At 48.1% G+C, this 72,089-nt stretch overlaps 1 protein-coding gene across 1 annotated transcript; it reads left to right on the forward strand.

Annotated features, from left to right (window-relative positions):
* Positions 1 to 18,247: 18,247 nt before the first annotated feature.
* LOC119964165 (cytochrome P450 26B1-like) lies at positions 18,248 to 56,485 on the forward strand. The gene is made up of 7 exons (XM_038793457.1): positions 18,248 to 18,374; positions 26,660 to 26,761; positions 34,252 to 34,476; positions 42,415 to 42,690; positions 51,425 to 51,574; positions 52,182 to 52,463; positions 55,390 to 56,485. The coding sequence occupies exons 1-7, from the start codon at positions 18,297 to 18,299 to the stop codon at positions 55,744 to 55,746; spliced, it is 1,470 nt and encodes a 489-aa protein (XP_038649385.1). The 5' UTR covers positions 18,248 to 18,296; the 3' UTR covers positions 55,747 to 56,485.
* Positions 56,486 to 72,089: the final 15,604 nt, after the last annotated feature.

Below are 72,089 nucleotides of genomic sequence, written 5' to 3' on the forward strand. Positions count from 1 at the left end.
ACTCTGGCTGGGTGTCTTCAAAAAGCTGTTTCAAATGCTTTGTTTCAGTCTTTCCCTTGTCCTCAGACAAGTCTGCTCTGCTTTAAATACTATTAAATTCTTAACTATCCTTCTGGGAGCAAAATACCGTACTTGTGGTCTAAAGGATTAGTCAGATCAGAACTCAACTAAAAAAGCTTTCTCAAAATATCTGAACGTCTTAGCCCCAGCCAGCAATGACATAATCTCCCCAGGCTGAAAACAAATTAATTATCCAAGCTGAAAATACATTAACTCCCCAGGGAGTGCCCTTAGTCAAACATTATTGCACTAGCCCAGGCTGAAAACACATTACTCTGGTCAATTGCACCTCCAGCTCCTAAAAGCTTTCTGGTTTGCACAATAAGATTCCTTCTAAAAAAAACATGGCTACTGCAGCCAAACACACTCTAACACCAGGCTTTTAACACTTAAATTGTCAAATGTATATAACCAAATATGTTTAATATCCTGCATTCGTCACACATACACACAGATTAGAAATGAGAAGTGAGTCCAAAAATAAAAATTCAAAAAGATATATGAAACTGTCTTTGGCTTGTCCATGAGGCGTATATGCTGAAATGTTATGGCTGTTAAATTGAGAGATTCCAGTAGCTTTAACCTTGGCAGTTGAGCAGTTGTTTTAGAAATTCTTGGTTCTGTAGGTTAGCTGAATGGAGTTGTCTGATTCCTTTTATTTTTTAAAATAAATTTAGAATATCCAATTCATTTTTTCCAATTAAGGGGCAATTTAACGTGGCCAATCCACCTAACCTGCACATCTTTGGGTTGTGGGAGTGAAACCCACGCAGACACGGGGAGAATGTTCAAACTTCTCACAGACAGTGACCAGGGCCGGGATTCGAACCCGGGTCCTGAGCGCCGTAGGCAGCAATGCTAACCACTGTGCCACCGTGCCGCCCCGTCTGATTCCTTTTCAACTGTGCTGACTCATGACTTGTTTCCAGTTATCAAAGAGATAGACTTTTGTACCTGCAGGTTCAGGGATGCTCAGTGAATGTTCTTCAGCTTGACCTTCACAATGCGCACTAGCACAGTATAACTAAAACACCAGAGTAGCCACAGACCAGGGTTCCACTGGCTTTTAACCCCTTGTCTTATGCATTCCTGGAAGAGGAAAATACAAAAATGTCTTTCACCCAGAGGCTGCTTTCTGTAAACCCACACCGTGTCCACAATCTGGGATATAACTCACATGAGATGGTTTCTGCTGAAATGGTCATCAGTCTCCAGCTCAGATTTTGTATTGCATCTCTTCCTTGGAGGTGTCTCTGTCTGAAAAAAGGTGCGATATTCCATTCTCAATGGACTAGCTGGTCAAGTGTAATCCACATCGGAATTTTCTAGCAAGTCTTTGCATCCTCAGCCAGTTTCTGCTTATATGCCCTTTTTCTAAAAACATATCTTAAAAGTTCATTATGCCCATAAATAATTTGGGGCTATGAGGGCGACATGGCAGCCGTCAGATGTTGGATGAGTTTCCAAATTCTTTTTTAACAGACGGCAGGATCATCATTGACAAAAGAGATGGGCACTTTGGGAAGAAGGCTCCATAGCAGGATGCTCTGGGCTGTATTGTGGGAGACGGCAGCGGCAATCAGCTCCACACTCACCAACCGACACATTTCCAGAAGAAATTCAATTATTTCACAAAGTTAATCAGGTAAGTCAAGGTACTGTTGCTAAGACCTCTTTATTCAAAGGTACACTGCACACTCAAATTGCCAGCCACAAGGGTTACAGCTAGTCTTCAAGGATGCATGAATTGAAGGGGCATTGCACCTATGTAACTCATTATCAGGCTGCATGTCATTTTACAGGGGCACATGCCTATGCAATTCACATCTCTCTTCATTTCCTTCCAAATGGAAAACAAATGCGTTTTGCAGTTGTGGGGGAAATCAGAGATTGATGAAAGTGTGGCAGTCACTACCACAAGAAGTATCTGAGGTCAATAGAATAGTTGCATTTAGAACCGTAGAATTCCTACATTGCAGAAGGAGGCCATTCTGCTCATTAAGTCTGCACCGACCCTCTGAAAGAGTGCCCTACCGAGGCTCACTCCTCCGCCCTATCGCCATAACCCTATAACCCCACCTAACCTGCACATTTTCTGACACTAAGGGGCACTTTAGCATGGACAATCTACCTAATCCGCACATCTTTGGAGTGTGGGGGGGAAACCGGAGCAGCCGGAGGAAACCCACGCAGATGCAGTGAGAAAGTGCAAACTCCACACAGACAGTTATCCAAAGCGAGAATTGAACCCAGGTCCCTGGTGCTGTGAGGCAGCAGTGCTACCGGCTGTGCCACCTTGCCCCAAGGAAGAGGAAACAAGGTAATCTCATGATTTAGAACGAGTAAGAAGGAAATGCTGGTCATGAGAAGTAGATGAGTGTAAGGGCTGGGGACTCATATGCAGCAGAAACACGAGAATGGGCCAGTTGAGCAGGAAGCTGCTCCTGTGCTATACATTCTGTGAAGTCCCATGTGAAACCAGTGCCAAATAGATACAACAGTGAAGGAGCAGTGATGTTGAAAACCCCCGAGTGTACATCAAGAGGAGGGACTGTGCATTCTGGCACGCAGATGAGGTGGCAATAGAAGATTAGTAAAAGCTGCAAAATGCTCATCATAAGTAGTCTCAGCATTAGGAAATTTCTCCATATATTGCAAAACTCTAATGCTCAGCAAATATGTCTTCAAGGGCAAAATGTCACAGGGAATAGCAAAGCAAACCTCAATGTGTTCACATCAAAGGGAGGGCCTTGCAGGAAGAGGTCAGCCACAATGACGAGCCACTTCCACTGGGGTATTATTGCCAGAACCACAGCCTCAACTTCTCTCACTTCCCCAAAAACTGCATCATAGCATCTTACAAACACCCAGCACTCGGGTGGAAGTAGCTACTGAATCTGAACTCTGTCACTGGGTTAAACACTTGGAGCAGGATTTTCCCTGCCAGCTTCCAAAAGCTGCCATCCGGTTCAAGCAGAGGTCAATAGCCTGTATTGTGTCACTCACCTAATTTTCCCCGAATTGGCCAATTCGTGACTGGGGGGGGGGGGGGGGGGGTCGGTGCTTGCTATCCATTTAAAATAGTGGGTGGTCTCTCAAAGTCAGAGAGCCAACAGGAGACCCTCCAGCACTGAATAAGCTGAAATTGCCTTTGGTAAATGAGGAAGGTGACATTCCAAGATGGACATGCCACCTCTCCAACATTTTGAAATTTCAAGTAAAAGAAGCCATAGCAGCTAGGTCATCATGGGGGACATCATGGCAATCTTCAACTGCAGCTCATCAGGCAGGGAGGAAGAGTCTCTATAAGCCTGTATTGAGCAGCGCTACCTTGATCTGCTTCTGTTGCTCGTTATGCTTTCCCTTAATTTGCTCTGTTTTAATTACCTTTGCTCTAGAGTCGCCAGGTATCTTTCTGATACCACCACAGGGTTTAAAACCAAGTACTGATCAATGACTCAATACACCAGTTAGTAAGTTTGAAATCAATACACATTTATTATACACAGCCAATTACTACTCATGCATAAACTCTATTTACTAAACTACAACTGCTACTAAAAGCCTATACTTAGCTTCGAGTGGCCCACTCAGTCAGAGGAACAATGGCCTTTGTCCGGTTCTGAATCTGCTGGCTTCAAACTGGTACGGAATAGTAGCTCGGAGCGTTTATCTCGTAGCGTGCGTTGACTTGAGACTTACTTGGTTGGTGCAGCTGCTAGGCAGGTCTCTCCTCGCTGAGAGCAAAGGTCAAGAGTTCTTTCGAGAGCTGCCAAGAGAGCGAACTGAACTTGGGGACTCTATTTTATAGTCCCCAGGGGTTTTGCGCCCTTTTGGGCGGTTCCCGGACTTGGTCCCAGTTAATTGGACCATGTCCAAATCGTTCCTATTGATTTTCTTCAATACCGGAGGTGTTCCCTGATCATTGGGCCATATGTGGCCGTTGGCCTGCCTTTGTTTTCACTCCCACTGGCGCCAGGGAGTCTGTCTTGGTCTCGATTGTTTAATGTTGCTTTTTGTCCCTGGAGATAGCCCATTAATATGTTAATGGCTATTGGTTTCAGTTCTGTCTGGGTTCTGCAAATCTTAATACACAAGAAACCTTGCACCTGCTTGTGTTCTCTGGTGTTATCCAATTTTCCCTACACTCCTTGCGAGTGTCCATTTTGAAATCGGGACGTGGCCACCCCAGGTGGCTACACTCCCTCCTTGTGATCCTCAACGCGAAGCGCGAAGGATCACATTACTGCGATATCTGCATTCCTTGACCAAGCGGGCACTCATGATTAGGCTCTACTCTGACCCTAATTAGGCAATACATTTTTAACTAAACAATTTTACATACACATCATCAAAACTCTATGGGGGCGCTATGTCATTAAGGACATGCATTACAAAACAAAAAAACTGGAACCTCTAACTATCCTCAATAAACTACTCTCACTTAAACCATTCAAAAATATACTAACTTCTTAACTACAAATAGCAGCATTCAAATTCTCTCTGGTTTGGCAGTCAAACGCAGAGTTTTACATTTCTTTATTCACAAACGATCACATTTCTTTATTCACAAACGAAGACACACAAACAAAAACGAATGTTCTTTATTACATGTCAAGGGGTTCAGGGGCCTGGTGGAAACAAAAAATAGGAGATCTTATTCTGTATACCAGGGTGCGAGAGCAGTAGGCTCTCCTTTGCCATTTCTTCATGCGGATAGTCTGCACGATACACTACTGCAGAGTATCGCCAATGCTAGAAGTGCTTCGACAACATCCGAAAGGGAATACCATGTGATAAACATATCACACCATGTCGGGGTACTGTTGGTTGTTACTGTGCTCTGTGTGCTATGGGGGAGTGAATCATTGATGGCCTGTGGGGTGGGGGTGAGGGGGTCCGCGTTCGTGCGCAACCAAGTGCATCCTATAATCACTACAAAAAAGATGGAGGTCGTCTTCATCTTCTCTTCTCTCTTCTTTCTTCTCTTCTTGTCCTGGAGCTTCTGGAATTCTGTGAATACAAGCATAACATCTGTTATTATCTTGCTTAAAATCTTGTGTGTTAGTCCGTCTGTCCTTTAGTGCCAATTACCCTTTATAATTGGTCACCATCTGTGACTCCCTCATTTAAAAAAAAAACGAATTTCTGGACAAGACACTCTTGAAAAATACTGAAACAGTGCGAGCCGTCTCGCAGCCTGTGCGATTTACCATCCCAATTTTTGAGGATGTAAATAGCATGAGGGGAAGCAACCAAAGGGTTACTGTAAAACAAAACAAAAACTTTTGAAACAAAAGGGCCAAAATGAGGTGCGTATAGGCCGCGGCGGGTAAGAATTGGATGGAATCCCCGGGTAGGGCGGGCTGTGCTCTACCCGAGCTTAGCTGACCAGAGGGGGTCCTCAGACAGGGCGGGGATAAGTGCCGTTTCTCCACTGCCTGAGTAACCGGCAAGAACGGCCAAGAATGTAGTCATCGTGGGGGGTTGCAGTAATGCATCTACCGTCAAATCGGAAGAGCAGTTATGAACTGGGTTCTGGCAAGGTCTCAGCGGTTTCGACTGATAAGCCTGCTGGCAAGTTTTCAGAGGTATCTGCGGACAAATTTGGCGTGGGGCCGTGAAAGGCTGTTTAAATTTCAGACAATGAACATTTAACAAAGACATACAAACAAACATGCAACGAAGATCGTGCAGGTTCCATCAGAAAGGACACAGTTTCTCTCTAGCGGTTCCTTTTTAAAACATCATCTGGGCACCTCAGTTCTCAGTTGCGAACAGGGTCGCAAAGGGATTCGCGTGGTGGGAGTCAGACTCAATGTCATCATCTTCCCCCAGCTGTCATACTCGTGTCTGTAAAAGTTTCGCCAAAGCTGCGTGGTGTGACCTGGGGTTCATCTAATCGTTCCTGATGAGCCTGAATAAGTTGTCGCGGTGCCATATTCGTGAGTCAAGTTGGGAGGTACTGGAGTTGAGGTCGTCATCGTTGGGCGGTGGGTCTGGGTCAGGGGCTTTAATGTATGTGATCTCGAAGGGATCACTTGAACTGTTCTCAGAGTCGCTGGGAGTGGGGCCTGTTGCAGGGGGATAGTATCATGGTGCGCTGTGGTTGTCGTCAGTGCTTTTGCAGTCACTGTCGCTGTCGCTGCTGTCTGTGGGCGGCGAGAGGCGGAGTCTTGTGTCAGGGGGCGGAGTCGATGCCGAGTCCAAGGATGGGCTGGACTGGCTGGGGGAGGGTAGGAATGTGTTTCCTGTGGGCGGGGCGAGGTCGTCTGCTGCGGCGAGCAGGACGTGGTGTGCGTGGTTGGACTGCGAGCCATAAGCCTTAAGTTGGTTTATGTGAAACCACGCAGTCTTTCCGTTGGGGTACTTTATCTTGTAGACGGAGGGCTTACTTTGTCCGAAATGGAATACGGACTTGAGTACTTAGGTGACAGGAATGTGCTGGGGTTGTAAAGGGATAGCATAACCTGCTGCCCTACTGCAAACTCAGTCGCATGCACTGTCTTACTGAAACAAGCCTTGCTCTGTTTCTTTCTGGTGCCTAATCTTACTGCGGCTGCTAGCTGAGCCGTTTTAACATTTCTATTAGCTGTTGCACAGCGTTCTCGTGGGTGAGGGCCTTCACTTCGGGGCTGGTCAAGTCTAATCCCAATAAATATTCTGTGCCTTTCATGGAGCATCCGGTCATGAGAGTGTGGGGGGTGTATCCTGTGGACGTGGAAACCGTGTTTCGTAAAAACATCAATGCAAATGGGAGAACTGAGTCTCAGGTGCTGTTGTTCTGCTGAATCATATTCCTAAGGGTGGCTTTTAATGTCCTGTTCATTCTCTCTACAATACCACTTGACTGGGGGTGGTACGCGATATGAAACTTTTGAGTGATTCCAAATATTGTCAGGACGTTTTTCGTGACTCGTCCTGTAAAATGGGAGTCTTGATCGGACTCTATGCTACGGGGGAGTCCCCATCTCGTAAAGATGTGGTGGGTCAGTATTTTGGCTGTGGTCTGTGCCGTATTAGTGCGTGATGGGAATGCCTCTACCCATTTTGTAAATGTGTCGATGACCACCAACACATATTTGTATCCATTTCTGCAAGGGGGTAAGGGTCCTATAAAGTCAATTTGGAGGTTAGTCCAGGGGCCATTAACGGGGCGGGTGTGGTTAAGTTGAGCCTTCTTTGCATATCTGTCTGGATTGTTCTGGGCACAAATCAAGCAATTCTAAACGTAGTGGGTGATGTCTGCTTTTAAATTTGGCCACCAGCAGAGCGGTCTGAGGTGGGATACAGTGGGCTCAATTCCCTGATGTCCATGACTGTCATGGAACAAACAAATGAGTTGGTTCCTATCCTGCTCAGGAACCACATAGAGACTATCCTTAAGGATCACACCGTCATGTGTGGTTATAGAGTTCCTAAATCTGTCATAAGGGGCTGGGAAGTTTCCCTTTAAAACTTCCCTGAGCTTCTCATCCTGTCATAGTGCCTGCGTTAAATCTTGTATGCTGGTCTGTGAGACCTGAACTGCATGTACTGGGGTGCTTTCGGGGGGGTTTCAAAAATAGCCATGCCTGGAACCTGCTTTTGCTTGGGCGTCAGCTTTCACATTTCCAGGTGGGGAAGAACGGTGGTGACTACGAACTTTTATAATGCCATATTTCCTGTCCTTTGCCTGCTTCAAGATATGTCGGAGTAATGGGGCTGATGGTAGGGGTTTACCGTCTGCGGAAACAAATCCTCTTGCTTCCCACAGGGGTAGGAATTCTGTCAAGCTGTTACAGACATACAAGCTGTCCGAGTAGATGCCTGCTGGGCTGGGGAACAAATCGGGGTGATCAAGTATGTAAGCAATCGCTGCCAGTTCTGCTGCCTGCGAGCCTAAGTGTCCTGGCAACTTTAGTGAAATGTCTTCTAGGGCGCGTCCCTGCGCGTCCTCTACATAAATACCGCATCCTGTTATGCGTTTACCATCTAAAACTGTGGAGGAGCCATCCACATATATCTTCAGGGGTGCGCACATGTCTGTGGGCTGGGGTCTCTGGGGTGAACTACCTATCTTCCTGGGAGGTGTTTTTGAAATGAAGGGGCCTGTGTTGTGCTGTGTGGTGATAATTTCGCATTCATGAGGGGTGCCTGGATACTGTAAATTGTCTGCGAGGAAAGTGTCGGTTTTAGTTCTTTTAACAGTGATGTCCCGTCCCTGTAAAAGAAGGGTCCAACGAGCTGCTCGGATCTGGCTGACTGTGCCATCTTTAAGTCGTCCGTCTAACAATAGCTGTGTGGGGGTGTGTTCTGTGAGGATTGTGATGGGGTTCAGTCCTGTTATGTATGAAAAATACTGAACTGTCCAAAAAACTGCGAGCAGGTGCCTTTCACAGGCAGAAAATCCTTGCTCGACAGGGTCTAAAACTCTTGAGGCATATGCCACGGGTCTTAACTGTTCATGTCGTTCCTGGAGGAGCACGGCCGAAAGGGTACGGTCGGTGCTAGCTACTTCTATAGCGTAGGGGGAAAGAGGGTCTGGAACCTGTAGTGCGAGGGCTGTGCTGAGGGCTCGGTTTAAAGCATCCACAGCATCTGTTTGCTGCGGAAGCCATTCCCAAGGTGCTTTTTTCTTGAGAAGGTCGGATAGGGGCGGTGCTTTATTGGCGAAACCGTCGATGTGGTTTCGGCAGTAGCCAACCAGTCCTAAAAACGACCGGAGGGCTGAGACATTGTGGGGAAGGGGCAATTTGACAATCGAGTCAATCCTTTTATGCTCGATCTCGCATTTACCATGCGTGATAACTGTTCCCAAATATATCACCTTTTCTTCCAAAATCTGGGCCTTTTTGGGGTTAGCCTTACATCCGATTTCTTTCAGAAGTCCTAGGAGTTCTGACAGAAGCGAGATGTGCTCTGCCTTTCTGTCTGTCTGCAGTAACAGGTCATCTACGTACTGGACCAGACATTCGGGGCGGGAAAATTAGCTAAACCATTTGCCAGCTGTCTGTGGAAAATGGAGGGGGAGTTGTGGAATCCTTGTGGAAGGCATGTCCACGTGTATTGCTGACCTTTAAAAGTGAATGCGAATTTATACTGGCACAATTTAGCCAATGGAATGGACCAGAATCCACTGCTAATGTCAAAAACCGTAAAGTATCGTGAATGGAGTCCCTGCTTGAGCATGGTCTCGGGACTTGTGGCGACAGTGGGGCCTGCTGCTGGGGTGACTTTGTTGAGTTCCCGGTAATCAATGGTCAGTCGCCATGATCCATCGGGTTTTCTGACTGGCCAAATCGGGGCATTATTAGTGGAGGCTACTGACCTTAGTACGCCCTGTTCTAATAAGCTGTCTATAACTTTTGAGATTTCTCCCTCTGCTTCCTGGGGAAATCCGTACTGTTTCTGGGGTCTGGGGTCAGGACCTGTAATCTGCACTGAGCCAGCTATTCTGCCACAGTCGTGCTTGTGCTGTTCAAATGCCGCTCTGTGTTCCTGCAGAACCGCCCTAACCTGTTTGTCTGTGCTAATTGTAATTGGATCAAACCAGTATTCGCCTTCTGCGCTTATCCTATTAGCATAATCTCCTACTGTGAGCGTGGCGGGGGCTCTTGCTGTTTTTGCCATTCTCCAGACACATTTGTTTACTGGATCGAATGAAAGGTTGTGGGAGCACATAAAATCGATTCCCAAAATGTGTTCTACTGTGTGGGGTAGATCAACTAAAACTATGGGGTGTTTGGTCGTTATATTGCCGATTTGTATGGGTACAGGGGCTGTGATGTGTCCCTGCTGTGAGTGGTCTGTAAAGCCGCTGAGGGTGATGGCGTCTGTAGTGGGCCATGTGTCCTTCTGAAACATGGTGGAGGAATTGAGTGTGGTGCGGGACCCTCCTGTGTCCCAAAGAAATTTAACGGGCTGACCCCGTAGTTTTGCTGCAACGACCGGTTGGCCGGACCTATCCCAAAGGGTGTCGCAGACCCAAGTTGGGGAGCCCGAACACCGTCAGTCCGTGCCGTTCACGTCTCCCTGGTCTGAATGGGCGCTAACACTGTGAATAGGCTTTGTCCTATTCCTATTTAGGGTGCCTGTCTGTTGGGCTCTCTGTGCTTTCTGTGGGGCGTTGCACTCTCGTGCAAAGTGTCCTAACTGACCACAGTTGTAACATTCTTGCGATCTGGGCTGGGGTGGGCTGTTCCTACCTTCATTTATCCATGCGGGGTTCTGGTGCGCTTTAATTGCATGCATATCTGCATCTGCCTGCTCTTCATCGGGTTTCCTAAATGCGGTTTTATTCTGAACGGATTGCTCCCAAGTGCGGGACAACCTTTTTAAAACCCATTTCTCATTGTGGGCCTCATCTGAGGGGTCATTATTTGCACAAGCTCTCTGTCCTGCCTCTGTTGCATGAGAGACCAAGATTCAAGTCCATTTGGCCATGTTATCTGAGGACAAATGGGCGCGGGCTAACTCTCCAAAAACTGCCGTGAAATGAATCCACAAGCGCCAGCAAACGCTGTGGGGTTCTCGGTCTTCTTTTGCCTGCATTTATTTAGGCCTTCTGCCGGGTCTCCTCTGTTATAGCCGATCGCATCAAGGATCGCTGTGTGCATCTCTGCTAGGGTGCCCCCTCCTACATTCTGTGGGTCGGGAAGGGCTGCTACTACTGAAGGATCCAGGCTCAAAACTGTGAGCTTCACCTGCTCTCGCTCGTCCAGGCCATACATGGTGGCCTGCTGCTTAACCTTTGCAAAGAATTGGTGGGGGTCTGAAGTGGGGAGGAACGGTGTGATTTTCTCGCACGCGTCCCGTAATTGGGTCACGGTTAAGGGGGTCGTATAAAGGAAATCTGTATCACCTTCTGGTGCGGCTCTGCAGTGGGTGGTTACTGGATTCATCGGGGTGTGTTCTATCTGCTCTGTGGGGGGTTGGAGTGCTCTTCTTTTCTGGGGCTTCTCTTGCGCATATGTTCCATGTACGTACCTATGGCTGTTTCATTTAATTCCTGCCAATCAGGGCCGTTTTCCTCATCTAATTTTGATCCAAATGTGCTCTGAAATCCATTCTGGACTGAAAGTAGGGATTGCAATTCTGCAATTTGCTTCCGGCACTTTGCATGGTCTACTGAGCTCTGTCTTTGTTCCATTGTGGAAGCATGGAGTGCTCATAGGGCTGCCTTTAAATCACTGCACTGCTTCTGCAATGCCTCTACCTGCTGTTCCGTTTCTTGTCGTACCAGGATTGCACGTTGTGTGTCCTGGTAGGCCTTGTCGTACTGGGTCTGGAAGCTGCTTAAGTGCGCTAGACAAGACTGGTGTGCCCTCTTGGCATCGTCCACCACTCTGTCTTTTGCTGCTAACCTCTCTTTTAAATCTCTGTTCTCCTTCTCTATCTCGCTCACATCTACCTTACTGGTTCTATCTCTCTCCTCTATCTCTCTACGGAGCGTCCTAACGACCTCCTCTGTGCCTCACAATTTGTGCCAGACAGGACACGATTGCCATCGGCTTGCGAGCTTTTCCCAAGCTCTTCTTGTGAATCTCTGTCAGGTTCTCCCACCAAGTATGTCCTATACTCCCCGGACCTGTTTCTTCATTCGTGCAAAATTCGCTCCAAAGGGGCCATCCTTTCCCTTTGAGGTACTTCCTAATCTCATCTACCCAAACGGGACACTGTCCTACTCTGCTGCTGGTCGCTGCGACCATGATTTCTTGAGGGTTCATAAGGCGTTCCATTGCCTTCATTGCCATTTTTCCTATCTGAGTTCTCTTTAAATTTGGAACGGGGGGTAATAAAGCGGTGATGTAAACACGGGTACGGCTTTCGCTAATTTCCGGAATACAAACTCCCAACAGTTTTTCGCAACAAAATCTCTCAGGTTTACCTTATATCCCTGTTAGTACGCATGCATTAACACACTTCCGAATTCTGGAGGATTGATCAGAACTGCTTGAACACTTGTGGTTCTTCTGTTTCCAATTGGATTTCTAATTAAAATTTTGGGTTCTCTCTGAGTGGGGGGGCCACTTCTAAGTCGCGTCCCGTCAGAGTTCGCCAGTAAATGTTGCTCGTTATGCTTTCCCTTAATTTGCTCTATTTTAACTACCTTTGCTCTAGAGTCACCAGGTATCTTTCTCATACACCACAGGGTTTAAAACCAAGTACTGATCAATGACTCAATACACCAGTTAGTAAGTTTGAAATCAATACACATTTATTATACACACAGTCAATTACTACTCATGCATAAACTCTATTTACTAAACTACAACTGCTACTAAAAGCCTATACTTAGCTTCGAGTGGCCCACTCAGTCAGAGGAACAATGGCTGTTGTCCGGTTCTGAGTCTGCAGGCTTCAAGCTGGTATGAAATAGTAGCTAGGAGCGCCTATCTCGTAGCGCGCGTTGACCTGAGACTTACTTGGTTGGTGCAGCTGCTAAGCAAGTCTCTCCTCGCTGAGAGTCACGGTCAAGAGTTCTTTTGAGAGCTGCCAAGAGAGCGAACTGAACTTGGGGACTCTGTTTTATAGTCCCCAGGGGTTTTGCGCCCTTTTGGGTGGGCCCCGGACTTGGTCCCAATTAATTGGACCATGTCCCAATCGTTCCTATTGATTTTCTCCAATACCGGAGGTGTTCCCTGATCATTGGGCGGGCCCTATGTGGCCGTTGGCCTGCCTTTGTTTTCGCTCCCACTGGAGCCGGGGTGTCTGTCTTGGTCTCGATTGTTTTAATGTTGCTTTTTGTCCCTGGAGATAGCCCATTAATATGTTAATGACTATTGATTTCAGTTCTGTCTGGGTTATGCAAATCTTAAAACACAGGAAACCTTGCACCTGCTTGTGTTCTCTGGTGTTATCCAATTTTCCCTACACTCCTTGCAAGTGTCCATTTTGAAATCGGGAGGCGGCCACCCCAGGTGGCTACATTTCTGGGAGGCCACCTCCAACCGGCTACACTGCTCTGCTAGAATAGGCCTCAATAGGCCATTAATTAGGTCTATATGTCTCACCGTCATCCTCTCCCCTCGTCATGCCTCCTGGAAAGTGACTTCATGGGCAGGATGGAGCCAGGAAACTGGTATACAGGGCAGTGACATGAAATCCCACATCCACCTGCCTCCACTCATTGAGGCCTAATTATTCAGCCATAAGCCCTAATGCAAGTGAGAATCCAAGGAATGGCAGCAAGAGAAAAAATGCTATTCTACACGGAGGGTGCAGAAAGAATCACCTTCTACTCAGAAGCCGTGGGGCTCTGTATTGAAAAGAGCGGGCAAAATTCTCCCCTACCCGGAGGGGCAGGGGGTCCCAGCATAGCGGAGTAGCGCCAACCACTCAGGCGTCGGGCCTCCCCAAAGGTGCGGAATTCACCGCACCTTTAGGGGCTAGGCCCGCGTCGGAGTGGCTCCTGCTCCGCCGACTGGCGCCAACGGCCTTTGGCGCTACGCCGGCCGGCATTGGGGCTGGCCGAAAGGCCTTCGCCGGCCAGCGTGACTCGGCGCATGCGCCGGAGCGTCAGCGGCTGCTGATGTCACCACCGGCGCATGCGCGGTGGGGGGGGTCTCCTCCGACTCCGCCATGGTGGTGGCCGTGGCGGCGGCGGAAGAAAAAGAGTGCCCCCACGGCACTGGCCCGCCCGCCGATCGGTGGGCCCCAATCGCGGGCCAGGCCACCGTGGGGGAACCCCCCCCGGTCCGATCGCCCCGCGCCCCCCCAGGACCCCGGGGGCCCGCTTGCACCGCCAATCCCACCGGCACAGAGGTGGTTTAAACCACGTCGGCGGGATTGGCCTGTCAGCAATGGGACTTCAGCCCATCGCGGGCCGGAGAATCGCCACGGGGGGCACGCCGATTGGCGGGGCGTGATTCCTGCTCCCGCCGATTCCCGGGTGGCGGAAAATTCCACCCACGGCAGGGGCGGGATTTACGCCGGTCCTGGGCGATTCCCCGACCCTGCGGGGGGTCGGAGAATTCAGCCCAGCTAGTGACAATCAATCCTATACAACAGCAGATGACATGATTTCCACCAATATGATTGAGTGGGACGGTGGCACAGTGGCTAGCACTGCTGCCTCACAGCGCCAGGCACCTGGGTTCAATTCCCACCTTGTGTGGAGTTTGTGCTTTCTCCCTGTGTCTGCGTGATTTTCCTCCGGGTGCTCCGGTTTCCTCCCACAGTCCAAAGATGTGCAGGCTAGGTTGACTGGCCATACTAAATTGCCCCTTAGAGTCCAAAGGGTTAGGTGGGGTCACGGTGATAGGGCAGGGGATTAGGCCTAGGTGGGGTGCTCGTTCAAAGACTAGATGCAGACTTGATAGGCCGAATGGCCTCCTTCTACACTGTAGGGATTCTATGATAAGTGGGAAGAATCTGCCAGCATTGCAGAACAGCATGGGAGGACGGACAGCGCACTGCTGCCTCACGGCGCCGAAGACCGGGGTTCGATGCCAGCCTCGGGTCACTGTCCATGTGGAGTTTGCACATTTTCCCCTTGTCTGCGTGGGTCTCACCCCCACAACCCAAAATTGATGTGCAGGGTAGATGGATTGGCCACGTTAAGTTGCCCCTTAATTGGGAAGAAAAAAAGAATTGAGTACTCTAAATTCATTAAAAAAAGAACAGCATGGGAGTTTTCCCCACAATCTGATAATGTGTCTGTGTGGTCTGACATCAGCTGCGTTGTAACATTGTGATTGCACAAACTGTTTGCAGGGCTGCAGTAGTCAGAGACAGGCTATCGTGTTAGAGTGCAGCAGTGATGTGGGCTGAATTGAGGACACCTACTGAGGGCTGAAATGGCAGCGGGGCTGGGAGGGGGGAGGGAGGGGGGAGGGGGGGAGGGGGGAGGGAGGGGGGAGGGGGGAGGGGGGGAACGGGGGGAAGTGGGGGAGGGGGGAGGGGGGGGAGGAGGGGAGAGGGGGAGGGAGGGGGAAGGAGGGGGGGGCAGGAGGGGGGAGTGGGGGGAGGGGGGAGGGATGGAGGAGGGGGAGGGAGGGGGAGGGAGGGGAGGGGGGGAGAGGAGGGAGGGGAGGGGGGGAGAGGGGGGAGGGGGGGAGGGGGAGGGAGGGGGGAGGGGGAGGGAGGGGAGGGGAGGGGAGAGAGGGGGGGGAGGGGGGAGGGGGGAGGGGAGGGGGGAGGGGGAGGGGGGAGGGGAGGGGGTGGGGAGGGGGGTGGGGAGGGGGGAGGGGAGGGGGGACGGGAGGGGGGTGAGGGGGAGGGAGGGGGGAGGGGGGAGGGGGAGGGGGGAGGGGAGGAGGGGGGAGGGGGGGGAGGGGGGGGAGGGGAGGGGAGGAGGGGGGAGGGGGGGGAGGGGGGGGGAGGGGAGGGGGGGAGGGGGGAGGGGAGGGGGGGGAGGGGGGAGGGGAGGGAGGGGAGGGGGGAGGGGAGGGGGTGAGGGGGAGGGAGGGGGAGGGGGGAGGGGGAGGGAGGGGAGGGGGGAGAGGGGGGGAGGGGGGGGAGGGGTGCTTTACCTGAAGGACAATAAAGTACATACATTCCAGATAGTAAAAAAGAGGTAGGATAATTTACAAACAGTGCAGAGTTTTCTTTACGTCTAGGTAAACAAGTCTAAACTTTTAACGCTTTTCAGCTGTGTTCACCTACTTGTTTACCTGGTTGGGGAGAGTGAATCTGACTGTGAGTGCAAGGTGGAATTTTACGCATTTGTGTTGTGAGTTTTAATAACAGAAGCAAAACTGAAGAATTGGATCATCTGTTTCACCGGTGTCTTCTTCTCCTACCTCCTCAGATCGTGTAACCAAGCAGCCAAGCAGGCCGCTTCTTCCCATCCCCATGCTAGAACTAACCGCTGCCTAGTTGGCTGCCAACATGTGGCGTGCAGATTCCCTTTAACCCAACAAGGAATGGCTTCCATTACTATAATGTCTACATGGCTAGATATGGAATCCATTAATAAGACAAACAGGATGGATAGAAATCATTTCCCCTTCTACCATTTCTTAATTAACTACAGAGAAGAGGTAGAAGAGGTAATTCTGTCACAGCTGAGCCACTGTTATTGAATGGCCTGCTGTGCACTGTGTGACCGCAGAGATTTTTAACATGAATTGCGGCATTACTCACTATCAGAAGGTGTTTAATGGTGAGCGGTTCAGAGATAAAACAGGAGTCTGCTCCCAATTAACAAAATGACTGCTGCTCACCACCGAATAGTATTTTTACACCCGTCAGTGGTAAATGTCACACTGGCCTGACTAACACAGCAATTTGAACAGTATCCTTTGGGGAAAGCTTTCACAGGTTAATCCTGCTACTGTACACATCTGATCAGAAACCACGGGCGGGATTCTCCAGCCCTGGGACGCCCAAAATGCATTCCCCAATGGGACAGAAAATCGGGCGTTGGGCAAATTCGGGATCGGCGCCATATCATGCTCAGACCCCGCACTGGCGGTGTCAACGTGTTCCACGCCACACGCCAGCGGGAGCATGTAAATAAATGCAAATGGGTCCCTGCAGCCGGGAATCATTTGGGCGAGGTGCACTCGTGGTTTCTACGATTGGAACCTGGTGTGGTGGATCTCGCAATGGCCCAAGGAAGCAACTGTTTCCTCCTTGGCTCACCGTGAGGTCCACCATGCCAGGGCCATGATGGTAGAGTCCACCCGAAACCATCCGAGTCCTTCCCCCCCCCCCCCCCACCACACTGCAAAGCAGCCCCACCCCTGCACCACACAACAGCCCCCAACCCCCGGATTTCCTGGGTTCCCCCCATCCCCAAGTGCGGGATGACCCGACCTGACCCTCTTTCCCAGGCACCCCAATAATAGAGACACAGCCCACAGGGACCCCTATAATAGGGGGACCACCCAGGACCCCTGCAATAGGGGTAATAGGCCCCCTGCCTAATGGAACCCACTCCACAGACCCCTCCCTACATAGACAACCCCACCCCCACCAACCACATCCTTGAGTGATTGGAATGCACTTTGTGCACTTTCATCTCTTGTGGGTAATGTTTACAAACATTGGAATTTCACCACTTAGGCCACTGAAAAATAATCTTTATTGTCACAAGTAGGCTAACATTAACACTACAATGAAGTTACTGTAAAACACCCCTAGTCGCCACATCTGGTACCTATTCGGGTACGCAGAGGGAGAATTCAGAATGTCCAATTGACACCTTTCGGGACTTGTTCGAAGAAACCAGAGCACCCGGAGGAAACCCACGCAGACACGGGGAGAACATGTAGACTCTGCACAGAGAGTGACCCAGCCAGGAATCGAACCTGGGATCCTGGCGCTGTGAAGCAACAGTGCAAATAGTGAATGGATATGAATGGATCAAAACTGCAGATGTTTTTTAGGAGCTGTCAATCACGACCACAAAGCCATGAATGAATTGCAGACAGTGGGCCTGTGGGAACCAGATGCAGGCACAGCTGTTCTCCTGTGAGGAATGGATACATGGAGCTGCAAGGGAAGTATTACAGCTATAATGCTTCCCACTGCCCCTATCGGGGCACCTTTTCTGGTGCAGGAGTGTATGTGAGGGTGTGGCGTGTGGAGGGGGTTCCTTTAGTCAGGGGATCCCTGGGTGTCCCCCTAATGCAGGGATCCCAGGGGAGGCTCACATATTACAGGAGTCCCTGGTGGGGATCACCTATTACGGGGGTCCCGGGGGGGGGCAGGGAGTGTGGGTCCCTCTATTACAGGGGCACCTGGAGCAGTGAGTCAAGTCACCTCTGTACTTGGGAGCACCCAGGCAATTCACAAGTAAGGGGCTGCCGTGCAGGGGGGGGGGGGGGGGGGAGTGGATTGGGGCTGATTTGCCGTGCGGGCAGGGGGTCAGGTGGCCTACTGCCTGTGTGGGGGGTGGGGGGTGGATCGGGGCTGATTTGCCGTGCGGGCAGGGGGTCAGGTGGCCTACTGCCTGTGGGGGGGGGGGATGGGGCGGTTGGGGCTGACTCCCTCTGCGGGGGAGGCCGACTTGTAGTCAGTGGGGTGGCCGGCCACTGGACTCCGCTATCGGGTCGCTCACTCAAAATGGCAGGACGAATGCCCTAGAAATCCCTCGTATTTCACTCCATGCATAAATGTGCATGGTGTGGAACACTGAATTGCATCATGCTTTACGACCGCAGGGGGATTGTAAAACTGGTGCAATTCAGCTCCAGCGGGAGAACATAGTCTCCTAAACAGAGAATCCAGCCTGTTCCAAATCATTCTTTGTCACATCACCCAGTCAACGGAGGATTTATTTATAAATTTATGCTTTGTGAGCACCAATGTGCATCCAGCAATTACATTCTTCTGTGTGTATACATAGTCATTTACTTGGTCAGCTGTCTTTACATTGGACTGTGGTAAGTCTGTTTAATAGCCTTCAAAATGCATGTCAAATCCAAAAGGCAATTGAAAAAGATCTGAGGATAATGCCATGTTTTCTCCATTGGATTCTGATCAAATTAATGTTTCAGTCATTTTTATTATAGTTCAACAATTTGTACCAGACAATGTGTAATTCACACAACCCATGCAGTGCTAGGTTTTATTACCTTTTTGCTCAAGAATTACAGCTTCCTTTGGGATGTGTGAGCTCGACAATATTATTTAATCAATCCACACTTGGCATTCTTTTTGATTTCTGTTAAAAGGTATTTATGTTTTCTCTCTTTTTATTACACTGGTACGAATTTCATTCTCCTTGAAGTTTAACAATATCTTATTAGTATTGGAGTTATACAAAGCTATCCATTTAAACCTTACATGAATTCCTGTGAAGAAAAGGCAGCTAACAGAATTCTGACGTAGACAGAAATGCTTCATAGTCATTGGATCTTATATCCAGGCTGTAGAAAGTTGCAGTGTTACTGCCATTTCAGCAGATCTTCCTGAGAAAGGACATATATCCTCAAAGACATTTGGCCTACGGCTGCAGTGCATGATGTGATGATATGCATAAGCAATCATGTCTGTAATGGTGTACACGACCTCTAACCAGCAGGTGGCAGTGTAAATCTACCTTGTGACTACCTTGAGGAGTTGGGAGTTAGTCGTGTTGGTGGATAATCATATTTGCAGTGGTTCTAGAATAATTTATCAGTATTATTAGTTTGTAATATATTTCTTATAGTTATCAACATGGTACCAGGTCTGAAGATCAACTAAGAAAACAAGATTCTTTGAAGATCCGAACAACTGAAGATAACTCCAAAGAAGAAGAAGGTAAAAAAGAAAAAAATCTCCTGGTAACCTCGTAAACTATTGGCAACTAGTGCTCAATGCACTGTTAGACTTTGAAGTCCAGGACAGAAGGTTTGAAGGCATCTCACCAGATTCGAGTCACTGCTAATGTAGATGAGAATTGTCGTGTATTCAAACAGCAATTCACACTCTATGTTGCAGCCCTTGGTCTGCAGGCACAGCCTAATGAGAGGCGCACAGCGCTGCTGCCTCACTGTAACAGGTCCACAAGCAATAGAAATATTTAATACATTTGTTATCAATAGCGAGCCGGATAGCAAGAACTTTGAGGAAGTTGTAAAACAAGTTGATCAGCATTGCTCGACAAAACTAAATGAGACGTTTGAATACTACATATTTCACAGGCGCACCCAGAAGGCAGATGAATCGTTTGATAGTTTTTTGACCGATTTGCGATTGAAGGCGCAGTTGTGTAATGTTGCTACCCTACAGTCATCAATGATACGCGATCAGATCATATTTGGGATTTGTAATGACAAGATACACGGAAAGCTGTCAAGAGAAAATGAGCTTCAGCTTGATGATGCTATCAAAATTTTTCATGTCAGCGAGTTAGCTGCACAGCAGATTAGCACTTTGAATCTCAGACATTTTGGCGCAAAGGTAGATGAGGCATTAGTGTAGTGACGCACTCGAGTATAAAATGTGGTCCCAGCACCAGCAGCCATTTTAAGCAGCTGACCGGATCCTCCATTTTATGCCAGCGATGCGGCAAGCGACATTTGACACGACAATATCCAGCATTTGGTAAGTAATGCTCCAAATTAAAGGCAAAAATAATTTTACTAAGCAATGCTTTACCAGTAAAAAAGCGTGTGGTAGTCACCACTGATGTACATACTGTATATATATGGGTTTTACGGTAAGGCACTACAGGTACGGGGGTAGATCCCTGCCTGCTGGTATTTCGTCTGCTGCTGTAGGAGGCTACACAGCTCTGTGTAATAAAGCCGCGATTACATTCTACTCTCGTCTCGTCGTAATTGATAGCGCATCAATTTATTACACAGAAGATTTTCAGAGATGGACCTCCGCATCAAGCCGGGGGCATAGGCCTGCAGCTGCATCCTCAAGCAGACAAAGCCAAAAAGGACTTCAAACAATGGCTAGCCTGTTTTGAATGGTACATCGGGTCTGCGCCAGATGCAATCCCAGAAGAGCAGAAGCTCCAGATTCTGTACACGTGGCTGAGCTCCAACGTTTTTCCCCTCATCCAGGACGCGCCGACCTATGCAGAGGCCATGGTTCTACTGAAGGAAAATTACGCTCAGCGGACTAACAAAATCTACGCCAGCTATCTCCTCTCCACGCGGCACCAACCTCCCGGTGTGTCTGTGGAAGATTTCTGGCGTGCCCTGCTCGCCCTAGTTAGAGACTGTGACTGCCAGGCCATTTCGGCCACTGAACACTCGAACCTACTGATAAGAGACGCATAGGGTCTGACTACATTCGCCTGCGCCTCTTAGAAGGGGCCACACTCGCGGCGACCAAAAAACTAGCGCTCTCACTTACGGTCACCTCATCCAATGTTCAGGCCTATGCCCCCGACTACGTGGCCCACCCCCCTTGTGCATCGTCGAACCCACCGATGGCCACCCTATCATGGACCCCCATCAGCGACAGTCCCCAGCCCACCCCACGCCTGCACCGCGTGGTGGCCAACCAACCCCGGTGGGCCCAAATGCTACTTCTGTGGACAGTCAAAACACCCCCGACAGCGCTGCCCGGCGCAGAGCACCCTCTGCACGGCCTGTGGCAAGAAGGGACATTTCGCTGCAGTGTGCCAGGCCATTTCATCAGCTGCAGTAGGAGGCCACACATCTCTGTGTAATAAAGCCTCGATTACATTCTACTCTCGTCTCATCGTAATTGATAGTGCATCAAAGCGTTGCAAGCAAAATCAATCAACATGGTTGATGAAGTATGCCTCGGAGTCACGTTCTTCATCAACATGATTTCTGGTGAGGACAAGAATAGTCAAGATATACAAATTCACAACACTTTCATGATGATTGGCAACAACAGTGAAGTGAATTCAAATATCCAAAAGACAGATGGACAGTTCCATGAATGACTAAAGACATATTAATTAACTTCAAACTTGTCACGGGAATGATGGCCAACCTTATTAGTTTGTCAGATTTAAAAGAGCTGAGAATTAAACCCCAAATGTTCAATAAACAGTATTACTGAAAGACTACAACAGAAATGAAATTACTACGCTAGGGGCATGCAAACTTGATATAACAGTGAAGAACAAAGGTCACAAGGTTAACTTTTCCATTTTTGAGGCAGAACGTGAGTCTCTACTAGGAGTGGAAGCGTATGAAGCACCTGAGCTAGTTAAGCGAGTTTACAGTGCAGACTACACTGCAACCAGGCAACTTGCATTAGTAGATTCCATACTGAAGGAAATTCCTGGGATATTTCAAGGTTTTGGCATTTTACCTTTCACATATCGGATAGAGTTAAAAGAGGACAACCAGTAATACACGCAGCAAGACGTGTGTCAGCTCCATTGAAAGACAAATTGAAGGATGAGCTGGAAAGGATGACGGCTCTAGGCATAATCATACAGATAGAAGAATCTACAGATTGGGTAAACTGTATGATCTGCATTAAGAAGAGAAATAACGACATACAAATCTGTATGGACCCCAAAGATCTGAACCTCAACATTAAAAGAGAACTTTATCCGATTCCGAAGGGGGAACAAAATCACATGTGAGATGTCAAGACCAACATGTTTTAAGAAGTTAGATGCTTCACAGATTTCTGGCAGCTCAAATTAGACAAAGAGAGCACAAAGCTGTGCACTTTCAAAGAACAAAGAACAAAGAAACGTACAGCACAGGAACAGGCCCTTCGGCCCTCCAAGCCTGCACTGCCCATGCTGCCCATCTAAATTAAAATCTTCTACACTTCCAGGGTCCATATCCCTCTCTTCCCATCCTATTCATGTTTTTGTCAAGATGCTCCTTAAACATCACTATTGTCCCTGCTTCCACCACCTCCTCCGGCAGCGAGTTCCAGGCACCCACTACACTCTGTGTAAAAAAACTTGCCTTGTACATCTCCCCTAAACCTTGCCCCTCGCACCTTAAACCTATGCCCCCTAATAATTTACCCCTCTACCCTGGGGAAAAGCCTCTGACTATCCACTCTGTCTATGCCCCTCATAATTTTGTCGACCTCTATCAGGTCGCCCCTCAACTTCCTTCGTTCCAGTGAGAACAAACCCAGTTTAGTCAACCGCTCCTCATAGCTAATACTCTCCATACCAGTAAATCTCTTTTGTAAATCTCTTCTGCACCCTCACCAAAGCCTCCACATCCTTCTGGTATTGTGGTGACCAGAATTGAACACTATACTCCAAGTGTGGCCTAACTAAGGTTCTATACAGCTTCAACATGACTTGCCAATTTTTATACTCAATGCCCCGGCCAATGAAGGCAAGCATGCCGTATGCCTTCTTGATTACCTTCTCCACCTGTGTTGCCCCTTTCAGTGACCTGTGGACCAGTACACCAAGATTTATTTGACTGTCAATACTCTTGAGGGTTCCACCATTCACTGTATATTCCCTACCTGTACTGGACCTTCCAAAATGCATTACCTCACATTTGTCCGGATTAGATTCCATCTGCCATCTCTCTGCCCAAGAATCCAAACGATCTAAATCCTGCTGTAACCTCTGACGGTCCTCATCGCTATCCGCAATTCCATCAACCTTTGTGTCATCTGCAAACCTACTAATCAGACCAGTTACATTTTCCTCCAAATCATTTATATATACTATGAACAGCAAAGGTCCCAGCACTGATCCCTGCGGAACACCACTATTCACAGCCTTCCAATCAGAAAAGCACCCTTCCATTGCTACCCTCTGCCTTTTATGACCTAGCCAGTTCTGTATCCATCTTGCCAGCTCACCCCGATCCCGTGTGACTTAACCTTTTGTACCAGTCTTCCATGAGGGACCTTGTCAAAGTCGTTACTGAAGTCCATAGAGACAACATCCACTGCCCTATCTTTGTGACCTCCTCGAAAAATTCTATCAAGTTAGTGAGACACGACCTCCCCTTCACAAAACCGTGCTGCCTCTCACTAATACGACCCCTTGCTTCCAAATGGGAGTAGATCCTGTCTCAAAGAATTCCCTCCAGCAATTTCCCTACCACTAAAGTTCACCGGCCTGTAGTTCCCTGGATTATCCTTGCTACCCTTCTTAAACAAAGGAACAACATTGGCTATTCTCCAGTCCTCCGGGTCATCACCTGAAGACAGTGAGGATCCAAAGATTTCTGTCAAGGCCTCAGCAATTTCCTCTCTTGCCTCCTTCAGTATTCTGGGGTAGATCCTATCAGGCTCTGGGGACTTATCCACCTTAATATTTTTCAGGACGCCCAACACCTCGTCTTTTTGGATCTCAATGTGGCCCAGGCTATATACACACCCTTCTCCAGACTCAACATCCACCAATTCCTTCTCTTTGGTGAATACAGATGCAAAGTATTCATTTCGTACCTCGCCCATTTCCTCTGGCTCCACACATAGATTCCCTTGTCTATGCTTCAGTGGGCCAACCCTTTCCCTGGCTACGCTCTTGCTTTTTATGTACGTGTAAAAAGCCTTGGGATTTTCATTAACCCTATTTGCCAATGACTTTTCGTGACCCCTTTTAACCCTCCTGACTCCTTGCTTAAGTTCCTTCCTACTTTCCTTATATTCCACACAGGCTTCGTCTGTTCCCAGCCTTCTTGCCTGACAAATGCCTCCTTTTTCTTTTTGACGAGGCCTACAATATCTCTCGTTATCCAATGTTCCCGAAATTTGCTGTATTTATCCTTCTTCCGCACAGGAACATGCCTGTCCTGAATTCCTTTCAACTGACATTTGAAAGCCTCCCACATGTCAGATGTTGATTTACCCTCAAACATCTGCCCCCAATCGATGTTCTTCAGTTCTTGCCTAATATTGTTATAATTAGCCTTCCCCCAATTTAGCACATTCTCCCTAGGACCACTCTTATCCTTGTCCACCAGCACTTTAAAACTTACTGAAATCTCCTTGTGGCTAAGACTTGATTTGGGGCGTCGTGCCTTGTGCCTCACTGTGTTGGCCTGCCCTGAGTTGTCACAAACCTCTTCGCCTCGTCTGCTTGGTGGCTGACCTCACCTTTTAGGGAGGGGTTGGGGGGGGGGGGGGGGGGGCTGCCGTAAACTTCTAACTGGGTTTTTCCCCGCCCAGGCCTCTCCACAGTTTTACATTAGGACATGCGAGGTCTCAGCTGCCCTCCTCATTTTCAGCAATTGAGGTTCTTAAGTGGCCAATTAAAGACCACTGAAGGGCTAATTCCTGCCCGGCATCAATTTTCAGGCTGGTGGGAGGCAATGAGGACAGGGGGAAAGCCCTAAAAATGAACCTGCTCAGGCTTCAGGTGGGAAGGGGGCAGGGAAGGGGTGCCTCCATCAATTGGGAGGAAGAAGAAAAGAAAGAAGAAGCTGAAGAAGAAGAGGAAGCAGACTTGTTGCACTATGTTTATAGACTCATATATATTGTTCATCTTGTCGTAAAACCAAAAACATCTCAATAAAATAGTTTATTAAAAAAAAACTCTTTCCCGCTGCACAGATGCTGCCAGACCTGCTGAGTTTTTCCAGCACTTTGTGTTTATATTTCGGTATAGATCAAGCACATTTTCAGAAAAATGTCAGACTCCTGACACCAAAACAAAATTCAAAATCTTTCAGCAGTAAATCACCAAATGGAAGACCCCCCTCCCCACCCCATAAAGTTACACATTTGAATTCTAATGTTGCTGAATCCAGAAAATCCCTTGCACCAAATGCAGAATGCCGTACTCACTTAACATAGAACATAGAACAGTACAGCACAGAACAGGCCCTTCGGCCCTCAATGTTGTGCCGAGCCATGATCACCCTACTCAAACCCACACTATACCCGTAACCCAACAATCACCCCCTTAACCTTACATTTATTAGGACACTACGGGCAATTTAGCATGGCCAATCCACCTAACCCGCACATCTTTGGACTGTGGGAGGAAACCGGAGCACCCGGAGGAAACCCACGCACACAGGGGGAGGACGTGCAGACTCCACACAGACAGTGACCCAGCCGGGAATCGAACCTGGGACCCTGGAGCTGTGAAGCATTTATGCTAACCACCATGCTACCCTGCTGCCCCTTAATACCATGTGTTGGTTATCTCTATAAATGGGACAATGTATGTGAAGTGAATTGGGTAGGTGCTGAGAAAGATGATAAGGTGTCATATAATTGCCAATCTTTCTTTCAAGGACTGACGTTATGATGCATGCTGCATGTAGAAGCGGATGCTGAGTCACAGGCAAACTATACAGTGTTCAGTGGGGTCACGGATTCTTGTAAATACGAGCTATTTCTTGCTAAGCGCTGTTGCAATCTTTGGAAAAATAAAGTGGAAACACACGATAATTAATACTTTATGCAGAACGATGCTTTTCCCCAGCTGTAGAAAATGAATGAAACTTAAAACTGCTCTGATGTATACAATGTTATCTTGTGAAGACGCAATGAGTTAATAAAGCTTTTCTGAATATTTTCCAAACGCTGAATAAAAGTGAGGATGAGTAAAAAATGTTTTGGAAGCTCCTACTGCAAATTCAATTTGTTTAGATTTACTTTTTATTCTTCCCCCTTTTCTTTTGCCTCGTACTCCCGACTATTCTTTTGTCGACCCTGTCTACCGGACGAACATTTCCTTCTGCATCTGAACTTGTGCCTGAGCTAATCTGTCGAAAGTGTCATGAGTATGTTGTAGCTCCCACACATAGCAGCCTTACTTTTTAACTCATTTGCAAGAGTGGAGTGCCATCTCTAGATAATGGCAGGAAAATTGATCTACCTTTGGACTTCTGAATCTCACAAATCTCCACACGATAGATCACATCATCAAAACAGGCTCCTCTTCACCTCTCCTGTTCGCAGAGTGGATGAGGAGTTGGAGTACGTGAGTGAGTGAGTGGATGGTGGTGGGGTGGGGGTGGGGATGTTGTGGTTGAGGAGTTGGTGGAGCTGGGGAAGAAATGATGCTTGAGCACACTCATGTTAAATACCAAACCTCTGAGTGGACTTTGATGCCTCTATATATTCAGCTTATTTGTTAGTTCCAGTTCAGACTTTACAGCTGATCCTGTGATGCGGCATTGTTAGACACCTGAATCTACAAATTGGTGCATTCTGTCCATTTTCGTCGAGCAAGGATCTGCAACGCTCACTTGATTCGTTTTGTTGAAACATTTTGAGGATGCTGATCAGCCTTTTAGCTGTCCTGGCCCCTATCGTCCTCCTTATAGCTGCTTGTCTCTTTCTCTGGCAGCTTCGATGGAATCTAAAGGCAGACAAGAACTGGGAGCTCCCTCTGCCTCCAGGATCTATGGGGCTTCCAATTGTTGGCGAAACGTTTCACTGGTTCCTGCAGGTATGTCTGCATTCTCATTATACCAAGCAATAGTTGAAGGATATGGTAGAAAATAAACCATTTGTAGGTTGAAGTAAGCATTTGGTCCTTTTATTTAATTTTCCAATTTGTGCCAATGTTGCTGTCAGCAGCAAGGCCCTGGGTGATATAGTATGAGCATAGGCCTTAAAGCAAACAATTCAATGCAAGATAGATCTTGTGGCACAGTGGATAGCGTCCTTGCCTCTGAGCCAGAAGCTCCGGGTTGGAATCGCAGCCCAGAACCTGGTGGCCAAGAAAGATGCATTCATAACACGGTCAGACAGGTTGAGTGTGTCAACCTGAAAATACTTCCAAGCACGCCAATGGCTGGCAGTAAGAGACTCCTGATCAACCATGCTTGATATTGAGTGGCGCTCCTCAAGCTATATGCCTCTGGCGACAGACTAGTGACCTGTTCCAGGAATAACTAGCTGTGGAAATAGACAAAAGTCTGCCTTAATGCACTATGAGGTGTGAGAAGAGAATTGGAATTCAATGCAAAATACTAATTTACAGCTTTTACATATTTCAGTGTCAGGTATAATAAACACAGAGAAAGAAAGACTTACATTCAGATAGTTCCTTTCACATCTTCAGAACATCCCAAAGCACTTTGGAAGTATTTTTAAAATGCCGTCACTATTATGAATGTAGGAAACATAACAGCCAATTTGCATGCAACAAGGTCACAACAAACAGGATTGAAATAACAGGCAGATAATCTAATGTAGTGATGTAGGTTTCGGGATAAATATTGGCAGACCACCAAAATAACTCCGCACTCCACTTTAAAATAGGACCATGGAATTTCTTTATATCTGCCGAAAGGTGTCTTGGTTTAAATTCAATTTTGAAAGACAGCACAGTTGAATGCAGCACTCCCTCAGTGCTGCACTGGATGTCAACCTTGAGGGTCTTAAATTCATGTCTCTGGAGCGAGAGTTGAACCCACAACCTTCTGATTAAGAGATGAGAGTGCCGGCAGTGAGTGACAGATGACATTCTATTTACTCTAATCCGGTACCGCACAGTTCGCTTTCATCTCAAATGTCAACTCCTGTGCAAGTGAAGTGCACAAGGCAACAATCCCCTTTCTTCTGGTACAGCACAGCTTGTGTGCTCTTCATTAACTCCTAGACACACATTGTGAAAGAGCTTGCAGAGTGATGTGCTGGTCAGGTTTAGGTCAGGTTTAGGCTACTATAAATGACTACCAACAAGCAGCATTTACCAGGTGTGTACAGAAAGAAAATTAAAGTATGAGAAGGATGCACTTGGATTGAATTGGATTTGTTTATTGTTACATGTACCGAGGTACAGTGAAAAGTATTTTTCTGCGAGCAGCTCAAACAGATCATTAAGTACATGAAAATAAAATAAAATAAAAAGAAAATACATAATAGGGTAACACAAGGTACACAATGTGACGACATAACACCGGCATCGGGTGAAGCATACAGGGTGTAGTGTTCATGAGGTCAGTCCATAAGAGGGCCATTTAGGAGTTTGGTAACAGCGGGGAAGAAGCTGTTTTTGAATCTGTTGATGCTTGTTCTCAGACTTTAGTATCTCCTGCCCGATGGAAGAAGTTAGAAGAGTGAGTAAGCCAGGTGGGAGGGGACTCTAATTATGCTGCCCGCTTTCCCCAGGCAGCGGGAGGTGTAGATAGAGTCAATGGAGAGGGAGGGAGGTTGGTGTGATGGACTGAGCTGTGTTCACAACTCTCTAAGTTTCTTGCGGTCTTGGGCCGAGCAGTTGCCATACCAGGCTGTGATGTAGCCAGTTAGGATGCTTTCTATATCAGTTGTCATCTGGAAAAGACCGGCTAATACTTCACTGATCAAAGTTAAAAGATGAGTGAGAAATAAGGGATGAATGGCAAGCAGTATACTGGCTAATTTCACAAAAGGTGGAAAATGGGTTTAATATTCTATTGCAAATGCTAACACCAAAAGAAAAAAGTCACGCCAAAATCATGAGAGGAGGAACAGAACATTTTCAAAGATTGCACAGTCGGTCTGACTGGAACTTATTATGCAACATGTTAGCTTTAAAAAATACTTTAGGAAAAACATGTTTGAATTTCTTAAACAAAACAATGTGTTCATGTGACGTTTTGTTCAAATATTTTAAAGGGTACAACTTCTGAATTAAAATACTTGGATTCAAGTCTTTGTTAAAATAGCAAACGTGTGAGCGTATTAAAGATTCATACACTAAGATTTTTTTTTAATTCCTTTATTAGAGTTACAAAGCTAGAGCTCAGGGTGTTGACATGGGCAAACTGCTAATCAAGCTCCTTGTCTGCTCCAAAAAACAATTCAAATTGAATCCAATTCATGGTCCCCACGAGAGAGGCATTACACTTGACCTCACACTCATCTTATCCAAAGGAGCAGCACAATGGCACAGTGGTTAGCACTGCTGTCTCACAGCGCTGAGGTCCCAGGTTCGATCCCGGCTCTGGGTCACTGTCCCTGTGGAGTTTGCACATTCACCCCATGTTTGCATGGGTTTCACCCCCACAGCCCAAAGATGTGCATGGTAGGTGAATTGGACACACTAAATTGCACCTTAATTGGAAAAAATGAATTGGGTACTCTAAATTTATTTTTTAAAATCTGAGCCAAAAGGCCGAGAAGCGATATTCATACACTAATATGACAGACAGGCACATTTAGGCTTCAGTTTTCTAGGCCCGAAGTGAGCAGGAAGAAAGCAGCATTTTCCTGATCAAAATATTCAAGGTCAGATTTTGTTAAAAATGCGCTGAATGTAAAGATCATTTGGGCACGGTGAATAGAGGGAGATAGTGTAGGAGAGAAACATACACGCATAATGGAGCCTGCTCGATTTTCAGTCCAGTGCTGGACTGAATCTTTTCAGAATAGATGGCTGTTGATGAAGACTTACATTTTGTCACGTATTGTTGAAGGTTCGCATTAGGCACAGATATACTAGGTAGTTCGGATGCCCTGGAAGACCTGGGTCTGCATTACCCTCTCTCCCACTCCCTGTATCGCTATTTCTTCACTCTCTTTTACTCCTTTTTTTTTAACCACCTCGGCTTTTCTCTCTGTTTCTCTCTGACCGAGAATGTCAGTGATCATATAAATATAGAAACATAGAAAATAGGAGCAGGAGTAGGCCATTTAGCCCTTCGAGCCTGCTCCGCCATTCATTATGATCATAGCTGCTAATCCAACTCAATAGCTTAATTCTGCCTTTCCCCACCCCCCCTATCATTTGATCCTCTTCGCCCCAGGTGCTTTATCTAACTCCTTCTTGAAAACATACAATGTTTGGGACTCAGCTACTTCCTTTGATAATGAATTCCACAGTCTCACCACTCTCTGAATGAAGAAATTTCTCCTAATCTCTGTCCTAAATGGTCTATCCCGTCCGTATCCTCAGACTGTGATGCCTGGTTCTAAACATCCTCAACCATCAGGAACATCCTTCTTGCATCAATCTTGTCCAGTCCTGTTAGAATTTCAGGCGTTTCTATGAGACCCCCCTCATTCTTCTAAACTCCAGCGAATACAATCCTAACCGACTCAATCTCTCCTCATACATCAGTCCTGCCATCCTCGGAATCCATCTGGTAAACCCGCACTGCAGTCCTTCTATCGCAAGAACATCCTTCCTCAGATAAGGACATCAAAACTGCACACAATATTCTGGGTGTGGCCTCACCAAGGCCCTAAATAATTACAGAAAGACATCCCTGCTCCTGTACTAGAAACCTCTCACAATGAATGGCAGCATACCATTTGTCTTCTTTACCACCTGCTGTATCAGCATGCTTACCATCAGTGACTGGTGTACGAGAACAGCCAGGTCTCATTGCACATTCCCCTCTCCTAATTTATGGCCATTCAGATAGTAGGCTGCCTTCTCGTATTTGCTACCAAAGTGGATAACCTTGCATTTTTCCAAATTATGCGTCACCTGCCATTCATTTGTCCACTCACTCAACTTGTCCAAATCACACTGAAGGATCTCTGTATCCTCCTCACAGCTCACCCTCCCACCCAACCTGGTGTCATCTATTTGACCTCATCCTCACCAATCTACTGACATGGATGTATCTGTCCATTACAATATTGCTAGGAGTGATCCCCTCAAATCGTGTGGTGATGAAGTCAAATCTTCACATTGAGGACACACTGCATTGTCTCATCTGGCATTATTATTGTGATAAATGGATTCAGAACAGAACCAGCAGGAAAAAATGGGCATCCAGAAGGTCCTGTGGGCCATCAGCTAGGGCAGAATTGTGTGTGATCATATTCTCTAGCACCGTGGCCTGTCATGTCTATCATTATACCATTACCATCAAGCCATGGTACCAATGATGGTTCAATGCAGGAGGACATGCCAGTAGTAGCGCACACATACAATTAGGTGGCAAACTGATGAAGCTATAACATAAAATTACATGCATACTAAACTGCCAAAGCATCGTACAGCCGAGAGAAAAACGATCCCAACAGATCAGACCAGAGTTCTGCAATCCTGTCACATCCAGTCAGAAATGGTGGTGAATAATTAAGCAACTGATAGGAAAAGCAGGAGGCTTCACAAATATTATCATCTTCAGTGATGAGAGAGCCCAGCACATGAGTGCGAAAGGCAAGACTGAAATATTTGCAATCATCTTTACTCAGCAGTGCCAGGTGGACGATCTATCTCGGCCTCCTGCTGAAGTCCCCAACATCACAGATGCAAACCTTCAACCAATTCAACTCCCTCCACATGATTTCAAGAAATGGCTGCAAAGACTGTGGGCCCCAACAACATTTCATCTGTAGTCCTGAAGACTTGTGATCTAAAACTAGTCTTGCCCCTAGCCAAGCTGGTCCAGTATAGTTACAACATTGACATCTACCCGATAATGTGGATAGAAGTCCAGTTATGTCCTGTGCACAAAAAGCAGGACTAATCCAACCTGACCAATTACACCCTGTTGCTCTATTAATAATGTTGGTGAACCACAAGCCTTCCCTTATATCGATCAAATGACCACACAACCAGTTAGTTAGTTCAAAAGATGGTTTATTTACATACACGAGAGTTAGCTCGATATGCAAACACAATGTCTACTACGAGTTAAACTACACCTATCAGCTACAATAGCTATACTTAACTTCAGGGCGACCGGCACTGTGCAAATGGATAAGGCCTTTATCTGGATTTCACTTGGCTGGTTCGAAGAAAGTGGCTCTGTCTCTGCTGGGCTCATCCGTCAGGTAGCGATCATTGGTCTTGAATTTGGCTGGCTGTTCCTGCTACGATTGGGTTGGCACAGCCGGATCCAAAAGAGACAGAACACATGGCTGTGTCCTCTTTTATCCCTCTGGGATTTCACGCTCTTTGGGGAGGTCCTTAACCTTGGACCCAATAGTTCGACAGGGCTCTGAACACTGTCTTCGAATTCGGCCAATAAAGGGGCGGGTGCCTGGTAGCCCGGTGGGTCATTAGCGGTCATTGACCTTGACAGTTGGGCTTTCTGAATAAGGGGAGTGGCGCCGATCAGTCTGTGGCTGTACCGGTTGCTTGATTGGAGTTCTATTGTCCTGGGAAAATGGGCCATTAAAATGCAAACAATCGGGGGTTTCGATCAGGTCTGGTTACCTGTGTTTCAGATACACATAGGCTCTGTATCTGTCTGAGTCCTGGGTTGACCATAATTCCCATGGTCCTTTGCAGGTGGCCATCTTAGATGGCTACAACCCCACCAGTCTACTCTCGATCGTCAGAACAATGATGAAATGTGTAATTGACAGTGCACTGAAGCGACAACAGCAATAATCTCCTCACTGATGATCAGTTTGGATTCCACTGGGACCACTCAACTTCTGACCTCATTACACCTTGATGCGAACTGGGGAAAAAGAGCTGAGGTCAATCATCTCAGCTCTAGGATATTGCAACAGGTGTTCCTGAGGGTAGTGTCCCAGGCACAATCATCTTCACTGTTTCAATAATGACCTTCCCTCCATCAAAGGTTAGAAGTGGGGATGTTTGCTGATGATCTTACCAGGTTCAGTTCCATTCCCAACTCCTCAGACACTATAGCAGTCTGCACCCGCATGTAACAAGACCTGGACAACACTTGGCATAACATATTAAGTGACAATTAACGTTTGTGCCATATCATTGCCAGGCAATAACATCTGCAGCAAGAGAGAATCTAACTATCTCCCCTTGACATTCAATGGCATTTCCATCTTTGAATCCCCCATTTGTTGTGTTATGTACTCTGGGATAACACAGGCTGCAACTCGATGCAGCTTGGACCAAAAGATACTCCAGACTTTGCAGTAAGTTCAATGTGATTTATTGAACCATTAGCACAGTTCTCTGAGTTTGATTCTCCTGCTAATCTTGCTATAGTAACTCAGTAAAACTAACCAGTCTGCTCTAAGCAACGTGGTGGGTGTGATGCCTCTGATCTTCCCCGGTCCCACTCTGCAAGTGTCGCCTGTGGAAAGAGACAGATCATGTGTGCCCTGTCCTTATATATGCATTGTGTAATGCCCCCTTGTGGTAGTGTCACCTCTGGGTATCTTGACTGCCCATTGGTCGTGTGTTCACTAGCTGCATGTCTGCATGTCATGATGTCTCTGGTGCTCCCTCTAGTGTTTACCTAGTCGCAGTGTATTCACACCAACCCCCTGAGTATCCAAAGTGATGCATATCACCACACCATTATTAGCATTCTAGGAGGTTACCATTGACCAGAATCTTAATTGGATCAGTCATATGGCTACACAACCAGATGAGAGGCTTGGAATTCAGGGATGAGTAAATTAACTTCTAACTCCCAAATTCTGTCCACCATCAGGAAGGCACAAATCAAGAATGCTCCTCATTTACCTGGATGAGTTCCAACTACACACAAGATCAACACCATCCAGGACCAAACAGCCTGTTTAACAAGCATCCCATCCACCACCTTCAACATTCACTCCCTCTAATCCCAAAACACAATGTCAGCCGTGTGTATATAAGATGAACTGTTGCAACTCCCCAAGGTTCCTTCAGCAGTACCTTTCAAAACAACCTCAATAAACAAGGGCAGCAGATGCATGGGAACACCGCCACTGGCAATTTCCCATCCTAGTCACTCATCATCCCGACTTGGAAATATATCTCCATTCTTTCACTGTCGCTGGGCCAAAATCCTGGGACCCTGTCCCTAATAGCAGCGTGGGTGTACCTACACCATATTGACTGGAGCGGTTCAAGAAGGCAGCTCACCTTCCCAAGGGTAATTAGGGATGAATGATAAACGCTGGCCTTGCAAGCGATGTCCAGATCCCATGAATGAATGAACACCATTTTGGATAATACATTTGTTAAATAAAGGAATTAGAAAATTGCCAGTTAGAGAGAAGTAAAAGTTATCTTCAATGCACATACTTTTATTATACAATATGTAAAATTTCTCCTACTCCTTCCAGGGTTCCAACTTCCATGCTTCCAGAAGGAGGCAGCATGGTAATGTGTTCAAGACACACTTGCTCGGGCGGCCGGTGGTGCGTGTCACAGGTGCGGAACACCTGCGGCGGTTGCTGCTGGAAGAACACAATTTGGTTGGCGCCAACTGGCCACAGAGTGCCCAAGTCATCCTGGGGCCCACCAGTCTGGCAAACTCCATCGGAGACATCCACCATCACAAAAGAAAGGTACCTGTTTCTCTCAGGAAGGCCAATCATTTTAAGTCAAACATGCAAACAACGATTTTGTGGATAATGACGTTTAAAAGCCAGTTGAAACATGCTTACTTCATGCTCTTGAGCCAAATATTTTGCAGTCTGACGTTTGCCTCTCTGTGTGAGTGTTTACATTTCTTCCAAGTTAAATGAGGCTCATCAGAAAGATATGTTACAGACTCATTTTACAACATTGTATCCAGTGTTGTCTAACCAAGAATGTCATTAACCCAAGGTAGGGGCATAAGCTATAGCAATCAGCAGTTCCCTTGTTAAAAACTAGAAAGTTAAGATTACAAGCTGTTCCTGATTAAAGGAAGGGTTACTCATTCATTGGTATTTATATGCCAAAAAAAAAGCAAAGACGTGTTTTGGTAAATATTGTTAGCAAAATTTCAATGTACACATTCTAACTATAGGCTTTACAGCTCCTCTTGTATTAGCTGAAGGGGCTTCTCTTCAATTTCTGGTTGCACTTTAGACCCACTTTTTGGTGACCCAGTATGAAGGGGTGGATTAGGGGGGTTGGGAGACCTCTTCATGGGACTGCTCCTGGGCCTCATCAAGGTGGCCATTAGCAGGTTCGTACAACAGATGGTCAAGTCTGCTTCTCTTCTGTGTCGAGATCCATGCCGAAATGTCCCGGGTGAGGGAGCACATGATGTCCACTGATCCACTCTAGATTTTCCGTGACCAGTGGCATCAGGGTGACTGGAGTACATCATCTACACTGGGAATGTTATTTTAATTTGATTTGTTAAGCTTCCTTTCAACTTTTGGGTTTCTGTTATGGTGGGTTAGTGGTGTTCCTTTCAAATGAGGCACCTGGTTTGTCTTAACTGACAACCTCCAAGTTGCGTCAAAAGGCATACAAATAAAGTCTTTAGCAACTTTCCCATTGCACATTCAGATATTCACCGCACAATCTCTTCTGTCAACTGTATCTGAGCAAAAACATTTTCACAATCATACCAGCTACTATTAAATTCACAATATGCTATGGGGATGTCCCAGTTCCTCCAAATGTAAACACAGAATCTGGCATGATTCTCAGTAATGCGATTACAAAGATCCCAATTTTTTTCCATGGCCTATGTTAAGGCAGCAGAGACTGTGTCCCAGATTTCACCCCGCCCTCTCTTCCTGGAGGGACCCACCACAGGAGATTTGGAGGCCTGGCCAAAAGTCCATTGACTTTCGATGGGACCAGATGATCGGGCAGTGGGCGGGGCCAGAAAGTTCCAGTCTGTGATACACTTAGCATCAGCACCAATTAGCCACACGAAAGGTGTACGCATGTGGAGGTCAGGGTGAGGACGGAATCAGGGATATCACTACTTCGAACAGACCGCTCACACACTCATTCTCCCAGCCACACAAGGGGCAAGGGAAGGGGGGGGGGGGGGGGCAGGCAAGAGGGGGGCAGACAAGGGAATGAAGTAAGGTAGCGGGGAAAGGAAAGGGGAGAATGTACATGCAGAAGTGCTCAGAGGGGGGATGGAGAGATAGTTGCAGGGTGGGAAGGATAGAATGCTAGTTACACAGGTCACACATGGAGATGGATGAAAGAGGAAGGTGGCCATCTTGGACTGCCCAAGAACAAGGAAGGTCTGGGCATGCAGGGGCATGTCCATGAGGTAAGTATGGCTGACCCAAGAGGAGGGGGGAACAGAACTGCCCACCCCCTGCCCAAGTCAGGATTGTCACCTGGAATGTGAGGGGACTGAATGGACCAGTGAAAAATTCTAGAGTCTTCGCCCATCTAATAAACGCCTGAGGACTGACATAGTCTTTCTCCAAGGGACCCACTTAAGAGAGAAGGACCAACTGACGGTAAAGAAATGCTGGGTGGGACAGGCATACCAGTCACATGAGTGAGGGCAGTGGCCATACTGTTCAACAAAAGTATAGCCCCTACAGTGGCAAACATGGTGATTGACGCGGGGGGGGGGGCGGTACATCATGGTCAGCGGGCTCCTGGAAGGGGCCCCGGTGGTATTAGTCAACATAAGCCCCTAACTGGGATGATACCGAGTTCATTAAAAGGACCATGGCAGAGATCCTCGACATTGACTCCCACCGACTGATCATGGGGGGGAGGGATAACTGCGTATAGGATCCAAAAGCAGATAGATTCATCCCCCGATCAGAGGCTAAATTAGGGAGGGCGAGGGAACTAACCACCTTCATGGAGCAAATGATGGGTTGGACCCATGGAGGTTCAAGGAGTTTTCTTCTTCTCCCATGTCCACAAAGCTGACTTCCATGTAGACTTCTTCATCGTGTGAAAGTCAGTGCTTCCAGTGGTAGTAGGAATGGAATACTCCATAATAGTAAACTCAGACCATGCACCACACAACATGGATGTGAGGTTGGAGACAGGCTGGGCCCAGAGCCCCCCATGGAGGCTGGACATAGCCCTCCTCGCTGACAATACATTCTGCGAAAGAATTACACCAATAATCAATAGGTACATAACCTGCAATCAGAATGGGAAAGTCTCACCCTCCACATTCTAGGAGGCAGTGAAGGCAGTGATCAGGGGGAAAATTTTAGTATATAGGGCACTCAGGGACAGGAAGGATAGGGCAACCAAACAGCAGCTGATCAACTCCATATTGGAAGTGGACCGGAGGTATTCCACGGCCCCGAGGCTGTGTGGAGAGGAAAGAATTACAGATGGAATTCAACCTGCTCTCCACTGGGAAAGCAGTGAACCAGCTCCACCAGGCATGGGAGACCATTTATGAACACGGGGACAAAGCCAGCCATCTGCTGGCACACCTGTCGAGGAGACAGGCAGCCACAAGAGAGATAGCACAGGTTAAGGATATAGATGGTGGGGTGATCATGGCTACAGAGGAGCCTTCATGACCTTCTACCGGTGATTGTACACCTCCAAGCCCCCGGAGGGAGATATGAGGATGAAGCAGTTCCTGGATGGGCTGGACATCCCGGCTGTGAGGAAGAATTGGAAGCACTGCTAGGTCTACAGGAGGTCACGGAATGCATCAATTCCATGCAGTCGGGGAAGGCATCGGGACTGGATGGGTTTGCTGGTGGACTTTTACACACATTTGCAGTAGCACTGACGCTCCATCTGATGGAGATGTTCAGCGACTCGCTGTTGAGGGGACCCTGATGCCCACGCTGGCAGAGGCCTCAATCTCACTGATCCCAAAGAAAGACAAAGATCTGGCGGAGTGTGGGTCCCACAGACTCATCTCATTCCTGAACACTGACACCAACGTCCTGGTGAAAGCTCTGGCGGGGCAACTGGAGAGTTGCTTGCCAGAAGTAATCACGGAAGATCAGACTGGGTTTGTCAAGGGTAGACAGTTAACGGCGAACTAAACATGGTCATGTCCCCACCGGGGGGGGGGAGACATCAGAAGTGATCATCTCCCTGGACGCGAAGAAGGCATTTGAGTAGAATGGAAGTACCTCATGAAGATACTGGAACAGTTTGAGTTTGGGCCAGGGTTCACCTCGTGGGTGAAACTGTTGTGCAGTGCTCCCATGGCGAGTGTACAGACGAACACCACCAACTTTGACTATCTTCAGCTGCACAGAGGCACCAGGCAGGGTAGCCGGTTGTCCCCACTGCTGTTCACTCTGACAATTGTGTCACTGGCCGTCGCTCTTAAATCAGCGAAGGGGTATAGAGGCATTCAGAGGGGATACAAGGGGCACAGCGTCTCTCTCTATGCGGATGACCTGATCCTCTACGTTTCGAACCCACTAGCCAGTATGGGTAAGATAATGGAACTGCTGAAGGAGTTCGGAATCCTCTCGGGATACAAACTTAATCTGAGCAAGAGCAAAGTCTTCCCTGTGAACCCCCAGTGGGGAAAAGCAGAGTTGGGAATGCTGCCGTTCAAACTGGCCCAAACTAAGTTCCGATGCCTGGGGGTCCAGATAGCCCACACCTGGCCACAACTCCACAAGTGGAACCTGTCCAACCTAGTGGAGGAGGTGAAAAGGGTCCTGCAGAGGTGGAACTCTCTCCCACTTTCCTTGGCGGGAAGAATGCAGACAATAAAAATTAACATGCTCCCAATGTTCCTCGTCATATTCAGATCACTCCCAATCTTTATCCCTAAAATCCTTCTTCACCAAGGTGGACAAGCTAATTACAGCTTTCATGTGAACTGGAAAGTACCTCAGGATCCGCAAAACCGTCCTACAGAGAGGGCGGCACAGGGCAGGCCTGATACTATCGAACCTCCTACTCTACCACTGGGCAGCAACTATAGAAAGAGTGAGGAAGTGGCTGGGAGAGGGGGCCATGATCAATTGCCCTTAGGTTAGGTTTGTTACTGGTTTATGGGGATAGGGTGGAAGTGTGGTCTTAAGTGGGGTGCTCTTTCCAAGAGCCAGTGCAGACTCGAAGGGCTGAATGGCCTCCTTCTGCATTGTAAATTCTATGATTATGAAAAGAGCTGGAAGCAGAATGGGTGTGGATGAAGAAGGCCTCCTGTATTGGAACGTCTCTGCGGGCACTGGCAACCACCCCACTTCCATTCACCCCAACCAAGTAATCAGTGGGCCCGGTAGTGGTAACTACACCAAGAACCTGGAACCAGTTCAGACACCACTATGTCTGTTGCAGCCACCATCTCCAAAAACCATAGATTCATTCCAGCAAAAATAGATGCCACTTACATAACATGGTGAAAGGACAATGGGGTGCTGACAGTGAGGGACCTCTACATAGACAGTAGAGCAGAGACTCTGGGGGAACTAACAGAGAAGCTCCAGTTCTCGAAAGGGAACAAATCCGATACTTGCAATTACGAGACTTCCTCCTCAAAGAGGCCACAACGTTCCCCCAACTACCCAAACACACCCTACTGGACAGACTGTTAGTGCAGGACGAATTAAGGGGCGGTAAATGCACAGACATATATGGACAGCTGTAAGAGGAGGTAAGGGCCCCACTAGTGGAGACAATAAAAAGATGGGAGGATGAACTGTGCGTTGAGATTGGGGGGCGGGGGCTCTGGAGTGAAGTACTGTACCGAGTGAACGCCACCTTCCTCATGAGCAGGGCTGAGTCTAACGCGGCTAAAGGTGGTGCACCAGGACACGCGTGAGCGGGGTGGAGGACAAGGGCGAACGGTACCAGGGAGGTCCGGCTAACCATTCCCACATGTTCTGGGTCTGTACCAAGCTGAGTGGGTTCTGAACCATCGTCTTCGAGGCCATGTCCAAAGTCACGGGGGTGAGATTGGAGCCATGCCACTTAGTGGCGGTCATCGGGGTGTCAGAGCAGCCAGAACTCCTTGGGTGGAGGGGGGCTGCGCCCTGGCTTCCGCCTCCCTGATTGCCCAGCGGAGACTCCTGCTCGGCTGGAGGTTGGTAGTGTCACCCAAGGACACAGACTGGCTGTCCGACTTAGCGGAATTTCTGCGGCGTGAAAAAAAAAAGTTTGCCATGAGAGGTTCCACGACACGTGGAAGCAGTTCACTAACATCTTCCAAGATGTGTCCATGACCAGCAGCTAAGGGAGGAGCGAGGGAATTGGGGGGGAGGGGGGGGGGCTAGGGGGGGAGGGGCGAACAACCAGAGGAGAGGTGGGGAGGGGCTAACATTCATAATTCAGGGGAAACAAAATGTTTGCACTATATCAGGGGCGTGGGTGCCCGCAAACAGAACTACAGCAACACCCCCCTAAAAGAGGGTGAATCCTCCTGGCCAGACTCTACCACCTTTGGTTTTCTTCATCCTGTGGGGCTGTATGCTGGGACCAGCCGCCCTGCTCAGGTCACACAGACTACAGTGGTCACCACACCTGCCACAATGATGAAAATTGTTCACATTGCCACTATGGCTACTACAAGTTGGTCTGATTTATTATTGTCACATGTATTTATAGTGAAAAGTATTGTTTCTTGCATGCTATACAGACAACACATGCAAGAAACATGCTCATAACATTTCTTGTATGTTCAGTTCAAGGATGTACTTTATTGATACCTGTTATTTTTGCAGATACAATTGTGCACTCCAGTTATGTGTTTGATATGTTTGTTTGTCATAAATGAAAATGTTCAATATAAAAATATATTTTGAAAAACCATGCTCGTCGACAGCTTTTTAAACCCTCCAGTCAATCTAAAAAATGTATCGATGAAAGTGGGCATAGAATCCTGCAGCTCACACTGAAAACGTTTGTCTGCAAAAGCAGATTTATACATTGTACTGGAATGATTTCCTCACCGAGAATCAAGGTGTTTTGTTTGTATGTTGTTAATTGCTTTTGCAGAGGTTGCACCAGACGATTGGGCGTCACCTTGTGCAAGGTGAGATACCCTTTATCCATAAGGTTCATGCATATCGAACCATTGTAAAATACATCTGGGGGGCACAATAGCGCAGTTGTTAGCACTGCTGCCTCACGGCGCCAAGGACCCGGGTTCGATCCCGGCCCCAAGCCACTGTCCTTGTCTGCGTGGGTCTCACCCCTGCGCTGATGCGCAGGGTAGGTGGATTGACCATGCTAAATTTCCCCTCAATTGGAAAAAAAAAGGAATTGGGTACTCTAAATTTAAACATAAAAGAAAAAAAGTTCAATATATTTGGTGGTACTTGAGAATGGCGTATTCACCATGAAAGTTGTGGATTATTTTTTTCTTCTCCAGTCAAGCAGTTGTTGTTCAACAGAATATTTACTTACGGGGGAATGCAGAATGAATAAATAATTACTAATGTGAAAATTTTGAGTTCTGCAATATTTATTATTTTAAAATCTGATCTATAAGGTGCACCTTCCCATCTCCTACTTCCTGGTGAAAAGCATAGGATTTGTTCCCAATTTACATAGATGATTTGGAGTTGGGGACCAAGTGCAATGTGTCCAAGTTTGCAGACGACACTAAGATAAGTGGTAAAGCAAAAGGTGTAGATGATACTGGAAGTCTGCAGAGGGATTTGGATAGGTTAAGTGAATGGACTAGGGTCTGACAGATGGAATACAATGTTGACAAATGTGGTAGGAATAACAGCAAAAGGGATTATTATTTAAATGATAAAATGTTAAAACATGCTGCTGTGCAGAGAGACCTGGGTGTGCTAATGCATGAGTCGCAAAAAGTTGGTTTACAGGTGCAACAGGTGATTAAGAAGGCAATTGTAATTTTGTCCTTCATTGATAGAGGGATGGAGTTTAAGACTACGGAGGTTATGCTGCAATTGTATAAGGTGTTCGTGACGCCACACCTGGAGTATTATGTTCAGTTTTGGTCTCCTTACCTGAGAAAAGACGTATTGGCACTGGAGGGTGTGCAGAGGAGATTCATTAGGTTAATCCCAGAGCTGAAGGGGTTGGATTACGAGGAGAGGTTGAGTAGACTGGGACTGTACTCGTTGGAATTTAGAAGGATGAGGGGGGATCTTATAGAAACATATAAAATTCTGAAGGGAATAGATAGGATAGATGCGGGCAGGTTGTTTCCACTGGCGGGTGAAAGCAGAGCTAGGGGGCATAGCCTCAAAATAAGGGGAAGTAGGTTTAGGACTGAGTTTAGGAGGAACTTCTTCACCCAAAGGGTTGTGAATCTGTGGAATTCCCTGCCCAGTGAAGCAGTTGAGTCTCCTTCATTAAATGTTTTTAAGATAGAGATAGATAATGTTTTGAAGAATAAAGGAATTAAGGGTTATGGTGTTCGGGCTGGAAAGTGGAGCCAAGTCCACAAAAGATCAGCCATGATCTCATTGAATGGTGGAGCAGGCCCGAGGGGCCAGATGGCCTACTCCTGCTCCTAGTTCTTATGATTTATACAATCTTGGTGACTGTAGAAAATGGAGCAACTTATGCATCAGATTTTTCAGTAATTGCTGGACTCCAGTCTGCTGAGTGTTCCTCAATCCAGATCATGTCCCTTCAACATCATTTCTGTTCCTTGACAGGTCTATGCAAAAATGTTCAGCCATTCTGCCTTGGAGAGTTACATACCACGGATCAAGCAGGTGGTGGCAGAGACAGTGAGAGACTGGTGTGCCAGGGAAGGCCCTGTCATGGTGTACTCAGAGAGTAAGAAGCTCACGTTCCGAATCGCTGTATCAGTCCTGCTGGGATCCTTGCCGAGCAAGGAGGAGCTGACCAACCTGTTCACCGTCTTTGAGCAACTTACTCAAAATCTTTTCTCGTTGCCCTTGGATGTCCCAGGCAGTGGCTACAGAAAGGTAATCCCTGCCGTCCGCCACACTCTCTACTGAATTGGGGAATGGTGCTGGGGGCCTTGTAGATACTGATTAAACTTCACCTGGTTCTTACGGTAATGACAACTGTAAAAAAACATTCAGTACTAGGTTAATATTTGAGCACAGCTTCAGGGTACGTTGTTCTCCAAAGATCCAATGAGCTTTTATTTCATTTCTCCTTACAGGGAAATATTTAGACTTACTTGGCATCTCCTCTGATGGTGAGACTGAGAGCTGGTAGTTGAATTATGTGTTCTATCCCTTCATGGTATAGTCTGTTGGAACAATAACTCACTTTTGCACAGGTCAATTGTCATCGCTCTGCATTGGCAAATGCTAATTTTCCTACACCAAATTGAGAATTCCAATCCATGGACAGACTGGGAAATTCAAGAGGCGGGATTCTCCGACCTCCCCCCGCCGGGTCGGAGAATTGCCGGGGGTCGGAGTAAATCCCGCCTCCGCCGGCTGCCGAATTTTCCGGCCCCCAAAAAATCACACTGACGCGAACCGCGCCGCCCACCTCGGAGAATGGCGAGGACCGGCGCAACGCTATGGGCCCCGGGGCTGCCTGAATTTTCCCGGCCGGATCACGGGTCACGTCGGCATAAATTAAGCCACCTATTTAACAGCGTCAACCAGTTGTACCAGGACCTCACGGACCGGGCATGCAGGAGGAGACTCCAGATGGGCCCGGAAACCGTGGCACACATCTGTCACCTGATGGTACACTTGGCACCGCGTGGCACTGTGGGAGGACACCCTCACCCCGTGGCCGTCAAGGTTACGGTGGCCCTGAACTTTTATGCATTCCAGGCGCCGAGTGGGGACCTGTCTTGCATCCCACAAGCATCGGTGCACCGGTGCACCCAGGCAGTGACAGATGCCCTATATGCCAGTGCAGACTGCTACATCCAGTTCCCTATGGACGGGGCCAGCCAGGATGCCTGGGCAGCGGACTTCGGTGCTGTGAACAGGATGCCCATGGCCCAGAGGGCGATCGATGAGATGCATGTCACTGTGCAGCCACCTGCAGATAACAGGGCCGTGTTCACATATAGGAAGGGGACCTATTCCATGAACGTTCAGGTGATCCTGCACATCTGCGCCTGGTACCCGGGCAGTGTACATGACTCATTCGTATTGGTGCAATCTTTCATCCCCACCATGTTCAAGGGACCCTTGCGGTTTTGCCCTGGGTGCCACGCATGACCAGAACCACCCCCTGCTCCTGGATACGGGTGGACTCCCGCAAGCCAGCCGTCACCCCCTTCGATCGTCCCTTGGTCTATGGGTGGGTGTGGTAACTCCAGGAACCCGGGATAGCAGGTGGTTGCTTGCGCCGGGAAGCCCTCCGACCGCTGGGCCCCTCGGCTGCTCCTGCCTCCACCTGCTGTACCGGGACGGCTGTGCTGTGCGCACCAGTTAGTGTACCAGATGCCTCATCGCTAAAGTGCCCAACCGAGGTGAGTGTCTCTGCGATGGTGGAGGGTGTTGGAGACAGCAGTGGCATAGTGTCATGCTCCTCATCCAACCGTCCACGGTCCCCTGGAGTGATGCTTCTTGTCTCTCCGTCCCCTGTGTGTCAGTGTCTGAGTGTCAGTGTCCTGTGCGTTGGTGTCCTGTGCGTCCGTGTCCTGTGCGTCAGTGTCCTGTCAGTGTCCTGTGCGTCAGTGTCCTGAGTGTCCGTGTCCTGTGCGTCAGTGTCCTGAGTGTCCGTGTCCTGTGGGTCAGTGTCCTGAGTGTCCGTGTCCTGTGGGTCAGTGTCCTGTGCGTCCGTGTCCTGTGCGTCCGTGTCCTGTGCGTCAGTGTCCTGTGCGTCAGTGTCCTGTGCGTCCGTGTCCTGTGCGTCCGTGTCCTGTGCGTCAGTGTCCTGAGTGTCAGTGTCCTGTGCGTCCGTGTCCTGTGCGTCCGCGTCCTGTGCGTCAGTGTCCTGTGCGTCAGTGTGCTGTGCGTCAGTGTCCTGAGTGTCAGTGTCCTGTGCGTCCGTGTCCTGTGCGTCAGTGTCCTGAGTGTCAGTGTCCTGAGTGTCAGTGTCCTGAGTGTCAGTGTCCTGAGTGTCAGTGTCTTGAGTGTCAGTGTCCTGAGTGTCAGTGTCCTGAGTGTCAGTGTCCTGTGCGTCCGTGTCCTGTGCGTCAGTGTCCTGTGCGTCAGTGTCCTGAGTGTCAGTGTCCTGAGTGTCAGTGTCCTGAGTGTCAGTGTCCTGTGCGTCAATGTCCTGAGTGTCAGTGTCCTGAGTGTCAGTGTCCTGTGCGTCAGTGTCCTGTGCGTCAGTGTCCTGTGCGTCAGTGTCCTGAGTGTCAGTGTCCTGTGCGTCCGTGTCCTGTGCGTCCGTGTCCTGTGCGTCCGTGTCCTGTGCGTCAGTGTCCTGAGTGTCAGTGTCCTGTGCGTCCGTGTCCTGTGCGTCAGTGTGCTGTGCGTCAGTGTCCTGAGTGTCAGTGTCTTGTGCGTCCGTGTCCTGTGCGTCAGTGTCCTGAGTGTCAGTGTCCTGAGTGTCAGTGTCCTGAGTGTCAGTGTCCTGAGTGTCAGTGTCTTGTGCGTCAGTGTCCTGTGCGTCAGTGTCCTGTGCGTCAGTGTCCTGTGCGTCAGTGTCCTGAGTGTCAAGTCTTGAGTGTCAGTGTCTTGAGTGTCAGTGTCCTGAGTGTCAGTGTCCTGAGTGTCAGTGTCCTGAGTGTCAGTGTCTTGTGCGTCAGTGTCCTGAGTGTCAGTGTCCTGAGTGTCAGTGTCCTGAGTGTCAGTGTCCTGAGTGTCAGTGTCTTGTGCGTCAGTGTCCTGTGCATCCTGGGTAGGTGTGTCCTGGGTCAGTGTGTCCTGGGTAGGTGTGTCCTGGGTCGGTGTATCCTGGGTCGGTGTGTCCTGGGTCGGTGTGTCCTGGGTAGGTGTGTCCTGGGTCGGTGTATCCTGGGTCGGTGTGTCCTGGGTAGGTGTGTCCTGGGTAGGTGTGTCCTGGGTCGGTGTGTCCTGGGTAGGTGTGTCCTGGGTCGTTGTGTCCTGGGTCGGTGTGTCCTGGGTAGGTGTGTCCTGGGTAGGTGTGTCCTGGGTCGGTGTGTCCTGGGTAGGTGTGTCCTGGGTCGGTGTATCCTGGGTCGGTGTGTCCTGGGTCGGTGTGTCCTGGGTAGGTGTGTCCTGGGTAGGTGTGTCCTGGGTAGGTGTGTCCTGGGTAAGGGTGTCCTGGGTCGGCTGTGATGGGGGCCTGTTCCTGTGGCTGCCCCCATTCGCCGCTAGGTCTGACCCGCCGGCATCGCCGCACTCGTACAAGATGGGGGCGTCGTCTCCCTGGTGCTCCAGGTCAGTCCTTGGCTCGTTGCTGCCCTGGATCATCCTGGGAACATCGTATGCCTGATGGGCTGGGTCTGTCCCTGGCTCGTGGCCACCCTGGATCATCCTGGGGACGGTCGGCATTCGCGGGGACTGGTGCCTCGACGTTTGGTCCTGCAAAACACAATACAGCAGCATGGTTAGACACACAGACATGGATCTGGGGCAAGGGGGATGTTGGGGATATGGGGGAAGGGGCTATGGGGGAAGGAGGATAAGGCGATATGGGGGATATGGCGGAAGGAGGATATGGGAGAAGGGGGATATAAGGGAAAAGGGATATGGGGTTATGAGGAAGGGGGATATGGGGAAGAGGGGTATGGGGATATGGGGGATATGGGGGAAGGGGGATATGGGGTGAAGGAGATATGGGGGATATAGGGGAAGGGTGATATTGGGGATATGGGGAAGTGGGATATGGGGATATGGGGAAGGGGATATGGGAAGGGGTATATGGGGGAAGGGGGATATGGGGGAAGGGGGTCTGGGGGATAAGGGGGATATGGGGAAGGGGATATGGGATATGGGAGGGGGTATATGGGGGAAGGGGGATATGGGGGGAGGGGGTCTGGGGGATATGGGGGAAGGGGGATATGGGGATATAGGGGATATCAGGGATATGGGGAAGGGGATGTGGGGAAAGGGGAAAAGGGGGGCAGGCCGTTGGGGGTCTCACTTGGTGATGCGCCCCCGACCTCTACATATGCAACCTCCCGGTCTTCGGGTCCACCTGCGAGTTCCAGGGCCCTCTCCTCATGGATGGTGAATGGTCGCAGTTCAGATGGACCTCTCTGGTCCTCTCACGCTCCCAGATGTTGTGTGCACGCTTCTCCTGTGGGGGGTGCGTGGGTGGCAGGGATAAAGGGCAACAGTGTTAGGCTGACATATACATGTGGACCAGCAGCTTTGTGTATATTGGCAGAGGTTCACAACCCATCCTGCCACTGCAACCTGCATGGGTGGGTGCAGCCATGTCGGTTTCGCCTCAGGTTGTGCCGCACATCAGAGGTGGGGTGGGGGGGGGGGGGGGTACTCACCCTGGCTGCCCTGACTAGGTCATTGACCTTCTTGTGGCAATGGATGCCTATCCTTGCTGTTACATAGTCTATTCTCCACATTGCCAGCAAATGCCAATGTTGTAGCTGCACTGGAACAGCCTGGCTAGGGGCACGGCACGTTCTGGAGCGCAAGTCTTCAGTCCAATTTTTTTGACAAAGAGTCATCCAGACTCAAAATGTCAGCTCTGTCCTCTCTCCACAGATGCTGTTAGGCCTGCTGAGATTGTCCAGTATCTTCTGTTTTTGTTTCAGATTCCAGCATCCACAGTAATTGGCTTTTATCTTCAGTACTATTACTGGAATGTTGACAGGGCCCATTGCCTTTGCAATATCCTTTCAGCTGTTACTTGATATCACTTGGAGCGAATAATGTTCGGCATAATGATTGGCATGTGTGATGCTGGGGGTCTCGGGAGAAGACCGAGGTGGATATGGCTGAAGATTGTTGCAAACTTTTGCAACTCATGCTTCCCAGTTGTCAGTGTCAATATCCAACATTTTCATTTCTCATTTGCAGGTGTCCTTGTAATGGAAGTGTTTCTATTGTTACAACACCCTGAGCTAGTGCACATTCAATTCCACCCCAACAGGCCCCAGAGTCCCAACACAAGTTAATTAACCAATAATGTATTTATAGTTTCTGAAATCTTTGACCCTTTACTGCTCCAATTACTTACAGGTACCAGATTTGTAAGTAAAACACAATTGTTTATTTATAACAATAGAGATTAGACATGCAATAACCACAATGGCATAATGGCCAGCTTATTTACTACTCCCCCTTTTTACCGACCCACCCTCTACCAAAACACATAAGACATACACATGCAGAGGGACGGAGAGGGGAAAAGTAAAGGAGGATTAATGCGAGATTGAAGATGCGTATCCTTGCTTCGGATGTTAAAGTTGTTCTCCAGCTGACTGTCCTTCCAGGACGAGGAGTGTTGATGGCAAACAGGGATACTCTGGCTGGAACCTTCAAGCAAGCCTCTCAGGCTGTGGGATCCCGTCTCAGATGGTGGGATCCCCTCTGGGGAGTCACGTTAACTTGTATTAACCAGGGCCTTCACTCAGAAGATCCACCTCAGGTCTGTTTAATTCTGACTTGCTTCTACATACCAGCCTCACTGAGATCAGACTGGAGTTCTCCACACGAGATTGCAAGAAGGATTTTTTAAAAACACTGACCTGGATCATCTAGTGGCTGATTGGATCCTTAAGATTATTTGTCTCCTCTCAAAGCCAGCTCTCAGCTTGGATTTTAATCTTATTTGGTCTCCCTAGAAAATCTATCAGCTCGGCTGGGGAGAAAACAGAGCCCCCACTAAGGTTTGAGAGAGGGTTACCCTCTGATAGAGTAGGCTTCAAAAGAGCTTACCTCAGCTCTTCAAAACCGGCATTGTGGTGATCCCAAGTAAAATGGGAGAAGCCAAAAGAAGATAAGGACATATAATTCAAGTAGATGAATAACAAATTTCAAAAAGGATTAACATTCTTCACTCCTAACACTTTTGTCTTAAAATCTAAGATGGTGGGTTCCCATCACATAGTTGAAATCAAATCTCGTTGAGCCTGTTTTATAGGCCAAAAAGGGCACAAGATTTGACTTTTGGGGTCCTGCGCCCCAAGAACACCTTGTCTCACCTTACATGCCAATGAGGAACTGAGAAACAGTTTTACGACCGCTCTGCCAAATTAGGCTGCCCTGAGCTGAGTGGGAGTTGGGTGTGGTTGAGACAATGGCCACCACCAATAAGTAAAGCTTAGGCACTTGAGGAAGCCAGCGGTCAGAGAACAGAGATTTATTTAACTGTATACAATATTCTGCTCAAGCAGCAACTCACTCCCAGTACAGCTGTAATAATAAGGAGAAATAACCACAGCTGGCCCTGCTTTGGCTGGCTTTTATGTTCGTTTGTAATAAGCTCCAACTGGGTGCTCTTCGCCTCCTATCTGGGAATCTCGCACCCCACGAGTCCTACTGGAAGATTAGCAATTGTTTCCCCATGGTCCTCGTGGGAGTTATAACAGTAAGCACAATCGTCTAGGTTCCCTGCTCACTGTCTTCCTCGCCCCCAAAATCTACCTGAGGCCTACTGCCGGTGAGGTCATTGGCCTAAAATTGGACTCTCATTTGGACAAGCAGTCTCTAGGAGAGAGACTGGTGCCAGCAGCCCACCACAAATATGACGATGAAGTCCGAGAACCAGCTTGCACCATCCTTCGGCCAACGCCTTCCCAAAATAATCCCTGCAATCATTTGGCACCTCAGAACTGGATGAAACTACTTTCTGATCTAGACTGACATCTCAGTGCAGTTCGAGAGGGAGTGCTGCACTCTTTCATTTCAGGCATTATACTGAGGTCTTTTCTGCTTTCCCAAGAAGAACCCAACAGATTTCATCTACTGTTTATCAATGAGCAGGGATGATTTCCCTGCATCCGGGACAATATTTATCTCTCAACCACCAAATAAAATGAATTCCGCCAATAAATACACTTCAAAGTATATCTGACAACTCCATTGTATCAGATAGAACACTCTGGTGTCACACGGCATTGAAAGTAATCAGGAAAATCCCATTATTTTTACACTGCTGTAAAATGGGTTTGCTTTGTCAGTGAACGTAATGATAGCATTAATTATGTGTCAGTTATGCTTCAGTTGTAACAGTCAGTAGATTGTTTTCAAGCATCACTACAGCACAAAGTCTAGGCTGATTCAGTGAAATACTGAGGAATCGAAGCACTGACGTGACCATAAAAGATCCCACAATATTATTGAATAAGAACAGAGGAGACATCCCTAATATCCTGGTCAATATTTATCCCCCTTCCAACACCATTAAAACAGATCACATGAAAATGAAAATCGCTTATTGTCACGAGTAGGCTTCAATGAAGTTACTGTGAAAAGGCCCTAGTCGCCACATTCCGCCGCCTGTCCGGGGAGGCTGGTACGGGAATCGAACCGTGCTGCTGGCCTGCCTTGGTCTGCTTTAAAAGCCAGCGATTTAGCCGAGTGAGCTAAACCAGCCCCTACATTGCTGTTTGTGGGAGCTTGCTGTACTCAAATTAGCTCCTGAAGTTCCTATAATACAACAGCGGCTACACAGGCTGACAAGCATTGTGAATGGCACAATATAAATGCAAGTCTATCAATTGTTTATTTATTGTTGCTGAAATATTGTACCCTTTGTTCAAAATTCCTTTCTCTCTTATAGTTCAGACAGTGAAACCAAGCTGAGACATCAACACGAGTCCGCATTGCCCTTACTGACAGAAAGAAGAGGGGCAAGGGTCTCTTTCTTTTACTTTCTTTGACAGCACCAACCACCTCCAAAATCCGCAACCTCTAGAACATAGAACAGTACAGCACAGAACAGGCCCTTCAGCCCTCGATGTTGTGCCGAGCAATGATCACCCCACTTAAACCCACATACCCCTAACCCCTAACCCAACAATCCCCCCATTAACCTTTACACTACGGGCAATTTAGCATGGCCAATCCACCTAACCCGCACATCTTTGGACTGTGGGAGGAAACCGGAGCACCCGGAGGAAACCCACGCACACACGGGGAGGACGTGCAGACTCCACACAGACAGTGACCCAGCCGGGAATCGAACCTGGGACCCTGGAGCTGTGAAGCATTGATGCTAACCACCATGCTACCGTGAGGTCTCTAGTAGTTAGAAGAAGGGCAGCAGGTGCATGGGAACACCCTCAGCCTGCAGGTTCCCCACCAAGTCACTCACTAACCTAATCTGGAAATGTATCGCCGTTCCCGCATTGCCACTGGAATCCTGAATGGCCCTCCCGAGCAGCACTGTGGCTGTACCTACACCACAAGGCCTGCAGGGGGTCAAGAAGGCAGCTCACCACCACCTTCTCGAGGACAATTAGGGATGGACAATAAATGCTGCCAGCCACGCCCACATCCTGTAGCTGGATCTATGAATAAAAAAATATAATTCCAAAAAGCAAAGCCTCTGTTTGATCATTCCGGACACTTCAATGTTGGCTTTGGCAGTCAATGCCTAAGAACATAACAGGCTGCTCAGCTGGAGAATGCGGCTCCCGAGGGCTGTGGAGGATCAGTCATTGAGTATGTTCACGACTGAGATCAATAGATTTCTTCATAGTAAAAACATCAAGGGCACGGGGATAGTGCAAGAAAATGGTGTTGAAGTAGAAGATCAGTCTTGGTCTCAGTGAATGGCGGTGTGGGGCCTGAAGGACTGAATGGCCTATTCCTGTCCCTATTTCTTATGTTCTTATGAAACAGAAAGGATGAGCAGTGAAAATGTGAAAATTCATGAAATGTTGTGTTCCTCCAGGGTGTACAAGCTCGGGACAAGTTGCATGGATACTTTGAAAAGCCCATTGAGGATATGCTTCAGTCTAGTCCTGAATACTCGACTGCCCTTGGCATCCTCATAAAGAGTAGCCAAGAACAAGGGATGAAGATCGGCATGCAGGAACTGAAGGTAGGAATTAATAAACTTACAAGCCAAAGGTCAGGGCCAGCTTTTCTCAGGGGAGTGGAGGAGATTTTCATCCCGTCAATTTCAGGCTTTCCAGCGATGAGAAATAGACCTTTTTGCACCATTTCAGAGTTAGAAGCTCCCAGATCAAGCCTAACTCAGGTATTACACATAAGATAAATGTATCTTCCCTTCTAACTTCAAACAAATTCCCACCCTACCCCTGCTATCCCTTTCAGCCATGTGTGATTTTATAAAAATAAGTCGTACTGAAACCAACACAGTTCAGATTTGACAAAGTTTAATTTATCTGTGAAAATGAGAGGAATTTGAATGATGTGTTCAATGTAGTTTGTGCTCTGGTTTGCTTCCAATAAAGTGAATGGGAAGGATGCAGATCTCGCTCAAACAGCTTGCCTTAACTGCAGCAGTCTAGCGACATCTATTGGCATAATATCAGTGATGTGAACATTTGAAAACAAAATCTCTAATGCATTCCTGCTAAAATAAATGTTTGCAGTAAACATTAAGAACAAAAGCGTTTCTGTTGACGGGTCACAATTTCAAAGGGTGCTCACCTATTGCTGAAAAACAGATTCTTTCATTGCAGGAGGCCATGGTGGAGCTGATGTTTGCTGCCTATGCTACCACTGCCAGTGCCTGCACTTCTCTCATCCTGCAGCTTATGAAGAATCCTGCTGTCCTTGCCAAGTTGAGGATGGATCTCCAGACCAATGGAGTCTGGCCCGAAAGTACCACAGGGGAGAACGTGTCGCGTCTCAGCGATGTCACCCATCTGCAGTACCTGGATGGTGTGGTAAAGGAAGTACTGAGGCTGCTCCCCCCTGTGTCTGGAGGATATCGAGTGGCACTCCAGACCTTCGAGCTGGGCGTAAGTTTGTTTATTTTAAATTTAACCATACTTCCTACTTAACTATGAAACTACATCTGGATACACAAATGCAAGTCATTGTTGTCGATTTAGCACAGATGATTGAAGCTGGAATTCAAGTACACAGTCCATGAAGCAGTCCAGTCCATTTCCAAATACAGCAATATCCAAGCTTGGGCTGACAAGTTGCAAGTAACATTTGTGCTACACAAGTGCCAGGCAATGACCATCCCCAACTAGGGAGAATTAAACCATCGCCCCTTGACATTCAATGACATTAACATTGCTAAATCGCCTATCAACATCCTGAGGTTACCACTGACTAGAAACTGAATGGACTAATCCTATAGATACTGTGGCTACACGAGCATGTTCTGTAGCAAGTAACTCACCATCTGACTCCTCAAAGCCTGCCAATCATCCACAAGTATGATCTATAGGAATATTCTCCCCTTATTTGCTTGAGTGCAGCTCCAACAAAATTCAAGAAGCTCAACACATCTACAACATAGCAGCCCATTCACAAACATTCACTCCCTCCACCACTGACACATAATGGCAGCAGTGTGTCCCATCTACAAGATGCACTGCAGAAACTCACCAAGGCTCCTCAGGCAATACCTTCCAAACCCACGACCACAACAATCAGGAAGAACAAGGGGGAAAGACAGTGAGAATACCAATGCCTGGAAACTTCCCTCCAAGCCCCTCAGAGATAGTGAATTGTGAAAAATGCATTCCGTTTACTTGGGTGAACATAGTAAGATCCTTGTGTGAACTGAACAAAATTTACAAGATAGTGACACCTTGTGGCACCACTCACCATCCTGACTGCAAAATGTATCACCATTCCTTTCCTATGACTGGGTTAAAATGCTGGATCTCCTTCTCTAACAGCACTGTGGATGTTCCTGCACCACATGGTCAGCAGACGTTCAAGAAGGCAACTCACCACCACTTTCTCCAGGGCATTTAGAGATGGGCAACAAATGCTGTGAGGTGTGAGGTATGCACTTTGGCAGGGGTAATAAGACAAGAGAGCACTCAATTAATGGTAGGACACTCGGGAGGTCAAGGGAACAGAGGAATCTCAGGGTCTTGTCCACAGATCCCTGAGGCCGGCAGGGCGGGTTAATAAGGTAATTAAGAAGGCATATGGGACACTTGCCTTTATCAGTAGTGGCATAGACGAGCTTATGTTTGAACTGTACAGGTCATTGGTTAGGCCACAGCTGGAGTACTGTGTTCAGTTCTGGTCAATGCACTATAGGAAGGATGTGATTGCACTGGAGAGGGTGCAGAGGAGAGTCACCGGGATGTTACCTGGGACGGAGCATTTTAGCTATGAAGTGAGGCTAGAAAAGCTCGGGATGCTTTCTTTGGAGCAGCGAAGGCTGAGGGGACCTGACTGAGGCGTATAGGATTATGAGGGGCATGGACAGGGTGGATAGAAAGCCATTGTTCCCCTTAGTCAAAAGTTCAGTAACAAGGGGGCATAATTTTAAGGTGAAAGGCAGGATGTTTTGAGGGGATTTGAGGAAAATACATTCCTTTCAAGGGGGTATTGAGATTATTGTAAGGGAGGGTAGTTGAGGCAGGAAACCTCACAAACTTTAAAAAGTACTTGGATAAGCACTTGTCATAACATTCAAGGCTATGGGCCAAGTGCTGGGAAGTGGGATTAGTGTAGATAAGAGTAGTTTTTTTTGTCAGTGCAAGCTTGATGGGCCAAAGGGCCTCCTCTGTACTGAATGATTCTATGGGAGGGTTTCTCCAGTTGCCGACGTCAAAATTGCATTCGGCGATCCGCCGGAGAATCACTGTTCATGCAAAAATTGGTGGCGGCGCTGCTTTTGCGATGCTCTGCCCCTTCCAAAATGGCTTACTCTAGGAGTATGCCACACGCCGTATCGACGGCCTCAGGACGTTGCCTGAGGTCCTCCCCCCGATGCTCCGCCCCGACTGGCCGAGTTCTCGACGGCGTGGGTCTCTCATGGTATTATTTGTCGGGAACTCAGCATGGTGGCTGCGGACTCAGTCCAGCGGCGTCACAGACGGAGAAAAGCCGATCGGTGAGCAGGGGGGACTTTGGCTGGAGCTTGGGGCACTGTTGGGAGGTGGTCCAGGGGTCGCAAGCTGGCCAAAGGGGGGTATCACTGCAAATGCACGGCCACGGACCCAGCAATTAGTTTTGCGCCGGATTTTCGGTCATAAAAGGCCGGCGTGGATATAGCCTGAACATCGGAGAATCCAACACTACGAGTCTGTGCATGAGGGTGTGTGAGTCTGTGTGTATGTGAGTGAGGGTATGTGTGTGTCTGTGATTGTGTGAGTGAGGGTGTGTGTTACTGTGAATCTGTGTGTGTGAGAGTGTGTGAGCGAATGAATGAGCAAAAAGATTATTATTTTACATAAACAGCAGGTAACCGGACATTATATTGAACCTCAGCTTTGAAAAAATGTCATCCAGACTCAAAACATCAGCTCCCTTATCTCTCCACATGTGTTGTCAGACCTGCGGAGATTGTCCAGATTCCAGCATCCGCAGTAATTTGCTTTTAATTTGTCTTCACCCTATTTTGTTCCGGATAACAGATATTCCCCTTTACTGAACTACACAATAACACTATCCTATTAATGTAACAATTTTCCTATAAGCCTCTCCCAGTTTGCCCACCACACACAACAGCTGGAGAGATTGGCCCTTTTTATCAACTAGACCCATATGTTCACTGGTGGAGGTTTGTGGCTTCGGTCACCTCTGGTTTCAGAGTTACTATTTGATTCAGAATTGTGTGGGTCAATTTTAAAATTCACGTTTTTATGACATAAGGGATTCTGTGGACAAGATAGACATTGCTGAATTTGTGTGTGAGAGAAAGAAATGTTCAAATATATAATCAGGCCAACATTTTGTTTCTGACAGGGTTTCCAGATCCCCAAAGGATGGAGTGTGATGTACAGCATCCAAGACACACATGACACCGCCCCTATATTTCAACATCCCGAAATATTCAATCCAGACAGATTTGCTGAAGATCAAATGAAAGGCAAGGATGCACGCTTTCAGTACCTGCCATTCGGCGGGGGAGTTAGACGCTGCCTTGGCAAAGAGCTCGCCAAGCTCACCCTCAAAATCCTTGCCATCGAGCTGGCCACAATCAGTCATTGGGAACTAGCTACCAAAACTTTCCCCAAGATGCTGATGGTGCCAGTTGTTCACCCAGCTGATGGACTGAAAGTACAGTTTTCTGCTCAACTTTGTAATGAGTGGCACAGCTGAGGTGAGTTGGGAATAGACAAACTCACGATCAAAGTGGAGAAATATTTATCTTATGGTGTGATTGATAATTTATAACCCAATAATATGATACTTAATTCACTGTTACTTTAATGCTTCAATTTGCTATAAACATTTTTCAATTCCAGTCAGACTCACAGATGTTGAATTGATTGATTCAGAGCGCATTATTGATGATCTGCTGCTCATGCAATATTGTGCCATGGATTACACTAATTCATGGAATTAATATGACAAAGTTATTAAACACTTATAATTGTGGGGGAGAAAAAGTTTTTCCTGGGACCCAGTGTCAACATTGAGCACTTCCTGATCAGAAATAGCCCAAGTTAAATGCAGAGTACGCTTTCTTAAGTATGTGTGTTAACACATTCCTAAGAGTACCCAATTGAACTGAGTGATTTATTTTGTCATCGGCCAGCTTCACAAAGTGAAAATGTTAATTTTATACCTAATTATGAGCAGATTTGAGCTGTAGATTTTGAGTCTCACACTTATGAACTGTGTTGAGATATTCCAAATTGATTCCAGGTCAGAGCCTGGCAACCAATTGAGAAAAGCAATCTTTATCTCATTCGGTTAGGTTGGATCCACCATCCTGCCGAACAGTTCATTCTTTTACATGAACTGCTTCATGCCCTCACCATGAGCAATGCAGCATTTGTCTTGATCAGTGGAGTTAATGAGCATAGAACAGTACAGCACAGAACAGGCCATTAGGCCCTCGATGTTGTGCCGAGCATTGTCCCAAAACAAGATCAAGCTATCCCACTCCCGGATTTTCTGGTGTGCTCCATGTGCCTATCCAATAACCGCTTGAAAGTTCCTAAAGTGTCCGACTCCACTATCACAGCAGGCAGTCCATTCCACACCCTTACCACTCTGAGTAAAGAACCTACCTCGGATATCCCTCCTACATCTCCCACCCTGAATCTTATAGTTATGCCCCCTTGTAACAGCTACATCCACCTGAGGAAATAGTCTCTGAACGTCCACTCTATCTATCCCCCTCATCATCTTATAAACCTCTATTAAGTCACCTCTCATCCTCCTCCGCTCCAAAGGGAAAAAGCCCTAGCTCCCTCAACCTTTCCTCATAAGACCTATCCTGCAAACCAGGCAGCATCCTGGTAAATCGCCTTTGCACCCTTTCCAATGCTTCCACATCCTTCCTATAATGAGGTGACCAGAACTGCACACAATACTCCAAATGTGGACTCACCAGGGTCATGTATAGTTGCAGCATAACCCCACGGCTCTTAAACTCAAGCCCCTTGTGAATAAATGCTAACACACTATAAGCCTTCTTTACGGCTCTATCCACTTGAGTGGCAACCTTCAGCGATCTTAGTCAAGCTGCAGGAAGAATTTAACATGATTGAAACTTTGCTTCAACTCGCATTGCAAAGTTGAATGAGCATTGTACTATCGTGGCTGTGTCTGTCTCCTTTCACTACACTGGTGAATGTCCGATGTGTTTCATGCAGGAAACTTACAGAACTGTGCTTGAACATTTCATTTGGCACTTGTAAAGTAGTATGGTTTAATAAATGTTCAGTTGTATAAGATTATTAATATTTGATTATGCAAAGTACTTGCATTGCCTGTGGCAGACAGATGTTATCTGTTGGTGTGTCTTTGAATAGATTGCCTACGTTTAACTATTTTGAATGCTAATTTATTTATGTAACCTTAAAAAGTTTAAACATTTTTTTATGTACAAGATTCTTGTTTCATTACTTGAGTATAGAGTATTTAACTGTATGAAATTGAAATAAAAACGAGACAATGTTGAGAGACAAAATGCATTTTCCATGTTTAGCTCCCTTTCCCTCGGGTCCACACCACCAAAATCTGTGTGGATTATCTTCATCACTGCCTGAGCTGGGGTAACGCCTGCTCGTCCTGTTTGTTAATATTGGAGCAGAAAGCTCAAAGGTCTTCCTCATCCAGTAAACACAGTAACAAAAAATGCCAAAAGAATTATCATCCTTTAAGAAACATTGATAAAGTTTAGTCAAAAGTCAATATAGAAATTATCCAGATAATGCATTCTTTTCATTTTCTACTCAGTAGACACATGGTTACAGGTGAATCAATAGAAAATCACCAGCAATAATATTTCCCCAGCTTGACAGAAAGCATATCCACAACATACCCTGTATGTACAATACTTTGTGTATCCTCATGCATCCTCATATATCTGTAATACCCCCATATTCCTTCCATACTCTTCATGTACTCTTGTACACCCTCCGTCCACATTTGGACCCCTATAAACCTTGTACGTACACTTTGGACTACAACAGCCTTCATGTACTTCATACACCCAGCCCTTCCTTGCATTGCCTTCATGTAACTGATATACCCTTGTACTCCATCATTCCATCTGTTGAGACACACTCATTCACCCAGTACATCACCTCAGAGCCCCCAATGGGGGAGTCCGGGATGAAACGGTTCCTTGATGGACTGGATATTCCAGTGTGGGAGAGGGCAGAAAAAAGGGGCCTGGAAGCACCACTAGCACTGGGAGAGATCATGGACAGCATTAGCTCCATGCAGACGGGGAAGGCGCCGGGACCAGACGGGTTCCCGGCGGACTTCTACAGAAAATTTGCGACAGCATTGGCCCCGCTCCTGCGGGAGATGTTCACAGACTCGCTAGCTAGGGGCACACTGCCACCCACACTAGCATAGGCCTCAATCTCGCTGAAACCTATCAAAGATAAAGACCCAACGGAATGTGGGTCATACAGACCCATCTCACTGCTGAACGCAGATGCCAAATACTGGCCAAAATCCTAGCCAAAAGGCTAGAAGACTGTGTACCTGTGGCGATCGCAGAGGACCAGGGTTCTGTCAAAGATAGACAGCTTACCTCGAACATTAGGCACCTGCTGAACGTGAACTTGACCCCCTCCGGAGAGAGAACACCAGAAGTGATTGTCTCCCGAGACGCAGAAAAGGCCTTCGACAAAGTTGAATGGAAATACCTCCTAGAGGTACTGGAGCGGTTTGGGCTTGGAACAGGGTTCACCGCTTAGGTAAAGCTCCGATACAACACTCCCATGGCGAGTGTACGGACCAACAATACCAACTCCCAATACTTCCAGCTGCACAGGGGCACCAGACAAGGATGCCCACTGTCCCCGCTGCTGTTCGCTCTAGCAATCGAACCACTAGCAATCGCGCTCAGAGCAGCAGAAAGCTGGAGGGGGATCCGAAGGGGAGGCAGAGAGCACAGAGTCTCACTCTATGCAGATGATCTGCTCCTCTACATCTCGGACCCACAAAGCAGCATGGACGGAATCATCGCGCTCCTGAAAGAGTTTGGAGCCTTCTCGGGCTACAAACTCAACATGAGCAAAAGCGAGATCTTCCCAGTACACCCACAAAGTAGGGGGGGGGGGGGGGCAGCACTAACGGGACTGCTGTTTAAACAAGCCCGACACAAATTCTGCTATCTGGGGATCCAAATAGCCCATGACTGGAAAGGGATCCACAAATAGAACCTCACCAGTCTGACGAAGGAAGTAAAAAAGGACCTGCAAAGATGGACCACACTCCCACTCTTCCTCGCGGGGAAAGTCCAGACGATCAAAATGAACGTACTGCCCAGGTACCTCTTCCTACTTAGATCCATTCCGATCTACATCCCCAAGGCCTTTCTCAAAGCGCTGGACAAACTGATCATGGCGTTCGTATGGGGGGTGGAAACATGCTAGGATCCCAAAGAAGGTCCTACAAAAAACAAAATCCAGGGGGGGCTAGCCCTCCCGAATCTACAATTCTACCACTGGGCAGCAACAGCCGAGCGAATAAGGGGATGGATCAAGGAGCCAGAAGCTGAGTGGGTGCACGCGGAAGAGGCCTCCTGCACGGGGACCTCCCTCCGGGCCCTCTCCACGGCAGCACTCCCACCCCCACCCAAAAAACACTCCAGCAGCCTGGTGGTGATAGCCACCCTCCAGTCCTGGAACCAACTATGGCAGCAATTTGGCCTGACCAAAATGCCAGACAAAGCTCCCATCTGCAACAACCATAGGTTCACACCAGCGATGACTGACGCCACCTTCAAAAGGTGGGGGCAGGATGGAGGGACACTGACAGTCAGGGACCTATACACGGATGGCAGGATTGCAACATTGGATGAACTGACAGAGAAATTCCAGCTAGCCAGGGGGAACAAGCTAAGGTATCTACAGCTCAAAAACTTCCTACGCAAGGAGACAAAGACGTACCCACAAACGCCACGACAGACACTACTGGAAGAACTACTGGACTCAAGCATATTAGATAAAGGAAACTGTAGTGACATGTATGACCAACTGGTAGAAAGGGCTGACACCGTACTGGACGCAACAAGAAAGAAATGGGAGGAGGACCTGGGGATTGAGATAGGTTGGGGACTCTGGAGCGAAGCATTGCATAGGGTCAACTCCACCTCCACGTGCGCAAGGCTCAGCCTGACGCAGCTAAAAGTGGTACATAGAGCCCACTTAACAAGAACCTATATGAGTAGGTTTTTCCCGGAGGTGGAGGATAGATGTGAACGGTGCCAAGGAGGCCCGGCCAACCACGCCCACATGTTCTTATCTTGCCCCAGACTTTGAGGCAATGTCCAAAATGGTGGGGGTGAGGGTGGAGCCATGCCTGAAAGTGGCGGTCTTCGGGCTTTCAGACCAGCCAGATCTATTCCTGGGGAGGAGGCCGGACGCCCTTGCCTTTGCCTCCCTGATCGCCCGCTGTAGAATCCTGTTTGGCTGGCGGTCAGCAGCACCGCCCAGAGCTGCAGACTGGCTGTCCGACCTCTGGGAATCTCTCCAAATGGAGAAAATCAAATTCGCCATCCGAGGATCAGACGACGGCTTCCACAGAACGTGGGAGCCATTCACCCAATTGTTCCGGGACCTGTTTGTGGCCAACAAACAAGAGGAGGAATAGCCAGGTAGCCAAGAATCAGGGGAAAGTAGCCAAAGCATGAGAGGGAGAGATAGACCGGGAGGGAGAGGTGGGGGGGGGGGGGGGTGGGGGTGGGGGGGAAGGGGGGGGGGAAAGTGGGGGGGGGGGGGGGAACAGCTAAACCTAAGAGGAAAGAAAGGTGAATCACAGGAGGGTGGGGGGAGGGGGGGGGGGGGAGAGGGAAGAGATAGGGAACAAGAGAGAAGAACCAGGGAGGTGGGGGGGAGGCAGGGAAATGAGAGCCGGAAAGGAGGCATGGGATACAATAACGAACATGGCATCTCCAGGAGTAGGGAACGAGGAAAATGAAGACGAAAGACGGGAGGAACGGCAGAAGCGGAGGTGAGCGCGAGACGGCAGCGAGATCCATCCAGGAGAAACAAGCGACACCAACACCAAACCCATTCGAGTATTGCCCACTGTAATTGTTTCTCCGGCACCCGAATGTATATTCACCTCCCAGTGTCCACCGCCCTCCCTCCCCTTCCCCCCCAACAGTCGCCCACTTATTTGTGGTAAATAATTTTGCCAGGTGTACAGAGTTGCTGCTGTTGAGCTGGTGCACAATACCTTACCAGTTATTCTATTTTATTTTTTATTGTATTTTTTTTTTTCTTTGGTATGTTTGGGTGTGCCCTTCTCTTCTATATATGGGTGTGTATATAATATACATATATATGTCTCTTCCCCTGTGTACATAATGGTAAATATACTTTGTTCAAAAACCCAATAAAAAACATTTATTTTTTTAAAAATTCACCCAGTACATCCATTATTTAGCTTCCTTACATCCTCTAAATCTTTGCACACTCGCCACAGTCTCTGTCGATCCTCAAGCATCGGCCATACTCCATATAGTCACTCATACAGCCCCCAAGTACCCCATATACACTTTTAAAATTTTCATTTATGGGATGTGGGTGTCGCTGGCTGAGATAGTATTTGTTGCCCTTCCCTAGATGTCCTTTAACTGAGTGGTTTGTTAGGCCATTTCAGATGGCATTAAAAAGTCAACCATATTGCTGTGCATCTGGAGTCACATGTAGGCCAGACCAGGTAAGGACAGTAGATTTCCTTCCCTCAAGGACATTAGTGAACCAGATGGGGTTTTTTACAACAAACAACAATGGTTTACATGGTCATCATTAGACTTTGATTTCCAGATTTGTATTGAATTCAAATTTAGCCATCTGCCATGGTGGGACTTGAACCTGGGTCCCCAGAGCAAATTCCCTGGGTCTCTGGATTACTAGTCGAGTGACAAGGACACTATGCCACTGCTTTTGTGTCTCAGTCTGCTCCGGGTGACAATCTCTTTATTTCAAATTGTTTGTCCTCAATGCACCTCCCACATGGGCGCTGATGGGGGCGTTGACACTGCTTGAACACTCCAGGAGGCAGCATCAGAGATGCAGCGGCCAACATTCAATCACCCAGGGGATGGGCCCCAGCCCCGGGCACATGTCCATGGCCAGGGCATGTTGGGTGGGGGCTTGGGAGGGGGGGGGGGGGGGGGGGGGGGGTATTTTAATGTTCCTTGAGCAAGTGTACACCACTGCCCTACTCTCCCAATATTGCAGCCCCACTATCTCTACCTTCCCCCCAAATGCCCCCAACCCCTCCCACTCCACTCCCGCCCTCCATGCATACTCTACTCCCTAACCCCCACCTACCCCAGCACCCCCTCTCCCAGTACCCTGTCAGTGATCCTCGATGTGCTTGGCCTTTCTTGCTCTGCCGCTATGTCTAGGTGTACCCCCAGGATATACATCAGAAGCTGAGCCAGCTGCTTAGCTCGACCCTTGGCCTTCGATGTACCTGGCAGGTGTCCTCTGGAGGCTCTGGGTGCACTTGACGGAGACACATGCACAGGCGTGCCACCTTGTTCCGGGTGCTGACTGCGAGATGCGACCTCAGTAGAGGGGTGGATCTCGGGGGAGCTGGTGCCCACTGTTGCCAGTCCATAGACTTGTTCCTATATGCCACCCTGTGCCCACTCCTTCGCTCAATGCCCATAGGGCCCTGGGGTTTGCCTCGGGACGAAGGGACGGATGGATTGAGCCCGGCTGCCCCTGCGGCATCAGGCTCTGCCAGCCCTGAAGGCTCCTCAATGTCTGCACCCTCGGTGATGCTCCTCAGTGATTGGGCCATGTTCTGCAGCGCCTCGGAAATGCCCACCTGTGATGGGCAAGCTCCGCAGAGCCTCAGCTATTCCCTCAGCGCTTTGTCAATGTTAGACTAGTACCGGGTCACATCTCCAGTGAGTCGGACAGTCTACCGAGACCCTCAACCATGGCCATCATCGACAGCACATGCCTTGGACTCCCTTACTCATGCTGCTGTCATCGTGCACCAGACTCTCTACTGTGTTCGCCACCCTAGCAGTGTTGGCCTCAGTGCCACAGATTACCGGCGCCATCTCCTGCGCCTGTAGCCTCTGGGACTCCACCAATCGGCTGGAGTGTCACTGGCATCTCCCTGTGAATGTCCCAAACAGTGACATTCCCTGTGAGTGTCACTCCCTAACATTCCATTATCTCCGGGATAGCATGTTCCATCGGCTCAGCATCTGGCTGGAACACAGCTGGGACCTGGGATCCAGCAACTTTCTAACTGCTGTCTCGATTGGGGGTTCCTGCCTCCACCCACAATGCATCAGCGGCTGTGTAGTGCTCACCAGATTGCGCCCCAGAATCATATCCACTAATGTTGCCCACCAAGGTGCGTGTCTCTGCGCTGGTGGAGATAGGGATGACAGCTGTGCCACATCGATTGTGGCATCCTCGGAGGTCTCCTCCAAGGTGGTCTCATGGGAGGCAGGGAGCCGCCATCGGCTAGAGGGCCTGCGGGAGAATGAACACGTGGTAAATCGGGGAGGGGGGGGACACGTGGTAAATAGGGGGGGTGGAATAAGTTAATCTGTATGGCATTAACTTCTCACGTTTGACAGGTCCTTTGGGTGGGGCCCGGTGGATCCTATCCTATGCAACACAATTTTACCTGAAATCATTTTAAATACATGTATTATTATAAAACTCTACGGGGCGCTATGACATTCAGGCATGCATTACAAAATTGAAAACTGGAACCTCTATCTATCCTCAATAGACTATCCTCACTCAAACAATCCAAAAATAATCTATAACATCTTAAACTGTACAAATAGCAGCACACAAATTTCTCTGGCTTGGCAGTCAACCACAGAGTTTACATTTCTTTATTGAACGAAACACACAGAAAAAAACGGATGCACTTTAATTCATGTCAAGGGGTTCGGGGGTTTGGTGAAGTCCGAAAATAGGGGACTTAAACGTGTATAAAGGGGTGCGAGAGCAGTGGGCTCTCAGTCGCCATTTCCTGATTCTAAGTGTCTGCACGACACTGCAAAGTATCGCCAGTACTAAGAGGGCTTCTACTACGTATGACAGTGAATACCAGGTGATAAACTTATCACACCAGGTCGGGGTATTGTTAACTTCGGGGTTCTGTGTATTGCAGGGGTGGGAATCATTGACGGCTTGTGTGGTAGGGGTCAGGGGGTAGCGTCCGCGTGCAATTGAAGGGATCCCGCTAAGATCCAGGTGAAGAAGATGGAGGTCGCCTTCATCTTTCCTGTTGTCGGTCTTCTTCTTTCTCTTCCTCTGGGTTCCTGAGTTTCCGGAGTTCTGTGAACACAAGCATAATATCTGTTATTATCTTGCTTAAGATCTCATATGTCTGTCTGTCTGTTCTTTATTGCCAATTACCCTTTATAATTGGTCACCATCTGTGACTCCATCTTTTTTTTTTAAAGCCGAATATCTGGACAAGACATCCTAGAAAAATACTGACACAGTGCGAGCTGTCTCGCAGCCTGTGCGATTTACCATCCCAGTGTTTGAGGATGTAAATAGCATATGGAGAGCAACGTAAGGGTCGCCATAAACAAACAAAAGAGTTTTGAACCAGAAGTTCCGAATGGGGTGCGTATGGGGTGCGGGTAAGAAATGGATGGAATCTCCGGGTAGGACGGTGATCAGTGCCGTTTGTTCTCTACCCGAGCATAGCTGACCAGGGGGCAGGTCCTCAGGCAGGACGGAGACCAGTGCCATTTCTCCACTGCCTGAGCAACCGGCAAACCAGGGGCTGGTTTAGCACACAGGGGCTGGTTTGGCACACTGGGCTAAATAGCTGGCTTTTAAAGCAGACCAAGGCAGGCCAGCAGCACGGCATAATTACCGTACCAGCCTCCCAAACAGGCGCCGGAATGTGGCGACTAGGGGCTTTTCACAGTAACTTCATTGAAGCCTACTCGTGACAATAAGCGATTTTAATTTTCATTTCATTTTCAAGAACGGGTAAGAATGTGGTCGTCGTGGGGGTTGTCGTTATGCATCGCCTGCCTCGAAGCAGAAGAGCAGTTATGAGCTGTTGTCTGTGGGCAAAAGTTTACCTCTAAATGGGTTTCTGTTGACAAACTAGTCCTAATGGTTGTCTGTGGACAAACTTGTTCCATTAACTGCCGGGGGCATTAAAGGAGTGGTGGCGTGGGGCCGTGAAAAACGTGCAAAATCACAATCAACACTTAACATTAACACTAACGAACAAACATACAACAAACATGGTGCAGGTTCCATCACAAAGGACACCGTATCTCTCCATCGGTTCCTTTTTACCATCGTCTGGACACCTCATTGCTCAATAGCGAACAGAGTCGCAAAGGGATTCGTTTGGTGGGAGTCAGACTCTGTCATCATCTTCTCTCGGCTGCCATACTCTTGACTGGAGTAACTTTGATAAAGCTGCTTGGGGCGAATTGGGTCCATCTCATCATTCCGGATGAGCCTGAACGAATTGTCTCGGTGCCAGAATTGTGTGTCGAGGTTGGAGCTACTAAGGTTTAATCCTTAATCTTCGGGCGGTGGGTCTGGGTCAGGGGCATAAATGTATGTAATCTCGAACGGGTCACTGGAATCATGCTCGGAATCGCTGGGAGTGGGGCCTGGTACAGGGGATAATCATAACGTGGTGTGCTGTGGCTGTCGTCATCGCTATCACTGTCGCTGTCGCTGCTGGTTGAAGGGAGAGGCGGGGTCATGCCTCTGGGGGTGGAGTTGAAGTCGTGTCTGAGGACAGGCTGGACTGGCTGGGGGAGGGTAGGAATGCATCATATGTGGGAGGGGGTGATTGGCTGCTGCTGCGAGCAGGATGTGGTGTGTATGGTTATTCTGCGAGCCATAAGCCTTGAGCTGGTTTATGTGAAATCACGCAGACTTGCCATTGGGATATGTAATCTTGTATACCGGGGCTGACTTTGTCCAAAATGGAGTACGGTCTGGAAAATTTAGGGGAAAGGAATGAACTGGGGTTATCTTGGGAAAGCATCACTTGCTGCCCTACTGCAAACTCAGTGGCGTGTACTGTCTTGTCGAAACAAGCCTTGCTCTGTTTCCTCCGTGTCCCAAGTCTCACAGCTGCTGCGAGTTGGGCTGCCTTAATGTTCTCCATTAGCTGCTGTACAGTGTTTTCATGTGTGAGGACTGTGACTGTGGGGCTGGCCAAATCTAGTCCTAATAAATACTCTGTCCCTTTCATGGGGCGTCCGGTCATGAGAGTGTGGGGAGTGTATCCTGTGGACGTGGATACCGTGTTCCGTAAAAACATTAAAGCAAATGGGAGAACTGAATCCCAGGTGCTGTTATTCTGCTGCCCCATTTACCTGAGGGTAGCTTTTAATGTCCTGTTCATCCTCTCTACAATACCACTTGACTGGGGGTGATATGCTATGTGAAACTTTTGTCTGATGCCGAAAATTGTGAGGACGTTTTTCATTACACATCCTGTAAAATGGGAGCCTTGATCGGACTCTATACTGTGGGGGAGGCCCCATTTTGTGAAGATGTGCTCTGTTAGGATTTTAGCTGTTGTTTTCGCCGTATTCGTTCTTGATGGAAAAGCTTCCACCCATTTTGTGAAGGTGTCGATGATCACCAACACATACTTATAACCATTTCTGCAAAGGGATAGGGGTCCTATGTAATCTATCTGCAGATTCGTCCAGGGGCCATTAACAGGGCGGGTATGACTAAGTTGAAACTTTTTTGCATATCTGTCCGGATTGTTCTGGGCACAGATCAAGCAATTCTCAATGTAGTGGGTTACATGGGCGTTTAAATCAGGCCACCAGCAGAGCGGTCTGAGGTGGGCTAAGGTGGGTTCAATGCCTTGGTGTCCATGATTGTCATGGAACTGACAAATGATCTGGTTCCTGTCCTGGCTGGGAACTACATAAATGCCTTCTTTCAGAATCACACCATCATGTGTGATTATTGCATTTTTAAACTTATCATCCGGGGCTGGGAAGGTTCCCTTTAAAACTTCCCTGAGTTTCTCATCTTCCTTTTGAGCCTTCGCTAAATCCTGTATGTTGGTCTGTGAGACCTGAACTGCGTGTACTGGGGTGCTTTCGGGGGGTTCCAAAAATAACCATGCCTGGAACCTGCCTTCGCTAGGGCGTCTGCTTTAACATTACCGGGGAGGAAGAATAGTGATGACTGTGAACCTTAATGATACCATATTTCCTATCCCTCGCTGTCTCTAAGATATGTCGGAGTAATGGGGCTGAGGGAAGGGGTTTTCCGTCAGCGGAAACGAATCCTCCCATTTTCCACAGGGGTAGGAATTCTGTTAAACTATTACAGACGTACAAGCTGTCCGAATAGATGTCTGCTGGGGTCGGGAACGAGTCGGGGTGTTCTACAATATAAGCGATTGCAGCCAGTTCTGCTGCCTGCAAGCCTAAGTGTCCTGGCAACTTTAGTGAAATCTCATCTAGGGTGCGTCCCTGTGCGTCCTCTACATAAATGCCGCAACCGGTGATTCTCTTTCCATTTAAAACTGTGGAGGAGCCATCCACATAAATTTTCAGGGGTGCACACGTGTCTGTGGGCTGGGGTCTCTGGGGTGTACTGCCTGCTTTCCTGGGAGGTGTCTTAGGTATAAATGGGCCTGTGTTGTGTTTTGTGGTGATGATATCACACTCATGAGTGGGTGCCTGCATACTGCAAATTATCGGAAAGGAAGGTGTGGGTCTTGGTTCTTTTCACTGTAATGTCCCGTCCTTGTAAAAGAAGGGTCCAACAGGCTGCGCGGATTTGGCTGACTGTGCCATCTTTAAGGCAGCCGCCTAACAATAGCTGTGTTGGGGTGTGTTCAGTGAGAATGGTGATGGGGTTGAGTCCTGTAATGTAGGCGAAGTACTGTACTGCCCAAAAAACTGCGAGCAGGTGCCTTTCACAGGCAGAAAATCCTTGCTCGACAGGATCGAAAATGCGTGAGGTGTATGCGAATTGGTCATGGCGTTCCTGGAGGAGCACGGCCAAAAGGATTCGGTCGGTGCTAGCTACTTCGATAGCGAACGGGGAAAGTGGATCTGGGACCTGTAGTGCGGGGGCTGTGCTGAGTGCTCTTTTTAAAGCATCCATGGCATCCGTGTGCTGTGGAAGCCATTCCCAAGGTGCTGCTTCTTGAGAAGTTCAGATATGGGCGCTGCTTTAGTGGCGAAACCATCAATATGGTTTCGGCAGTAGCCAACCAGTCCCAGAAATGACCGGAGGGCTGAGACATTGTGGGGAAGGGGCAATTTGATGATTGAGTCAATTCTCTTTTGCTCGATCTCGCGTTTACCGTGAGTGATTACTGTACCCAAGTAAATCACTTTTTCTTCCAAAATCTGGGCCCTCTTGGGGTTGACTTTACATCCAATTTCTTTAGGAGACCTAGGAGTTCGGCGGGAAGTGAAATGTGCTCTCCCTTTGTGTCTGTCTGTAGTAGCAAGTCGTCTACATACTGGACCAGACAATCGGGGCGGGAAAATTTTGCTAATCCATTTGCCAGCTGTCGGTGCAAAATGGAGGGGGAGTTTTGGAAGCCCTGTGAAAGGCACGTCCATGTATATTGCTGTCCCTTGAATGTGAAGGCGAATTTGTACTGGCACGCTTTATCCAATGGAATGGACCAAAAGCCGTTGCTAATGTCCAAAACCGAAAAACATTTTGACTGGAGTCCCTGTTTGAGCATGGTCTCGGGACTCGTCGCTATGGTGGGGGCTGCTGCTGGGGTTACTTTGTTCAGTTCCCGGTAATCAATGGTCAGTCGCCATGATCCATCCGGTTTCCTGACGGGTGCAAATGGGTGCATTGTTTGTGGAGGCTACTGATCTGAATACACCTTGGCCAAGTAAACTCTCTATTACCTTTGAGATTTCTCCCTCTGCTTCCTGGGGAAATTTGTGTTGCTTCTGGGGTCTGGGGTCGGGACCTGTAATATGCACAGAGCCAGCCAATTTGCCACAGTCGTGCTTGTGCTGTGCAAATGCTGCTTTGTGTTCCTGCGGGACTGCCCTAACCTGTTTGTCTAGACTAATGGCTCGAGGGTCGAACCAGAAGTCTCCAACTGAGCTAATCCTGTTCTCATACTCTCCTACTGTGAGCGTGGCGAGGCTCATGCTGCCTTTGCCATTTTCCAAACACACTTGTTTACCGGATCCGAAGAAAGGTTGTGGGAGCTCATAAAATCGATCCCTAGGATTTGTTCAGCTGTCTGGGGCAGATCAACCAATATTACGGGGTGCTTAGTTGTAATGTTACCTATTTGTATCACTGCAGGGGCTGTAATGTGTCCCTGTTGTAAATGACCTGTAAAGCCGCTGAGTGTGTTGGTGTCTGTTGTGGACCACGTGTCCCTCTGGAACATCGTGGAGGAATTGAGTGTGGACCCTCCTGTGTCCCAAAGAAATTCTACGGGTTGTACCCGGACTTTGCCGGCTACTACCGGTCTACCGGACGTGTCCCAAAGGGTGTCGCAGACCCAAGTTGGAGAGCCCAAACACCGTCAGTCTGTGCGGTTCATGTCTGCATTCTTTGAACGGGCGCTAACGCTATGGATCGGCTTTGCCCTATTCCTATTTAGGGTGCCTGTCTGCTGGTTTCTCTGATGCTTTTGGGGCGCGTTGCACTCTTGTGCAAAGTGTCCTAACTGTCCACAATTGTAGCATTCTTGTGATTTAGGCTGGAGTGGGCTGTTCCTGCCCTCATTTACCCATGTGGGGTTCTGGTGCGCTTTAACTGGATTCATGTCTGCCTGTTCTTCCTCAGGTTTTATAAATGCGGCTTTGCCTTGGACTGATTGCTCCCAAGCGGGGGACAACCTTTTCAAAACCCATTTTTCATTGTGGGCCTCCTCTGAGGGGTCGTAATTCGCGCAAGCTCTCTGTCCTGCATCTGTCGCGTGAGAGACCAAGATTCGAGTCCATTTGGCCATATTATCTGCGAACAAATGGGCGCGGGCTAACTCTCCGAAAACTACTGTGAAGTGTATCCACAAGCGTCCAGCAAATGCTGTGGGGTGCTCTGTTTTCTTTTGCCTATACTTGTTTAGGCCTTCTACCGGGTCTCCTCTGTTATAGCCGATCGCGTCCAGGATCGCTGTGTGCATTTCTTGGAGTGTGCCTCCTCCTACATTCTGTGGGTCGGGAAGGGCTGCCATGACTGAAGGGTCGAGGCTTAAAACTGTGAGCTTCACTTGCTCCTTCTCGTCCAGGCCGTACATGGTGGCCTGCTGTTTAACTTTAGCGAAAAACTGGTGGGGGTCCGATGTGGGAAGAAACGGTGTAATTTTTCCACACTCGTCCCTTAATTGGGTTACGGTTAACGGGGTTGTATAAAGGAAATCTGCGTCTCCTTCTGCTGCGGCCCTGCGGTGTGTGGTTACAGGGTTCACGGGGTATGTTCTGCCTGTTCAGTCGGGGTTGGGGTGCTCTCCTTTTCTGGGGTTTTTCCTGCATACATGCTCCATGTACGTATCTATGGGCAGTCTCATTTAATTCCTGCCAATCGGGGCTGTTTTCCTGATTTAACTGGGGTCCAAATGTACTTTAAAACCCATTTTGAACGGAAAGCAAAGATTGCAATTCTGCAATTTGCTTCTGGCACTTTGCATGGTCTACGGAGCTCTGCCTTTCCTCGTCGTGGAAGTGTGGAGTGCTCGTAGGGCTGCTTTTAAATCATTACACTGTTTCTGCAATTTCTCTACCTGTTGCTCGGTTTCTTGTCTAACCAAGACCGCACGTTGTGTGTCCTGATAGGCCTTATCGTATTGGGTTTGGAAACTATTCAAATGCGCGAGACAAGACTGGTGTGCCTTCTTGGCATCATACACCTCTCTGTCCCTCACTGCTAACTGCTCTCTTAACTCCTTATTCTCCTCAACTTCACTCACATCTACCTCACTATTTCTGTCTCTCTCCTCAATCTCTCTACGGAGCATCTTAACGACCTCCTCTGTGCCTCGCAATTGTGCCAGACAGGACACGATAGCCATCAGCTTGCGAGCTTTCCCTAAGCTCTTCTTGCGAATCTCTGACAGGTTCTCCCACCAAGTATGCCCTATACTTCCGGGACCTGTTTCGTTATTGGCGCAGAATTCGCTCCAAAGGGGCCATCCTTTCCCTTTGAGATATTTTCTGATCTCATCTTCCCATACGGGACACTGTCCTACTCTACTGGTCGCTGCGACCTCAAATTCCTGGGGGTTCATAAGCATTCCATTGCCTTCATTGCCATCTTCTCTATCTAGGTTCCCTACTGAATTTGGAACAGGGGGTGATAAAGTGGTGATGTAAACACGGGTATGGCTTACGCCAATTTCCAGCCTACAAAACTCCCGACAGTTTTACGCAACAAAATCTCTCAGGTTTAGCTTATATCCCTGTTAGTACGCATGCATTAACACACTTCCGAATTCTGGAGGCTTGATCAGTATTGTTCTTACGCTTGTGGTTTTTCTGTTTCTAATTGGATTCTCAATTCAAATTTGGGTTCTCTCGGAGCGGTTAGGCCACTTCTAAATCGAGTCCCGGCGGAGTCGCCAGTAAATGTTGCTCGTTGTGTTCTCTCTTTAATTGGCTCTGTTTATGGTGGTTAATATGGTCGCCTTCCTTAATTCTAATTACGTTTGTTCAAGAGTCGGCAGGTATCTTTCGGTACCGCCACAAGGTTCAAAACCGAATACTGATCAAAGACTCGATACACCAGTTAGGAAGTTCGAAATCAATGCTCATTTATTTACACACACAGTCAAATATACTCATGCGCAAAACTCTACCAACTAAACTATCACTACTACTAAAGCCTATACTTAGCTTCGGGCGCACACTCAGTCAGAGGAACAATGGCCGTTGTCCGGTTCTGAGGCTTCTGGGATTGAGCTGGTACAGAATAGTAGATAAGAGCATCTGTCTCGTAGCGTGCATTGACTTTGGACTTACTTGTTCTGGTGCAGCTGCTAGGCAGGTCTCTCCTCGCTGAGAGCCAAGGCCAAGA

The sequence above is a fragment of the Scyliorhinus canicula genome, chromosome 4 (assembly GCF_902713615.1).
Source record: "Scyliorhinus canicula chromosome 4, sScyCan1.1, whole genome shotgun sequence".
Classification (NCBI taxonomy): domain Eukaryota; kingdom Metazoa; phylum Chordata; class Chondrichthyes; order Carcharhiniformes; family Scyliorhinidae; genus Scyliorhinus; species Scyliorhinus canicula.

Excerpts from the sequence above, each read along its gene's own strand:
- LOC119964165 (XM_038793457.1), top strand. The coding sequence starts at position 18,297 with ATGTGCATCCAGCAATTACATTCTTCTGTGTGTATACATAGTCATTTA. Across the intron at positions 51,575-52,181 it reads TCGGCATGCAGGAACTGAAG|GAGGCCATGGTGGAGCTGAT; the intron begins GTAGGAATTAAT and ends CTTTCATTGCAG. Across the intron at positions 52,464-55,389 it reads TCCAGACCTTCGAGCTGGGC|GGTTTCCAGATCCCCAAAGG; the intron begins GTAAGTTTGTTT and ends TGTTTCTGACAG.